Source organism: Neodiprion virginianus, chromosome 2 (genome assembly GCF_021901495.1).
Source record: "Neodiprion virginianus isolate iyNeoVirg1 chromosome 2, iyNeoVirg1.1, whole genome shotgun sequence".
Classification (NCBI taxonomy): Eukaryota; Metazoa; Arthropoda; class Insecta; order Hymenoptera; family Diprionidae; genus Neodiprion; species Neodiprion virginianus.
In genome coordinates, this window is record NC_060878.1 from 4,953,803 (window position 1) to 5,020,232 (window position 66,430).

A 66,430-nucleotide genomic window follows, 5' to 3' on the forward strand; every position below is an offset into this window, starting at 1 on the left:
TGCTGAAGCAGTCATTAGTAATTCCGAATACATCGCGTTCCTGGACTACCTTGATGCTGCTGGACTCGACATTTACACCTACGTTAACATCTGGCGTAATTGGCTAGGAATCAACACGTCCAGGGTATTGAGAACCCGTTTCGCATCCAGCCGCATCACTGGAGGAGTAGCTGGACTCATCAACGATATCATAGCTATCCTTCCCATCGACGAAATCAAAGCTCTGTATTACAACAAACTTGAAACTTCTGAAGATTTTGCGAAACTGATTGCTCATCTCGGCTCTGACGAGGCCCAGGAACTTTACGCTGCACTTAAGGCTAACGAAGAGTACCAACACATCCGCGAGGCTCTGGTAGCATATGGACTCGACATCGACAGTTTTGTCGACCTCCTGAAGTCTATTGTTGGTCTCGCCTAAGTACACTTTACGACTTGCTTTCTATTACTCACGTTGTTGTAATCCATTCTCAAGGACGTGTCGTCCTGGATGACCTGTTCGTACGACTTGACAACATGTATGTACTCGTGAGATCAAGATTGCAATAAACGTATTTTCGCCAATATATTCCAGCCGTCGATTATTCAAGTACCCTTCCCTTATCCACTGAACATTACGATCAGCAGAGAAAAAAAAAACGTTCGATCTACGTACGTGAGAGTAATTATACGGACAGCATCTTTTTTAATTAAAAATTACAAGGATGTCTGTAAGCATTACTCATTGGTATGTTTAAGTTACATGCGCGGATGTTTCTTCAAACTTTTCAAATACCGTAATCGAAATAATTTACGCTTCAAAAAACTGCTGTCCGTATAATCACCGTTGCGCATTTAAATCGAACAGATTTTTACCCGAGTGTTATCCCATTGAACAGCTTGGGGCTACCGCCTCCTCAAATTTCAGTAATAAATAATTGACGACGATATCTTATGCTTGGGACTTACTATCACCGCCGGGAATCTATTTCAAACACCCGAACTCAACCTCTACAGCTCTTTCGCGAACCTTGTCTGCAGATTTCTGTTGCTTCAATAGTAGCACCCTTGGAATCTGAAACAAGTTTTGCATTAGTCAATGTAAACACGGCGTAGCGAAGTTAAGTGAAATTATTAGAGAAAATGACGTAGCGTCTCTAACGTCGAAGCTCGAACACAAATTCAGCGCTCCGAAGCAAACGGTTCGGAGATATGACTTCAAAAACGTGTGATTGGAGATTCGCAGCCTTATATATGCGAGATCATTGATCGATAACAAAATCAGCAAATTAAATATATGTCAATCTACTTTGTCTAATCTTACTTTTAGCAGGTGCAGTCTAACCGACATTCTGGAAATTGCGTAATCTTTCGTCGGCAACAGCTTACTGAAAATTTTCTATGGATTAAAAAAAATGTTAACAGAAGGGACAAATATTGCTTAACTAAACTGGCAGTAGATATTTTTCTTCTCTGAGCTCTACGTAGAATTTGCATGGATTTTCAAATAATTTTCATTACATGTATAGGTCGATCCACTAACTTTTTTCAAATTTGTCGAGTAAAAGTTTTGATCTGACTGCAATTTTAATATGCCATGATAAAAAAAAAACGTTCATTAATTATATCATATTTCCCAGTCGAACCTCGTTGTCCTGATTTTTAGTACTTTTTGTTGTTGAAACAAATATGACCTTCTGTATTTTTTGTATGACAACGACTGATATTTCCGAATACAAATTCCATCACGAGGTGGATTTTCAAGAACTGCAAAAACTCACGTTCTTATGATATTTTCAATTCCATATATGCGATAGACCAAAAAATGAATTGCTTGTATTTTTGGAGGTGGAAAATTTTATATTTTGAAGTATATTTATATTTCGAAATTTTTAGTTTCGGATAAAAATGGGAACCTAATTGAATCAGTATAAATATTCCTGGAATCTCAAATCTTCTGAATATATGAAAGAGAAAGTGTTGACTTTTTAAAATTTTGTTGTGTCCAAACATCGACATTTTAGAGTATATTTTGAAATTTTTAGAGCTGGATGAACTGGATGCTAATTAATGATGAACCAGAAAACTAATTTTCCAGGGATACAGAAAATATTCAAAAAATTCCATATCAACTTTGATTGAATCATAATACCATTTTTGTCTCACTCTGAAAACTTCAGGATATATTACACAATATGAATTTTTTCAGACAAAGAAAGAATTTATTTTCTTGTTATACAAGACGAAAATGTGAATAAAACGTTTCTTGATAGTTTTTAAGGATCTACATGAGAAAGTGTTTTGCATCGGATGTATCAGCCTTTTGTACGTGAAAAACTAATTAATTGGTATTTTTTAGCAATGACAAGAAGTGCTAAAAATTTAGAGACACGGGCTTAATTCGAAACCGTGATAAAATTGATTACCGTGTTTCGCGTGCACAGTGAGGCCTAAATTCGAGGATTTTCGTATCGTAATTTACACATAGCCAATCAAATCATAGCTAGATCGAAACTTTCACCGTAAATACCTGGCCGAAGGTCGGTAAGTCGGCCCATATACCTTATTCGTAACAGCAATAAGATATTGTGGATGAATGCAGACAAGCGAATATGCACATACGAACATAAATAAAAAGCAATTCTAACGTTCAGTAAATTTTTCCCCAAAAGCAGTAGATTATAAACTCATTGAGTATAATTTATTTAGTTGCAACACATTTTTTTTTTTTTTTCATAAAAATTTATACATTCCATTTTTATCCACTCGATCAAACTTATGAATTTTTTATTTCAATCGAATTTGATAAACCCGCGGGGAATAGTTTCGCCGTGAAATTTGTGCCCGGTTCACGAATAGTTTCCCCTCATACAGTCACTAGGTCTGATTCTTCTGTCTTGACCAATTACTGCAATTTAAAGAAAAGTAGACAAATACCTACCATGGATAGGCATAAAAATTTCCATATTCGACACCTTTGTGACGGAATATCTTCACAATACAATCCAGATTCGATTCTTTTCAACAGACGTCTGATCTGCATAGGCTTCGAAATTTTTTAAATTGTCCGTTATTCGCCTCGATTTTATTACCGATTTTACGTAACGATTGTTAAGCTTTGAAAAATTTGAAATAATCGCAAGACCACCTGGTCAGAACACCTGCCGGTTATCTAGAATTACGTCTAAAAAATATAAGATACTATTTCCTTTACGAAACACCTGCAGCACCAATTTTAATCTAATCACTATTTTTTGGTGATCTGATTTTACATCAAGTGGGTTCCGTTATCTGTGGTATCGCATGAAACTGTGGTATATAAAGGCAAGACGAATCGATTAATTCATTCTGAACCGGTCTACCCACTCTCAGGACAAGGTGAGTACTCCATTAAATCTCGATCGCTTTAACGATCCCTCTAAGAATATTAACTGCCTGAAATTTTTTGCACCCCGTACTGACCATTGACGTCAATAATTCTGCGCAGATGAAGCTTTCAATTCTGTTCCTCGCTTTTGTCGGTGTGGCTACCGCCGCATCTCTGCCAGCACCCAAGGTACTGAACCGTTCCACTCGGGACCTCAGCGATGACTTCCAGGACTTTCTTGCCCTGATCCCCGTCGATGACGTAGTTGCAATCGTAATCGAGTACTTGGCCGAGGACGAGGAAGTTCAGAATGCAGTGGAATACATACAAAGCGATGATTTCGCGAACTTGATCCTTGCCGTCGATGCCATCCCCGAATACATCGCTTTCCTGGACTACCTTAATAGTGCCGGACTCGACGTTTACACCTACGTCAATCTCCTCCACAGTTGGTTGGGACTCGACGAGCTCGAGGTACCGAGCACCCGTCTGGTATCCAGCCGCATCACTGGAGGAATAGCTGGACTCTTCGCCGATATCATAGCTGTTCTTCCCGTCGACGAAATCAAAGCTCTGTATTACGAAAAACTTGAGTCTTCTACAGATTTTGCCTCACTGGTTACTCTTCTCGGCTCTGAGGAGGCCCAGACAGTTTACGCTGCACTTAAGGCTAACGAAGAGTACCAACACATCCGCGAGACTCTGGAAGAGTATGGACTTGACATCGACGCCATTGTCGAATTCTTGAAGACAATTGTTGGTCTCGCCTAAGTGCTCGTTACAACATGCTTTCTATTGCAAAACTCGAAGAAATGGTTGTCAATGTCGATGAAATCTCCACCTTCTTCAGATCTTCAGTTGATGCTGCATAAATCTTTGACTTGAAGGTCTTCCGTAATGCTTCGGTTATTATTATACCAACGATTATTCCGAAGCGATGTTTCATCACACTGTAAACCAGTTCCTTAAAACGCTCTTGTAACCTACAGTTTCGAATCTATAATAAAGCGTCTTGATTAACATATCCTCTGAATGAATTTTTCAATCTACCCAAATTCCAATTTGAGCCCAGCATCATCCTTCCGTCCATACATCGACACTAGAACAGAAAAAACAAAAATGTAATTCACCGAAGCTGAAGCCGATGAATTGCCTTGAACATTCTTTTCCTCCTTGTCTCGTATCTCTTTCAATCCATGCGCTATATTTTTACACCGTAAAACGCGTCCTTCGTGATAGTTAGCGAGAATCAGAAGAGCAAAATATCGCAGCGAAAATAAATGTCTGACTAGACGCTGCCCTTTACCACTCGCGAGATGAGTAAGGGCGAGTGGTTGTTGGTACTTCTGGCCTATCCTCGGAGCGCTGCAGGATGGGAATTAATTCTGCTCAAGGAGATATCCAAGGGTCTATGAGTGAAGACGGACTGGATGGAGGGAGGGAGGAGCGGGGGTCGAGAGCGAGAGCAAGCAGCTCGTGGTGTCTGCGGCAAACAATTCCAATTAACTTGCTGGAATTGAAATGGGATTCGGCCGACGTTGGCGGTGGTATTGTATACGCAGTTGCTCGGCGTTCCGTGAGCTTGCCGCTTCTCTCGGCGTTTTCTTTAATTCTCTCTTCTGCATTTTTCTGATATCTCGGCCCCTTCTTTCGCCCTGCGTATACCTATAATCAACCGAATTCGTGACTTTGGCTTGCCAATATCGCGAATTTCTGCCGCCCGAGCTCAGACTCGGTGCTCCGTTCGGTGCAAAGACGAAGACTTGGGCGAGTTACACCTGCGGCTAAATGATCGCTACTTCTCGGGCTTGGTTTGTCAAATTCAATTTCTTTGTGCGGGAATGAATGGCCCGCTGAACAACCATTATTCCAGACATAATACCCATCGCGTAGATAGGGGAGCACCGGCAATACCAACCATAAAGGACAGCCAGACGGGCAGACGAGCTTATACAATGCTGCTCGGTGGCTGAAGCTTCTCAGATATTGAAGACGCCCGAAAGCGACGTGTACCAATGTCAATGTGTACCCAACGTCTAGCCTTACTCTCTACATTATTAAATATTTCCTTCCTTCCTACCTTCCTTCCTTTCGTTGCTACCCTCCTTCTGGCCTCGGTTCCTTACATGCGCCGGAAGTTCCTCAGGGAATTTGATTATTCTCAAACTTGGAACATCTCCGGTTCGACTCACTTTTTCACCGTATAGGTATCTTCCCGACGAGATAAGTTTGACCAGCAGTCGACTGGTGTCTCCGTGAAATGGACTTGGACACCATGTGGTTGTGACTTCTTGAAAACCCGAGTCAGATTACTTTGTGCACCTGTCACATCTGCCCAACGAAATACTCGCAGATATGTATGCTTTCACTGCATCGGAAATAATTCAACGTTTCAACTTCGTCCGTGTAACTCTGCCGAAGTTTCAGCCTCTCAGTCAAGACGCGGGTCTAACGTACGTGCTGTGAGTAGTTCGATCCGCTTAAGACGGCTTAAAAGTCGAATTTCGAATTCCGGTCTGTAGTTTACGACGCCGATCGTGAAATGGTTCGATTGAGATTGGAACAATCTGTGCAAGGTCATCGTTTCGCTCTTTCTTTCATCACCAGATGGCAACCATCATCCGGCGCCGATGGAGGATCGTAATCGCTAGAAATCGACCGTTGTATAAGGATATGAGGCTTGGAGGCAAACCGAATGGTTCAAGCTTTTGGCAGAACTTGAAAAGTTTAAGCCCAGTTTCCGGTTGATTATAACATTCCGGTGTCTGCAACGTGGGGGATGGAATTAAGTGAAGTGGCACACGACATGCAGCTGGGACCATCATCAACGGTTGCGGAGAATGTGGTGCGGCAATCTGGGACACGTTTAGTGCATCGCGCGTCGCCAACCGCCCGGCAATTCCGCTCTTACGACAGGCTACCGCAAGCTCCTTCCAGACTTAACACGAGCCGAGTGTTAATGCGAGTTTAATTAGGCTTAATTGCAGTTAATTAAACACAAACGTAGCGTATTACAGGCCCGGTTGCGTTTGTCACTTGTTGTGTTCAACGGTTTATGCTAATTTTAATCACTCTCCATCCCTCATCTCTCTCCCTTCTCCAAAGTCTTATTCCAATTTACGATAATTGTCTTACACCGTTGGGAAACTTTGGCCGCGGAGGAAACTTTTAACAATTCTTATAGGCACTCGGGACTCCCAACTCGTCTCGCTCTTTCATTACGTCCACTTTGAACATCTTCAGTGCGCGAGATCTCAATCTCTCAGAATGGTTTTAACCCTCAAAACTTGGGCTGATAAGAATTTAATCTTACCTTCAGGATGCGTTCGGACGTAACTTGCTGCACGTAATATGCACAACATTGTAGCCACTTATTCACACGGGCATTTTACTCTTGCGTATGAAAAACGAATTGAGTGTGGCATTGGCAACGGTTGAAAAAATTATCGACGATGTTGTTTCACCGAGTATTTTTATACGGATTCCGTTTGCGGGTTATCCGATTGCCGAAATTCTGGCTCACCCACGTTACGCGTGTTTTTTCCAGTAATTGTATCCACCTGACTGACTGAGTCGATCCAATATTTCCCGGTACCAGCTGCTCGCGTGTCGGTATCGCGTTTCAAGCTTAGTTTTTCGCGCTCACTTTTGACATAAGTTTCTGCCTGCTGTGACACAACCTGTTGAAATTCCTAAAACCGCACATCCTCTCCGCGACTAAGCTATGACTGTGTAAAATTGGTGGACGGATCCTCTTATCGTAACACAAATAGCGAATGAATTTATGAATGAAGCGGCAGAACAACGATCGAGTGGCTAAAACGAAGAATCTACATCGAAACGAACGGCAATTAATCCAACACTTGTCGATGCTGGAAAGCGGCGAACATATTTTTACTCTCACAGGACTCGCACAAGTAATTCTGCACGCAGTTACGCGGGTAGAGTTATACCGCGAGTTGAGATGAGCGACGGAATTAACCCGAAGTTCTCGGATGTACTCGGCATTCGGTAAGTGTCATTAGAATGCGACGAGGAGGTTTGCAATCAGCCGACGGTCCGGGTGGCCCGTCGAGAATTAGAAGGACCCTTGGCAACTCGGTGTGACCCGAAGACCGGTTCAATTGGTACCCAAGACACGTCGGTGTTTAACGAGATTACGACGTTTACCGGCAGGATGCAAGCGAGCTGATCAGGCTGCAGCGTAAAATTAGGGCGTCCCGGTTCCAAATTACCGGCACTGCATATCCGGCTCCGAGTCGGCAGCGGTTTTTGTTTTCCGCAAAACGATCCCGCGTGCGCGATATTTTTTGCAATCAAGTTGTAAGTCGGGTCCGGATCCCCGCTGCAGAAGGGCGCGTCGAGCCGCTGCGCGGTGGTTGAACGTGTTTTACGGAGCTTTTCCTTCCTCCAATCGAGCCGCCGGAGCTTTGCTTGCAATTTATCAAGCACCACCACCCAGCTAGAGCATTTTCCCCTTTTTTCGCCCGCCCTCTTTCATCCCCCTCTTCACCCCCCGTCTTTTTTACCACCGTCCTGTTTTTCACGGTTCTCTCCTCCTCACCCCCCCATCCCCTAGTACGCAGGGTCCGGCCTGGTCCGCACGGCGTGACACTTCCGTCAGGGCTATAATCCCGCTGACAAATGATGCCGCCCTGCAACGCCGCCCCGCGACGATCTCCTCGGGAGGAATGACTACGCAGGGAAGCCGGGACAAGGTTCAAAATTGGCAAGGCTAGCGTAAAAACAGGATATTAGAGTGCCGCGAGGGCTGTACACCGTGCACGCGGTCTGCCTAAAAAAGATACAATTTAGCAGGGAGAAAATTTCCCGAGATAAAAGGACCTAGGCATAACAATAACAATAATAATAACAACAACAACAGCATAGAGACGAACGGAAATGTACAACCTCTCGAGGAGGGTGAAAAGTTCATCGCGCGCTCGTCCGCTCTTCGCGTAGGTGTAATTTATTCCATTGCGAAAATATGCTGAAGACTCATTCCCGCCGTGCCAGCATCACTATTATACTTGGGACGACGAGGATGTTCCGGTAATGTCAAACAGTAATAGCCGCTCTAATGAAGCCATCAATTACGTATCTCTCTCCCTTCGCCGCAAGGATTTCACCCCTCCTGAAAAGACGAATGAATTTTTCACGTGCCCTCGCGAATGAGTATTGGAATGCGGTAACGGAAACCGCCTTTGGAATATCAGACCTTGACGATCCGATCAGGGAACGCTTGCAGCCCGAAGCGATTATCATTTTCGCAAACGAGTCGGAAACAGCTGGACCGATTTTGCTAAACATTTTGCGAGTAGTTTGCCAAATGAGCCCCAATCGGTGGCCCAGATCCCGTCTGAAGCAATTCATCCGCTGTCGAATCAGTTCTTCAACGATTCTAAACTTGTTTTCCTTCCACCGCAGGCGCGAGGTTGGAAAATACCGAGGATCACCGAAATTGACGAAGTCGTGAGCGCGCCTTAACGCAAAGGTGGAGTCCTTGCCTTCTGACTACGTCAACGGTAGGGCCATTAGCATCCTCCCTGGACATGATCGATCACTGACATCGCCTGCCAAAACGCGAGAGTCGTTACGAAACCCCGAAGGTGCGTACTTTCGGTGAGATTTTCACCGAGTCTTCGAAAGACGGAAGCCGAGGGCTCTCTGATGAGGTTCCGGAGGATTTTCACGGATTTTCTGGATTTTTCTCCCACTTGCAAGACTGCGATACATGCCGATGTGCTCTGGTAGCGGTTCGGAAAGACTTTCCGCGGCTCTTCAGTCACCCCCTTAATGGAAGTTAGCCGGAGCTTTCATGTCGGGATGATAATTACAAGGGTAAAAGGGTGTAATGTAATAACAGCGTGACGCGAGCTGATGGAAGAAATTTTTACCCTGCAATTGCCTTTTCTAAAAATCACACCAACTTCCGCTGAGGGTCTGCAATTTCCCCGGCTCTTTACTATTATATTTTCCAACAAAGTCGTAAAAGATGATAATATGGTTAAACTTGCGAGGAAAGATTGCCTTCCGCTGCTGAGCCACGGGTGTGATGAAGAAGCCGAGGGGCTAGCAAGAAAGACCTGATTTTTTTCAACCACGTTATCTGCAAGCTTCTCGTACAATAGATGTTACAGGTACTCGGATGCTTCAGAGTCTGCGGCTACGAGCTATATAAACGGAAATTTCCAGCTTTTACCACAGCGTCACTCAGTTTGGAATATTTTAAGCCAAGGTCCGTTTTGACCCCGCCAAGGACGGAGGGAACCTGCGAACGGATGAAAAAATAGGGGATGTAAAACTATCCGCCAACATCGGTCGTCAACCATCGACACGGAGTTTACATCGCCCGTATAATTCCCGATAAACCCACTTTGCTCCTTCGGGCTAGTGCACCCGGTATCGATAGCAGCGTAAAATATACTACCCGTAAACTCCTGCGCGTCGATTTGACTGCCGGGCACCGATACCCGCTCATTCCGAATCGACTGACGGGACATTTATACGCATCTAAAAGTAAGCGGAACGTCTGAGAAGTAAAAAATCTTCCGAGTACCGAAACAACATCACAATAGAAATACGAGAACAACTTGGGTGTTGCCAGTCTCTGTAGTGAAATCAGGAAAGAACCCCAAGTACTTCGATCTATTAGCGAGTAGATTTTACGTCGATATCTCAGATTAGCTTTATAATTTTTGTACGAAAGTACGTGGCGAAAAACGTAGTCGCAATTTTTTCAGAATTTTTGAACTCAGTGTGTCTGAGGTGTGATTTAAACACTGGAAAAACAAACCCACTTTCTAAAATCTGCAACAATTCGGAAAAGCTCGTTGTAATATGAACCGACAAATATCTATTCAGAGAGATATTATAATAATCTTTTATGTTTATTCTTATGTCAAAAATACAACCCAATAATAATAATCGTACCGTTAAATAAATGAAATGTGTTTTTTTGCCGACACGATCAATTTTGCATCTCAACTACTGATTGATAAAAGCTCGTTCAATGTTATTAACTTATCGAATTGGTAACATTTTTTTCCTTCTGCCACTTGCAGCTCAGTTTCATGTTTTACAGAATTGAGGACTTAATGGGATCGAGTCAATTGATCGGTTAACTTCGAACATATCATCCTACTTGTATAAATGCATTACCCTGCAGGGTTCACACGTTGCGAATCTAATTTTTTGATTGTCTCATCATGTAGTCAATTTTGCATTGCATAGATGCGTTTCATTAATTTCTTTTTGATTCATGTCTCAATTGCCGTTGATTGCAGTCCGAATTGCAAACTATTGTTGATCTTGCCGTTATGTTTTGAAATGTAAGCTAGCCCCCACCATAAAAAAAATAGGACTTCGAGTAGGGTTTAAAATTCGTTGACTAAAAAAGTTTAGAAGCTTGTAATTAGCTCGTAATTTCTATTTGAAGTTTTTTTAATTTTTTTTTTTTTTTTAGAAAACATCAATTTTCGATTCTTGGTTATTCCCACTAACTGGTTCGGGTTCCGAATTATTTCCCGTTGTATCCTGTAGAGTGAAAAACTAGAAGAAGAAGAAGAGAAAGAGAAAAATGTGCTTACATTATCTCTGATGATAATAATGGTAAGCAAAAAATGGATAAAGCTAATTAATAACTTCACCAATTTCGATTAAACTTAAACATTGAGGTATGTGAGATTAAATCATTTCAACGACATTCTTAACCCAAACAGGCTTACGTTCAAGTGTATGTCAAGAGGATCTTATCAGACAACGAGTTATAGGCCCAAAATACTATTTACAAATATGAATCTTCCTTGTTGGTCAAGATTCCTTACAAATGGAAAGAACCAATGAGGACCAATAATTAAAATTTCAAAGAAAACAGATAAAATGCAGTTCAGCCTTTTAATCTTTGCATAGAAATTATCACTGTCAATAAACTCATTTTAAATCATTCAAAGTGGAATGTGCGTAATCAAAACGAACTCAAGTTATTGAATTCCAAGTTTTGTCTTTTGTCTAAACAACATCATTTCTTTCTTTTTGATAATAACGTTTGCTGCTGTTACTTCGATTCAATTAGTATTTGTCCGCAATATTTTTGTTCTTTCGTGCAATAACATTAATGACGTGAAAAACTTTATTCCGTAAAAAAGAGATCAATTTTGTTAACATTCAAGGGAGGAAAATTGGTTATTCATCCAAGGTAAATCGTGTTCAGGGATTTGTCTTGGAACTTGGCGTTAAATTATTTTGCGAATTGTTTTTTACTTCGAATAAGCAACGTTTTAATTCGATTCGTCGCACTTCTGTACGCAGTAAAACCATCCGCCAACATCGGCCGTCATCCATCGACACGGAGTTTACATCGCCCGTATAATTCCCGATAAACCCACTTTACTCCTTCGGGCTAGTGCACTCGGTATCGGTAGCAGCGTTGAATGCACTTTGTACCCGTAAACTCCTGCGCGTCGATATGACTGCCGGAGCATTTATACGTATAATAGCGGATAAGCCCTGGGAATGCTCGGCAGTTCGCTAGCTGTTCGAGTTTCGGAAAATCGTGTTCGAAACGCGACATCGAGTTGGGTAATCCGGTAAGAAGACGTCGCAACGACTATTTTTCATTTCCTCTTATCGAAGATGTACGTAATAACCGTCTACAGTATTTCCAGTTTACGTACCAAGATTTGTAGCCACGTACAACGGAGCAAATTTCAATTTTTTTGATCCCTGATTTGATTTCAGACTTTAATTTTTGAAGTAGTGACCCCCTGAAGGTGAAAATAAGGGTGAGTCGGGGTAAATTTTTAGTCTTATCGATAATTGATTTGCTATAATAATACAAAAACCCTCGAGTAACAAGTTTCAACGGACTTATTTTACTTCTCGACGTTTTTATACAAGGGTGCTGAAGCCCAGTCGTAATTACCGGTATTTGAAGCCGCCATTTTAAATCCCTAATACTAAATTTCTCAATTCTGCTTTTAAATTTGGATTCAGTGATCCCCGAAACGGAAGTAAAAAAATTTTCGACCAAATCTATGGAGAAATATCAGAATTATTAAAAAATGTACGTATACGATCCATTGCCAGTTTAGGCACTTTCTTTCTGTACATGTATGATCCATCGCCAGCTAACCGATTAATCAGGAAGTGGAGAATTAAAGCTTGGTCATTTCGCAAATCTACAAATGCAGCTGCTTTGCCACGGCCGGGAGGCAGTGACGAATTATGGTAAAACAGTGTAGGTACCCATTCCCTTCGGTAATTAGCATGAAGCATTAGAAATATAAGAGGCAATCTTGAGCGCCATTTTTCAACATAATCTGCTCCCCGTGCGCTTCGTACCGTTTACATTCAAAAAGGCTGCAGCGATGCTGTCGAAAATTTATTTCCCCTTTCATTCTTCCCATTTTAACCGTGAACGATCGCATCTACTCGACGAGAATTCCCCTCAGCTTTCGCAGTCTCTAATTATACAAGACAAATGTCGTGAAAATTACCCATTCGAAAGTTGCAAAATACCGAATAAGCAATTCGGTAAGTCAGGAGGCACGTGGGAAATCAGTCTTAGAATTTGAGCGACGCAATTCGCACACCTGGTCGACGATTAAATCGGTATATTCGAGATTCTATTCAAAGTTTGATGTTATCTAATCGCAAAAACTTGTCGACACTGCCGTCCGCGTCGTGTAGTCAAGAGAAACATGATTATGAAAATATCTTTACGATTATTTTTAACAATTGATTGTTGCGATTCTCGGAAATTTTCTCTCAATTTATACACGACTCTCGGCGTACGGCGAGAAAAGTTTCCTCGTCAATTTGACAGGAGTCTCAAACTTTCCACTGCACACTTTATTATTCCTGTTTTGTGAAACGACACAATACGCGCAACGAGTATGTGTCCCTGGAAGAATGGCATGTTAACGAAGACCCGCATGTTCGACTCGTCAAATGCGACTATTCAATTCCGTTGTTGTGCAAATGAATAGCATCCGACTAATATTCACCTCACTAGTTTAATTATGTTTCTATCCAAAATAAAAAAAATAAAATAAAAAAAATCAGCACATCGAACACAAGGAGGAAGGAAGCGGTAACAGACAACGAATTAAAGGAGATCGCTGAAAACGCCTGATTGAACGTCTGGAGAAAGTTCACCATCCACGTGTTTCCAGATTCGAAAACCGGTAGGCGACTAAGAAGAAAGTACAACAGTGTCTTGGTGTTGGAAACAAAGCGGACTTATCAAATAGTTCAATTCTACTGTTCTTGGGGTAATCGAGTTCTGCATTTCCACCGAACAAAGAAGCTGGATGCGTCGAGGCTTGGACAACTGGCTGCAGAGTGGAACAAGCACAACCCACCATAGTCATCGATGTAAATCCATGCAGTCGGTATCTGCAGGTCTCACTCTTAGATCGACGAGGACTAACACTCTAAATTGGCGAACAATGCACCATCTGTGATTTACTTCGTGTGAATCTGTTTTTCAGACTCGCAGTTTCCGACGACTGCAGGGATCCTTTAATTTCATTACGGTGTGTCGGCTAAAGAACCGGAGGGAGACATTGTCTCCTGTAAATCGCATTGTTCGGTGGATGTACGAAATTACTCGAGTCGATAATCAGCTTAGGAACGCGACGCCTACGGATTCTCCACATTCCTCATCGTGAATACGTAACTCCGTTTGCTTGCGAATTTTTGCTACAAGATTTAGAATGTGCTCGTGACAGGGGTAAAAATATAAGTAAAGCCGTTGTTTCTCTTTCGTCATCTCAGACCTCGATGCTTTTGAAAACTGCCCTGACGAGCAGGAGTTCGAAGTAACGCGTAGAAGATGACTAAGAAGTTTTTAAAACAATCCTGAGCAATTGGGGTAGGGTACAAAAATGCGGAATAGCAAAAAGACTACGGGACGAAATTCCGAAAGTCAAACTACAGAACGGTTAAAAACGTAGAAGGATCATAAATGCGATAAGATGACTTGTAGATAAACAAAAATTGAGAACGCAAAAATGTATGAATAAAACTATACCGAAATTTTTTTTTTTTTTTTTTTTAATAATGGACATGATTGCGAAGGGCAAAATATTGAATTGCGAAAATACCGAAGAATCAAAAAGCTCACTTTTCAAATGTCAGACTCGTGCCTTCGTCGATAATCTAAGAATCCGAATTTATCAATAACGGTTGACCAATGACTCGAAAGGTCGAAATCCCGAAACCCGCTAAAGACAGAATTGCCAAAATGTCGAAAGGTTGAATGACTTCGGATTTTCAAATATTCTCTGCAACGCCACACGCATCCGATAGCCGGTGTCTAGTGCCATCTAGCCTAAGTCGGCACAACTCTGAGAATTGTACCGCGACCTTTCGGCTTTCTGGCCCTTCTGCATTTTGCCGGTCGTAATTTTGCTCCTTCCGAACTTTGATTGTCGACAGCTAATTTTTTCGGTTTTGCGCTTTCAATTTTTAAATTCGGAGCTTTCATTTTTCGGTATTTTCTACATTTTGTGCTTCGGTTATTTTGAACCCCGACTGTACTGAAAATACTTTTTCGAATAAGAAAGAGTGTTCGGTTAAACGAACTTTCAGGAAAGCAGTTGGTCCACTGGGTGATTTATCAAAAATCCCAGCTTCGGTACGCTGATCATTCCTCGTTTTAAAATTCGTATCTCGAAAATTTCGGGTTTTCAACCAGTCAACTTTTGTTTAATACAAGGGTTTGGCTCGGATGAATCGTTCAAAAGGACCAAATTGAGTCTGCGGGATGAAAATATATATTTGAAAGTTAATTATAATAAACGAGGTAAGATAGGAAAAGTAATTGAAATCGGACGAATAATCGTGGTGTTGTAACGTGAGTAGATCTGTATAGGAAGAATCTGAAAAGTAAAGAAACAGTGTTAATTCGTTGGTGATTGAGGAGGTTTGTCCAGAGATGTAGGCACAAGTTAATTATTTTCGAAGATGAATATACAACATATCCAGACTCAAAGGAAGCAGTACATGTAATGCGATCCATGATTGTAAACGAACGAGTCGTTTAAATAAAATAGCGCAAACTAGGCGCTGTGGACAAGATTGCACGAACTGGGTGCCTTAAAATAGAGTCCACGAAATAGCGTAAATTTATTCATACAGAAATTTATTAGTTTAATCATAATAAAAGAAAACATATAACTGTAAGGTTACTAAACAACTTTTTGTTCTTTATAGATCTTGACCCCCACCCGCAATTATTGAAACCAATAGATCAGCGATACTCAAAAACATGGTAGCGCTTCAGGTTGCAAAATACCATAGCTCATCCTCTGAAGAGAACCAACTCCACGTGCAGAGGCATGTATTTAATCTATACGCGTTCTTCCGTCAGCTCAAAGGTTGTTTAAGGGATCGCCGGTGAGTCGAGCTTAATTGGGTAAATGGCCGGAGGGATGACCGTCGTGTAAATACAAAGACTGCGGGGGACTTGACATCCGGTAAAACCCTCCAGATAGCCATCGCATTTTCTGCAACCAAAAAGTCTAACTCGCTATATCCTTTCCTTCCGAAATTGCAGGAGAAATTTTGATCCAAAACTGAGAAAAATTTCGTTTGTTGTAGTAACTAGAAAAATTGGATAAAACAGGTATCGTTAAAAAAACTGTTCGAATATTGTTCCAATTACGAAAAACGAGGTACGCCCAACCATTTTGCGCTATTGTCGATCCTTTTTTGGTTATTGCAACGAAAAATCAGTTTCTGAGGTTTACTCTACTTTTTTAGTTGAACAAGGCTTTAACGTCAATTTATTCTTGCACAAGCGTTAAATTTTCGCAACATTTGCACGAAAATCTAGCAACAGTGATCGTAATGATAAAGAATAGGCACGGATACCAGACTTTGCGGTAACGGCTATAAAACTAATTTTCATATTCTACCTAGAACCATATTTTTCGATTGTGGTAAAATATGAAAATAGCTAAGGACTGAGCGGTAACCGGAACTAAAAAATTCTCTCACCGAGGGTGAAATTCGCCCACGATTCGAGTTCGTTTTCAATAGTGAAAATCGGGATTTGCGATTAGCACGAATATTACTGAGCAGCTTTCAAGCGGCGTAACTGTGATACACAAACTGCGAATTTATCCACAGATGCCCTCGACTTCGTTGGTTACAGGCTTACAACTCCATAATTACCCCATCGTACCTGCGTTTACAGTGGTTCTCAGGACTGGCTCGTAGGCTCAACCGACCGAAACACTATGTCAACAGGTTTGCATTAATTAAATTTACCTATGACTAATTATATAAGTGGTCCTAGTGTGTCAACGTAAATTATTCACCCTTATTTTCAAAGATTTACGGTTCTGGATAATGTAAGAATTTAAAGTATCAGCGGAATTCCGTCCCTCTTTTTTAACATGCAGCTTCCTCTTTTTTTGTACTTGTTTCTTTTTTTTTCTCCTTTCTTTTTTTTTTTTTAACGGAACATTTCTCGCCCAACGAACCGCGGCGAAACTTCCTGAAACGTTCCTGAAATATTTTCCAGTCCACTCTCGGATGTCTGAATACAAGAAAAAGGGGGAAAAAAAAAATAATCCACGGTTGTTATTCTTGCTTCACGCGTCATCAAATCGGACGCGAAAAGTTTTGGCAACTTTTCTCGCTCAAAGGACGTGACTCGGCGTACAATCGACCACAAAAGAATTGATACAACGTTCAGCGGTATAAAGGATAGAAATGAATTGTTTCAGAATTCGCATAACGGCAGGAGGCTTATAAATATTTTTGCAATCTGAAACAAAAAATTACTGTGATTAATTGTTGAACATATAAATCGAGTCAATTGGCCCGTTTGAAAGAAATCGTTTCCGAAGTGTTGAATATTTGAAAATATCGCGGCGAAAACAGGAGAGAAAAACACTTGATAAAAAATTACCATTATTAATCAACCCGCGGTAGAGAAATCGCATGCAACGAACGATCACGTTGCGTGTTCAGAACAATTTCTCCGCATTCCCTTCTCCTACTACAAATTTCGTTCAATTAATAATTATTCCAGTGCGCAAATATAACGCGTGGGCGCCCATTAACACGAGAATTCGGTAATAATTGAACGAAATTTGCATAACCCGTACCTATATTGATTGATAAATTCCGGACGATAATTTATATTCGGAGCTGGATATGCCGTAGCTTTGATATTGCTCGCGAGTTGGAAATTCGTACCCATATTACACAAGGGCAAATAGTTACAGGTTGTAATAAGGGTGGGAAAATATTTGAGCGATATTCGTAGTCGAAGCTTGATTATTTCTAAAAAAAAAAAAAAAAAAAAAAACAAACACTGCACGCCGTAATGGTAAAAAAAAATTTCGCTTAATATTCTGGCTATCGCAAAGAATAACAGAAAAAAAAAAACTTAAAATTAAAATTAACAAATAAAAACATTCGGTTGGAATCGCGTTAGCGATACCTAATCATTTATCCGATCAAATAACTCGGTCGTTAAAAATGCAGGCGTTAACTATTTTACGAAACACTTGACTCTCTCACTCGTGATTTAATTATATCCTACAGACTCCGTATAAGCGAGAAAAATTTTCAGCATTGCAGAAGAGAAAAAATTAACGAAAGGGGCGAGAGGGGGGGAGAATAAAAAAGAACGACTCTACGGTCGAATATACATATTACGTGTATACGTATGTGCCTACGTGGTTGGGCCGCGTCGGATGGTGCTGTACATTAAAATTCACATTTTCTACCGGGAAAAGCCCGCAGTGGCTCATCAACATTCCCTCCGCGTAGTTTCGGCCCAGCGAAACACTTGCAACCCCGGCTACACGAGGGCTCGCGGTTCTCATGCACCACTGACGCTAGTTGGCTCGACGTTTGAATAGGATGTAGAACTGAAACTACCTAACCCCGTAACTAAACCAACTGCAATGCAACTCCAACTTCTCTAACGTTTGAAAAACAAGACAATTACCCGCCCGTCAACCCCGTTTCTACCCCGGAAACAACCGCACGCAACGCCAAGCACAGAACGCTCAAGAAATAAAACGAAAAACATCGCACTTTGATTTTTGTTTCCGATTTTATTTTATTTTCTTTTTTTTTTTTCCTTTTATCTTATTATTCGTTCGGATTTTGTTTTGGAAAGACAATTTTTCGCACGTTACGAATTCTCGTAACAATTTTGAAAGACGGTAGGGGAAAGTTTGTCAAGTTTTACAACCGGATGTAAACACGTGTGTATATGTATATTATACACTGGGACAATCCCTTGAAACTCGAAAATCAACCGCGCATGCGTCAAATAATTCAATCTCGTTGGTCGGTAAAATCTTCCCGCAGCGATATTCTTGTCCGCCATGCAGGCGGGCCAACATACGCAAAATGTGTACGTTTGAATTTTCAACAAGCATAAGCGTTAAACTCCGACCGTTCTTTGAAGAATCAACTTTCCGACCCGATAACAAATGCTTCCCAAACCTTTCCGAGTCACTGCCTCAATTATTTGAGATTCTAACCTCGAAAATTCGTATCAACCACATCGCCGGCAGAAGCAGTTTGACAGATGAAACTCGGGATGGCCAGCCTGCCCGAACAGCCGATAAAACTCGCGCATGCGCAGTTCATTTCCAAGTTTCAAGAGATCGTCCCGGTATTCGGGTTCGTTTATATTCGTGACTTCCGTTCCATTCGGCGTGTACACCGAGTTTGGATATTTTTAGAAATATAAAAAGAGATTGCATAGCTGATTTATGTAAATACGAAAGTATTCGAGTAAACGAGTCGGGCGCGTTTTATAAGCTCCCTCGGATGTATCTGCAGGGGTGCTTCGCAGTCGAGGGTAGCCGGTAGATTCGGCCTCGAGATCCCGGTTCGTACCTTCGGGTAAATATTTTCCCACGTTGTCACTCACCTTAGAATTCCACGGTAGTTCATCGTGTTTTGCCGCGGGTTGTTGCAAGTTTAACTTGGAAAATTTTCGCCGGAAAAGGAGTAGGCGCAAGGAATGGAACGACTGCTGAACCTCTTAACTTCCATTCGCGAGTTATGACGGGTGAACAAACCACCCCTTTTCCTCCCATCGCTTTCCTCGATTCCTTCGTCAAGGCCGTTCACTACCGCCTGTATAAATACAAAATAACCTACGGACAAGCAGTTGCTGCTAATTTTACGAATTTACATACACAGGTACACGAATTACGGAGGTGGCTAAGAATTTTTGATGCTGCTGTGTTCCAATTGGTAAAAGTCTTGACCTGGTTTCAATTTGAATGCAGTGCAGTGTGCACTAACAATAAGATGCAAAATTCGATATTTCGAGGTTCATCCTGCAATTTTTTGATTATTAGATGAAAGTCGGATGATAATTAAAACGGTATAAATATTTTAGGAATGTAGAATGTGTTTAGAATATCCAAGATCTTTGAAACATTTATAAATACCGATCTAATTATGATCCTATTTTCATCCCAATACGTAAATTTTGGGACACAGAATGTCTGCTTGATCGCATAATCTTTGGTTCATAGCGTATACCGGACTGCTAATATCGAAATAAAGGAGGGTAATTTTTTTTGTCAGTTCCTAATGTGAAGTGACGAATAAAAATTCGAAGACAAAGGCTTAATTCGAAAATCTGATAAAATTGATCAACATGTTTCTAGTAAACGGTAAAGCCTAAATACCTAAGAATTTAAGATTCTTAACCTTTACAGTGAACCATGGTTTTCGGTATACGCAAAGTGAAACATGGGGTCTTTCTTACATTTATTTTGGCAATTTAAAACGCTCTGAAAATTCTGCAAAAATTCAGGCAAGTTTTTCGAGGCTCTCAGTTGAAGATCCGATAATCCCTAAGTTTTTTTTCGCAGAGGGAAGAAATCCGCGCCGATTTTTGTTTACAAAATATACACATAACAGTAAATCACGCGAGCACGAAAGAACCCACGTTTCACTTTAAAGGTTAAATACAGAAGGCAGATCAGTTTTTGTAACGATATCTGTTCTGTTGAATTTTTCTAGTTACTGTAACAAATGAAATTTTTCTCAGTGTTAAACTTCCCCGGATTTCCATTCTCCGCGATGAATGATATCGAGTGGGGATTGTCGGAGTCGTCCGGGGCCTGTATTGATATTTTGGAAGCAGGTACGCGGGGCTGTAAGAAGGGTCGATGCACTTGACTCAAGAGCTAGTTTGGCGAGGGTGGTTTGAGGGCTGGGGTCGTCGTCGGTGGTATTGCCAACGGTGCTCCGTGAGTTCCTGGTGTGAGTAACCAGAGCGTTACCGTGCCTTACAATTTCTCGAAAAGCGGTTCTCACCACGAGAGGTGCTCCCGCATCTCGAAGAACAATATTGATCATTCGCCGATTCACCGAAGGATCAACGTCGTCCCGATGAGAGTTTCGCCTCGCGTTGAAGCGTCCTCAAATTGTATTTATAAATCTCCTTGGGCGCACGCGTGCGGGGGGAGAAAATATCACAGACGTTTTACAGATAAGCGTCGTCTGTTCACGTCAGATCGTTTCAGAAGCTCGATAATCGCACGGCGACGCGTATGTCGGATCGAAAGAGCCGTTTCTGGACATCCCGTCCACGGATATATTTAAGAAATCTGTTTTCTCTGCCCTCGACGCAGTCAAGTGCAGTCCGAATTTCATCTCGGAGTTTTCCGAACACCTGCAAGCAGCGTATGGTCTGCAGTACCGTCGACGGAAGCACTTCGGTCCCTGTTTTATGCCGAGGAAAACAAGACGCGGAAAACCGTTTGGCTCGCGTGGGGTCGATGTGCACCTTCAAAGCTGCAAGGTATTAGGTACGTGACGAGAGTCACGCCGATGCGATGCGCCGATAGCTGGCTAGATAGGGGAGATTCAGAAACCGAAAAGAACTCCATCCCGACGAGAAGGGTGCAGCCAACCGAGAGCGACGATTCTATCCGCGCTGACAAGATACTGCCAAGTTTCATCCGGTGAAAAGTTTTGAATATTCAATACGACTGCGAGGTAGTGGAGTGCTGCAGTTATACGCGCTATATACCCACTCGCTTATTTTCTTTCCCCGGTAGGTACTCGCTCTTCTTCCTCTTCTTAATCTTTTCTTTTTTTGATTTTTTTTTTTTTTTTTTTTTTTTGTTTTTGTTTTTCTCCTATTTGCGACACGGGTGCATTTCAAGCACTGCCTAGTCTGCGAAGTCTCGGTACACCTTATACTGCAGGGACTCCCCCGGCTCATCTCAAGCGAGACTGGAATGGGCGAATGAAGAAAACTCCGACGCCTCCGTTTCGCGCAGCTCGAAGAGCGCTCGGTTCGGGATATTTCCGATAACGCCTGACTACCGTGGTATAATGTTTGTACTGGAAATTGCCGGATGTTTGACGATATTCCGATTCAAACACCCCCGACTTCCGAGTGGAAAATTTTCCACACGTTCTTCCAGCACCGTCGGCGAAAGCGCGAAGAGCTTGCGATGTCGTTCACCGCGTAGTTTGAGTTCCAGGAGTATCGAATACGGCAGATATAATTGCCTCTGTGAAATCGTCGTCTCAAGTGTCGATGAATTCAGAGACGGACGGATAATTCGGCTCCCTTGTTATTTGATTTTCCGAAGGTCGCAGGCGCCGAAAGGTCGAAGGTAACGAGAGGAATTCACTCGCAGTTTCTCATCTACATCGCAGACATCGAGTACGGAATTATCATCCAATTGGCGGGGCAATATTGACCCCATTGAGATATCAACACTTTCGGATGTGGGATCATCAAACTATCCCGCACTGTCCGCTTCCTCACACTAAAATAGTTCCCAGCCACTGGCAGTTCTGCAGTAACCCGAAACCTTCGCCTTTTTCCGAAATTAATTCCCCTCCACGCCGTATAAGATACAACCTTTTAACGTCGATGGGTATACGACACTTCGGGTGTCTGTCGCTCCCAGGCCAACCATTCACGGCTTCGCTTTCTACCCGAAAACACCATTACCACGATTCGCGGAATAAGTCGCAGCGACAAACTTGAAAGCACGCTCCGGTGAATAAATCAATTCAAGCTTGGTGCTTACGGTAACGTTCATTAATGAGTTCCCGGTACCTCGTCAGTTATTTTTTTTTTTTTTTTATTATCGGAATCAAAATTGGCACGAGTTTCCTTTCAAGCAAATTTTATGCGCCAATGATCAACGACGCGACTGATCGGAAAAGCAAACGATACGTTGGTCATAAACACGTAAAATTTCTATGGAACGAAATCTCGTATTCAGTTTTGATTCCGAGATAATAGTGAGCCATTGGGAAACCGATAATGAACATCGTTATACGTACATATCTATAGTAGTATTCATTAATGCCTTGACCTTACGGCTAACTTGCTTATCGCCAGTCATTGTCACCTAATTCGTATAGGATTAAACTCTCGTCTTGTTTCGAACCCATAACAAGTTAGCTGGAAGCTTGAGGCAATAATGAATATTAATATAACCTATAATATTAATTATATACCGTACCTACCTTCAAACAATTCCATTATCGAGTCTGCATCGTCAAAGGGATCCGTGAAACTTCACAATAATGATCACCACTGGTAGTAGATACAGATGTTAGCCACTGCTAATGCTATTTTCTCTCACTGTCGACGATTTGTGCAAATCACTTTCTACCTACAACGGAGGATAAAATATATGGCTTCCTTTCTCTGGCTGAACGGTTGGGATGTGCGTTGTTAATAGCAATCGGCGTATCGCCATGGAGTTTGAGCGTGTTGATCGGAAGAGAAGGACATGCACGCGGAGTGGATCCTCGGCAATTCCCGTAAAATGTAATGGACTATCTGGAAGTGGCGGTTCCTTAAGCAAATCGAATCGCTTCGAATCGAATTCAGGGAATGCATCGCCACGGCGTGACCTGGAAGGTCGAACGGACCGGATTGGGGGATGGATAGATTCTCGTTTTTGCGCTTCTCACCTCCCTCATTTCTCTCCGTTCATCTCCTCGCCCCTCAATAACGCTACACACACCAGAGATAGCGGCCATTCTCAGCCCGGCTTCGATCCTTTGAAAGGATTGCCCGGTTATCTGCTCTACAATGGTTCGGGTTCATGCATAAATACGGCATAACAATAAACGGAGGTGAGGATAGCTCGAGGGACACTGACTGTATCATACGGGAGGCCTTCCTTGTACAGCCTCTCTTTTCGACAGGAGAATCAGAAACCAATGCGAGATTCGTTTCTATGAATGATGTATTGTACCGACTCCTTTCCACCTTCGCCGAATTTGATCTATGGTTCGCGGTTGAAGGGTGCTCGACGCGCCTTCGATTTTGAATAACCATTTTTCTTCGGGGATGTCGGTGAGGGTTTGCATTCTTCGCCTCATTTTCGCCCAGATATTGCGATTTTCTTTCTCTGCTTCAATCTCGTCCTTCTCGCCTTGTTGAAACGATTCAAATCGCTGGTCCGTCCGATGATGCATGGGTTCGTACTTCGATGTAAATCGTTCCTCGGGCACGTGGTGAAAATATAGGCTGACTAAAAAATCTTTTCATGGTTTGTAATCACGCGGCGTAAAATCGTGACCGCGAATTTGTATCAGAGAGGAGAAACGCGGCGTGAAAAAACATTTCGTCGGCTTAATTTTCACCGTTTCGCGGTGGGTATAATAAACGGGGAACGAGGATGATAGCTTGTGGTTGCTACTCGGTGTGTATAAGGAAAGCGTTAATTAAGTATAAACTTGGCGACAACTCGGGAAGGTGGGGGACGTGGGAAGAAAGAGAGGGGAGTTAGAGAATTATGGTTGATGTACTCGGAATTTATACCGCAAACGAGACAAACTCGGCGACGACTCGACGTGGATTCCTTGGTAAAACGTTGAACCCATTATCCGGCTCCGTTCTGGGTTTAGTGATTCAAATGGCTTCTGCACGAATGTAGGAATTAGAGCTGAAGGAACCCGTAGCTTATTGTTAGTTTGACACCGCGAGTCGTGTTCCTGCCGTTGATACACTACAACCGAAGAGAATTCTCCTGGAATTTGGATCAAGAATATATCGGCATCGCACGATTTTCAGCGGCTTTATCAACGTCTCGGTTCTGCGAAATGGGCCATTAATTAAACCGCGAGATCCGGGCGGCTCATTCTCTTGACATGAGCGCGAAAATAGACAATTTCGGGACGCGAATGAGAAAGGCTTTTGCCTCTCTTTGCCCGTGCAAAAACCGTATGATCCAATATATGAGGGGTTGAGAATGCAAGAGGTGTAAATCGGTTTGACCTAATTTTTCAGGACAAAGAAATTTGCATTTGAGATTACTAGCAATTCTGGTGTTGCATTCCGGGAAAATTAGATTATTTTCCGTTGTAGTAATAGTTCGGAATTACTGTTGCTTAAATAATAAAATTGTATTGAAACCGAAATGAATCATCACGGTCCTAAATGATTTATATTACTTCCATTTTTAACCCCTGATATCACGTCGCTCGTCGATGACACTTCGCTTTCCGAGATTATAAAAATAAAGGGGCGGAGTTGAAGTTTCGATCAAAGAAAAATCGAAGTGGTGAAATTCAACCAAGTCAAATATTCAAGGAACTGAAAATCTTCGATCAATCGTAATTTCGATGTTTCGTCAACGTTTGATTACTTTACTTCAATTTTTTCCAAGAATCAAATTCGGAATTTGGTCCTTTCGCAACTTTCCAAATTCGGAATTTCAACCCCGCCCCAAAATAAGAAAATGAGAATGACGAAGCAAAGGAAAAATGGGTGAAAATTTATACCGCTGAAAAAGTGCGATCCACGAGTAGTTCGTAGCTTCCATATTCTTCCTGGAAGTCAGAGAGCCTCGGGTTGCCGGGACGGCTGGAAGAACCCCCTTGGTCGAGAATGCATTGCAGGGTATCTGTGCACTCAAAATTATTTATTTACGAAAAACAGGGTGCACGGTGGAAGGGCGGATAGTGAGTCTGGGCATTAGCGTGATTGCGCACCGTGCAGAGCGCTCTCCGGCTCTTTTCTGCAACGTACCTGCCCCATAAACTATGCATCGTCCACCACGTGCTGCACTTTTCGTTCACCTTGCCGCTTTTGCCTTTTAAGACGCGAAATACACGCGCGACGTTTCCGGGACAGCGTGTGGGGTAAATTTCCGAGCGTGTGCTCGCGCCCTCAAAACTGAAGGGGGAAAATTCTTGGCTACCCGGAATGTAGATTGAAGCTTTCCGGCTCTTACAGGTGGTGCGGTCCTCGCACCATCGCTCCCCGGGCTTCGTATTAACGATGTCTGAAGTAGCGAAAGGGCTCCAGGAGCGCCTCTCATGTAAAGTAATTAACTGCCGCCATCCGTCGACAAATACCCACCCCCCTCCACACCCCATAACCCCAGCCACTCGCCTTGGCCGAACCCGATCTCGCACCCCCGGCCCTCTTCGCTCGACTGACCGCGTCCTCTTTCTCTTCGTGTGGGAAATACAATATGTATGAATCTATTTTACAGGGCTCTACTTCTCGTCTTGATAAGGTACGCAATATTGTCGAATAAATTTCGAGCTATGGGAATAGGGAAATATTTTGGCGGTGGTTTCTTTCCTTCGACGTTGAAAACACTGGGAATCAGAACAAAACATGATAAATACTAGACCGTTAATTATTGTGATTGAGACGGTATAAACGGAATGCCTAAATCGTCGTTTGCAACATCGGTGAAAAATTTAAGCTCCCCGAGATACATTTGTACACAACGTGACTCGAATCGGGATATTCACCCCCTGATTTTGAAAAATCGAACGAACGAAGGCTTCAGCTTTTCTCGATGAAACGCAATTTCCTTAAAACATTTGTAGAGGCGGTTTGTGCATCATGAAGGTAATAAACAACGATTATTTCTCAGGTTTTCGGAAGGAGACACCGAATTAAAAGTGATGCGAGTAATAAATCGACGAACGTCATAGCCTTCGAACAGCTGCAGCCATTTCGGAAAGGAATGAGGGAGGGAGATGGGCTTAATTGAAGATGAATTGCCACAGCTTGACTTTTCGATGCGAAAGTCGAGCTTGTCCCCTCTTTGGTTTTACGCACACGGAAGGCTGGTGAGTAGATAGGTTGGTTAGGTACGTGTTGTCTCAGCCAGTAATTTCCCCCGTGGCAGGAACGGGACACAGCCACCCTCGGCTTTTCCGCTTCGCGGAAAATGGCGTTGGCACAGCCACCTACCACCCCTTAACGTTCGCAGGCTGGCTGGCGAAAGTGGAAGAAAAATTGATCGAGAATATCGAAAAAGCCGAGGGAACAAATCGCGAGGATATGACGGTAATTGGATTCTGAAGCTAGGAAATTTTTTAATTTCAAGCTAGACAGCAATTTATCTTAAGCATCTTAATTATTTTTGTTGAGAATTAGATGGCCATTTTATGGTCAGATTTTTAGCGAGACTCGGTGCCTTTGCGGCTATAAGCCCTTCGTATTTGGCGCAAAGAAGAAGGAAACGAACCGTCGGAAAGTGAAAGAAAATTTATCCAAGAGGAACAAGCGAGCAAACCTGAAAACCGATTCAGTTTTTCTGTACCGTGGTTTCTACCTGTTGGATATTTGTCGAATGAAATGATGGATTGGAAAAGAATTGAACAAAGAGATTAAATGTCCACGTGAAAATTTATATAATTCGCATGAATGTAATACGTACGTGAAATGCGAGCAGCCGTATCATGTGATCACGATACTATTACAACGAAAAATGCAAAATATACGGCATGTATGCAAATTTATCATGATTTGATTTTTCGTTGAAGTTACTCTCCGTTACCAACAATTTATCCCCTGTAACATAATATATAATCTATGAGGTAGAACGAATGAGTAAATAAAATATTTATACCTATACGGGTAAATGTTTGTGCATGCGACTGAGTTTGAGCTATTATCACAATTGAGCTATCGATTTTATATCTTCATCGGGCATTATACGTAAATTCCTTAACGAACACTCACGATAAAACATTCATAGTATTATTAGTACCAATATATGCATCGAGTATAAAATATGATAGATTATACATATATAGAATATGTAAAAGTATGCAACATAATATTCGCCTCTCGCATGTAAGTTGATTTGACACATCATAGTGACGACGTCTTTTTCCACAGCTATCTAGCCATAAGCTTTATTCAAAAAACGATATCAACTCGCCCGCATGACCTTTCTAGGTTTGAACGCTGTACAAGTGTATCTATACGGCGAATTCTATTCAGCCTCCAATTAATTTTAATCCTTCCCATGGATTTATCGTATCGTAGGTGTAGAAAATCATATATTCTCCTACGTTTGCCGACGAACGATGAATTTGAGCAGCTTTTCTGAGAAATACTGTCAAAGGCACACGATCCCGTCACGCATAATGACAACATTATGTTTCAGCAGAATTGGCACTGAATTCACAGTTTTGCCATATACATAGGTACACAAAATTTAACGGCCCAACACTTCCGTTAATCAGCATTTACCGAGTTATCTGTTATCTGTGAAGTCGAATCTCCTAATTGGAATGGAAATATAAATCATCCAGTTACGGAATGGCACTAAAAATGATTTGAAAAAAAAGGATTCTAGAAGATCCGAAAGTTATTTCTGATTATAAAATCCTAACACAGACTTTTGTTCGCTTCATATTTTACGATGGATGTTCATACGTAAAAGTGCTGTACATTTGACTCTGATTAAGCCTCACAATTGAAGTGTCCGGTGGTTGATCAAAACTTGTTGAAAAGTCTTTACAAACCTAATAATACTGGTTTTTCATTTATAAAAAATAGCTAGTGCGCTAGCAGCGTGGGCTATAATATGCAAATAAAAATATAAAGACAAAAATTTACCATGATGTTTTGTATGAAGATCCTCCAGAGACGTAGATGTTGTACCTGCATTTGAAATATATTATAAAGCCAAGGTGGCTTATCACAAGAAACATCGCGTGCAGGAAAATTGCGAAGCATATTAACGTGATCGTGACAGGTTTGCACCGCACGCCAAGCTTTTTCCATATCTCCACTGCTGCAATAAATTAGAAACGAACGTTAATTCACCCGCGCTTTTGACCGTACTGTCGTACTATGTAGGTAACCGTCAAGCCTACATGATCGAACGCATCTACAGTCTCAGGTATTTGTTAACGAAAAACTTAGTATCGAAGCGGAACTGAATTTTGATTTTCATCCTCGCAATCATACCAGAAGAGGTTTGCAATAAATGAATATTGCAAAAATGGTTATAGAGTCAATTGCTTGAAATTGAGTCGCTGGCAGTAAAACCTGTCGGCGTTAGTTTACACGATAGAAAGAAATCGGTCGTTCCGTTCGTCCACTAGAATACTGATGAGTTGACGAAAAAGCAAGGTAAATTATGATTATCGAAGAGTGACTAAACGATCATCGCTTGCAAGGAGAGAATGTAAAATCCACAGTACACCCGTAAGTGATTTGCCTATACGTATACCTAATCACGTTCAAAGATGCTTTAGCGAAACGACATTACGAGTCGTTATCGATATCGCCGAAGCAGATTTTGAGGCAGTCTAAGAAGGCGTCGCAACAGATACAACAGTCCAACGCAATGCAGCAGACGTCAGTTGTACTTGTGTCAGCATTATTCTGTACTACGTAAACCGTCTGCGGCGGAGGAACCTGGTTCTGCTGGTACTGATTCTGCACTGGATAGTACTGGTCGCCGGAACCTGACAGCGTCGGATAGATCGTACCCTGGTTCGTTGGGGGCGAATAGCGGGGGCTGACCACGGATTCGGGGGCAACTCCCGCGGGGGCCTTTGGGTACGGGGCCTCTGAGAGGGCCTCGAAAGTGGGAGCTCCGTTGGTAAGGTAGGGTGCCGGACCGGTAGGATACGGAGCCTGACCATTGACGTTGGAAGAGGTGCCGGGGTGATTTCGCCAGGCTTGGGAATCCTGCGTCACGACTGAGCTGTAAGGCGGCGGTTCCATGCTGGGTACTCCCGGATTGTACTGACCAAATTGGAGCAGGGGAGCCGAAGGGTTCGCCTGACTATCGTGATCCGACGTCGCGCCTACGTGTCCCTGCTGGAAGCGGCGGAGGATAATTCGTGCTTGTAACGTCAGGTGAAAGAGTCTTTCAAGATTCTGCCGGAGCTGTAATAATTTCGCTCACCTCTGTGGTCCTCAAGGCCTCTGTCTCTTTGCTGGACGCCATAGTGGTGCCCTTGAATCTTGACGGATCCATGATTGAATGCTGGGTATGTGCAGGCGAATTATCTGCCACTGACGAGGGTTCAACAGGTGGTCAGGAAAATTGACAACCAATCAAGTTGCTTGGCTACGAGTTGTTAACTGAAAATATACGTTCATCAAAAACCGCAACGTTGAGTCGAATGGATTGTTATGATGAATGGATTGAATTGAGTAACACGAAAGACGGAAGCCTACGTGAAATCTAAGTACGACCGACCGGCGCAAACGTACGAATGATATCGCATCTCGTATATGCTCCCGGAATACGAGATAAGTACGCGCGAAGCTCGAGCTGCTGTGGATAAAAGTCAAAGGGCTATGCGTCGGTGTCAACGTACTTATGTATGCATCGCTTATCTACACAAACAATGTTGTTTTCCATCAAGAAGTCGAATAGGAAGGCAGAAAGAAGAGGACGGCGGGAGACGGAGTGAGGTAAGGAGACTGTAAAAGCGTAAAGGAAATTATCTAAATTCCCCATAAAATTTCTGTAGAGTGAGGTACAAATTCAGTTGATGATGCCAAGGTGTTGCAGTGCAAGATTTAATTGGTAAACCAAAAACAGAAGAAATTTACCAATGGCAAATTTCACATTCACTTTACCCTCACGACACGTTTTATCAATCGGCTACAGTTACACCCCGATTAGAATGTATTTCGGATCAGCATTTCACAAATTGCAACGCACCAGTGTTATCACGTCAATCTTCATCTCCGCGTTAAAGGGCTAATACGGAATCAAAATAAGAAAAAATCAATCCATAATTTTCAGCGAGAATTAACGGACACTGTGCAACACTAAATAAACGAACGATTATCTCCGTGAGACTAATCAGACCATGCCTCACTAGGTCCGCTGTCGGAAAATTGCGTAGCAACGCATAAGGACCATGTGCTCTGGCCGTCCGAACGAAACGTACAAGCAGTCTTGGATCAACCGGATCAATCGGCTCAATTGGCACACGCATGCGCCGATTAGTTTTACTGTTATAACTCCAGACTTCTGGCGCCTAAAACTGACGCCATTGCCAGCCGACTTCCTTGCCTGGATCTCTGCTCTCTTCGGGCCGCCAAAAGCATCTGTCTGGTAGGTTGTGGTCAGATTTATAGGAAGACTTGATATCGTTGCGCTCTTTTGCGGCTATCAGATCTTCGTATTCGGAACAATGGGTGAAAACGAATCGTCAAAAGGTGATAGAAAATTAATACAAGATGGCGCAAACATACCTGAAGATCGAATTAGTTTTTTTTTTACAGTAGTTTGCACCTGTTGGATGGTCGCCAAACGAAAAGATGGATTCCTGTCAACAAGAAAATGAAGAAAGAATTAAACAATAAAATTATTCAAAAGGCATATATGCAAATTCATCACGATATGATTATTCATTGAAGTAACTTTCCATTATCTACAATCTATCTCCTGTAACGTGATATGTATTCTGTGATGTAGAATTTATGAGTAACTACAATATTTATTATTCATACCTATATAGGTAAACACTTCTGGATTGTGACGGAGTTTCGACCCATCATCACAATTAACCTATCAGCTCAACAATATCGACATATATACGTAGCTAGACGCTGATACGTTAACGGAATAGCGAGGTAGCTTATAATTATCCAGGATGATCGAATAATTGGCATTTACAAGGAGAGTGAAAGGCCCCCGGTATATACATGAGTAATTTAGCTGTATACCTAATCACAATTAAGGAGAGACTCCGGTCAAATTTTGATTATAGGTTTAAAATTGTCGTATAAGAAAATCCTTACACCAATTTTCATATTATGGTAGTATAAGCTTTGAAAGAAAAATTTCGACCTCCAACGATGAAAGTGAATGCGCAAGGAATCCTTGGTAGCGGCAGGCTCAATATCCTTCGGGAGGTTCTTTGCGCATAAATTGTCATCGCTGGAGGTTGACATTTTTTTTCAAAGTCTATACCGCCATAATTTAAAAACTGGTGGAAGGATTTCCCTTCACGAAGTTTTTTAATCAGTTCAGAATTCAAATATCTTTTATTGGCCAAACCAAAAACAAATGTACAAGGTTCGGGTGATCATGCCATGGTATCGAAATGGAAAATAATTTAAGTCCATTGAATTCAAACGTGCGGTATCCTCTACAGTGACCGTCACAAAGTGTGTGCATCTTGATGCACAGCTATCATTGTGCCCGAACCTTGTTCGTGAAATGTTAGGTAGTTGGTCGCGTGAGTTTATCATCACTCCTTTATGGAGACGAGGATCGAAGAATACGTTGATTGGCAAACCGATCTCCTCTGGCGCGTTTCTCGTGCACTCGAAAACTTGCGAAAGCTCGGTGAAGCGAAAACTACCCTTGGGCAATTGCAATCACGGCTCGACGCGTTAACTTTAAATTGACTGAAGTTCCAAGGCACGCGCCAGAGAATCAATCAAATCAGAATCAAAGCAAACTTGGTGATCAACTCGATGCTATACAAAAAACTCTTGTATTTCGCGAAAATCTATTATGAACCGTGCGAAGAACAATACATGAATGGGAAGTAGGCGCGATGCTCTAACGACTCGAATCGCTCGAGCCTGCGTTGGAACCAATTGCTCCAATCGCTGCAGCATTCCAATTATCCGCGACTATTACAGGAGAATCAAAACGGCTACCGCGCATCGAATTGCCACTTTCTCGGGACATTATTCAGATTCGTAGTCTCTCCACGACCTCTTTACGTCAATAATTGGCGAAAATCCGCACCTTTTCGAAGTGGAAAAATACAAACAGACTTCTGGGCGATTCTCATCTCGCGACACTTTTACGCGATTGCTCGCTCGCGTTCCGAATAAATGTTCCTCGACACTTAAGAGCAGTACTTTATGGGAATACAGCAATAATTTTGTAGCTCTCGGTGCGTTTTAAGTTCTCGACAGTTCCGTGGATCATCGGAATCGCGTCAACGTGCACGTGGCACAGGTAAGCAACCACGTAGATCAGTCTGAACCTATCAAACGATCCGTAGTTTTTCTCACCGTAGTTCAAGTGATCGCCTGTAATCCGGAAACTGGAGAAACAATCATCGACCGTGAAATATTCGATCAAATATCCAAAACTCCTTCATCGCGGAATCGCTCGTGCAGCAATTGCGTTTACAGCGACACCAGGCGACGATACCAATTATCAGCGCCAGAGCTCAACAATCGGCAGTGATTCGCGACATCGAGATATTACAATTGCAATATAAAATATGATGGAATAATAAAATTGGATAGAAGCGCTCGTCATCCACAACTCACATCGTTCCTACCATCATTTCAACTGCTCGTCGACGACTGACATCGTCTTCGAAAACTCAGTTTCGATGAACCTGAAGCTAGCAGCCAAAGTTAGCAGCCTAACGGGACAAACTTTCTGGAAAACACAAAATACAATTCAGTTTTATCCTCATAATTGTATAATACGGTAATGTATGGTCTCGTTAGGGTTCCATACCTCGATTTTGGCGTGAGTCGTCAACTCGTTTATGATGAAGGTAAGCAATAGCCACTTGCAAGTAACGTCATTGTCGTCTAAACGTATGTGGACAACATCCTGTTAAGAGCGAAGGACTCTCATTAAATTCGCGAAAAATGAGTGACCTCAATTAATTGCTCAAAGTGGGCAGCTTCCAACACTCAAAGTTGATTTCATTCCACCCGGAAGCTCTTGTTGATATTTCTCAAAACAAACAAGAAACCTCGATGTATCTAAATACTGATAACAGTCCATTTTACGGACTCTCGGTACCGCGTGGAGACCATCCATCGATGGTTTTCCCTCAAGTTTATCAAACTTGAAGCAATTTCACGACAGTCATTGGACAAGCTACTGTAACGTTCGAACAATTCACGACTGTCCTAATGCAAGTAGAAGCAACGCGGAACTCTCGACTTGTTTGCCTAATCTCGGAGAATCCAAGAGATCCGAGTGCTTTGACTCCAGATTTCCTTGTCGGCTCGGCTCTAAACACAATCCTCGAGCCGTCTCTCGCAGACTTAGCGTTTCAACGTCTGTCGCATTAGCAACACTTGCGCTAAATGCTGAGACATTTTTGGAAACGCTGGGGCACGAAGTATCTCCAGTTCTACCAGAACCTCTGGAAATGGCAGTTGCAGCATTTATTGTGGTACAATGGCAGATGCGGATCCATTGTCCTCGTGAAGAACGAAAATCCACCTCCATTTATGTCGCCTCTCGTAAAATTTATAGAAGTGTATCCAGGAACCAACGGTCTTATTTGGGTTGTGACCATTAAAACAAACTCCTCAGTGCTCACAAAACCGATTGTTAAATTGTTTGTACTCCCACTGGTCTCTCAAAAACAGTAACTCTAAGAATTCAATCGCAAATGGCGGGAGGCAAATTTCAATTTGGCGTGGTGAAGTCGTGACTGTTTGAGTTAAACTATCGTCTCGAACTCGTTATATTTTCATTTCATTCGCTAAAATCATATCTGTGTATAATCTATGTATTCACTCGATTTATCAAGCCAGTTATTGTACTGATCTCTCGCGTTACAGTTCCTATTGCTTTCTTAAACGAAGTTTGTCGAATTATTGTGTCAATAATTATCAGCTATCATTGATTACCGTCCCGCCAGTCATTTATCGCTGATTCGTAGTTCCCACGTCGATCCGCTATTATTAACTATCTCTCTAAACACACTTATATGTAACACATACACAAAATCTGAGCAATCATGTCGTCTATCAGGATAATATTTAGTTACTATAAAGAATGCAAAACACATTAATGCAAATTTATCATGTTTTGATTATTCAGTGAAGAAACTCTCCATTACCTACAATCTATCCGCTATAACTTAATATGTATTCCATGAAGTAGAATGTATGAGTTAAATGTATGGGTACAATATTTATACCTGTATAGGTAGGGAAATTTCTGTAATGTGACTGAGTTTCGGCCCATGATCGCAAGATATAAATTTAAAATCTTCATCCCATATTATACGTAGATTCCTTAACATAGGTACGCTCACGGTAAAACAATAATAATATTAGTAGTGTCAATATATGCATCGGGTAAAGTATATGATAGATTATACATGTATAGAATATTTAAAAGTATGTAATAATGTAATATAGTTTTCCCCTCTCGCATGTACGTTAATTTGACATATCATATTGACGACGTCTTTTTCCACAGTCATGTAGCCATAAGCTTTAATGGTAAACGATTGTAGCTAATTGTGGTTCTTAAAAAAAAAAAAAATAATTCCGGTCATGTCATATCAGATACTGCAGAATAATGAACTGCCCGAATAAAGCTTCTAAGTTTAAACGCGGTACAAGAGTATTTATACGGTTAATTCTATTCAGCCTCAAATCAATTTTAAATCTTTTCATGGATTTGTCGTGTTGTAGGTACAGACAATCACATATTCACCTACGTTAGCGGTCAAGGGATAAATTTGAGCAGCTTTGCTGCGAAATACTTTCAAAGGCACACAATTCCGTCGCGCATATTGGCAACGTTATGTTTCCGCAGCATTGGCACTGAATTCACAGTTTTGCCATATATATAAATGCACACAAAATTTAACGGCCCAACATTTCCGTTAATCAGAGTTTACCAAGTTCATCAAGTCTTCTTCGAAGCGTTGACCGGAGTTAAAGTATCTTCTTGATATCTTCTAGTCATCTGTGAAATCAAATCTCCTAATATAATGGAAATATGAATGATCCAGTTACGGAATGGCACTGTAAATTATTTCAAAAAGAAGAAAAGGATTCTAGAAGATCCGAAAGTTATTTCTTATTATAAAATCCTAACACAGACTTTTCTTCGCTTTATATTCTAAGATGGATGTTCATATGTAAAAGTGCTGTACATTTGGCTTCGATTAGGCCTCGCAATTGAAGTGTTCGGTGGTTGATCAAGGCTTTTTGCACAATTTTTACAAACCGAAAAATATTCCACTTTCAGTCATAAATGATGGCAAGTGTGCTAGCAGCGTGGGCTGAAATGTGCAAATGATGAAACGAAGAGAAAAATTTGCCATTACATATTGTATGAAGATCTTACAAAGACGTAGATGTTGTACCTGCATACAAAATATATTACAACGCGCAGTGTTCATAATAGGAGGTTTCTCGCAATAAAAGACAGACATACGAAGACTGCGAAACATATTAACTTGATCGTGACGGATTCGCACCACACGCCAAGCTGTTTCCGTATCACTACCGCTACAATAAATTACAAACGAACATTAATTCACCCGCGCTTTAGACCATACTATTGTACCATATAAGAATCCGTAAAGCTTACACGCTTGAACCAATCTACAGTCTAACGTATTTAATAACGAAAGAGTTAGAATCGAAGCGGAACTGAATTTTGATTTTCATCGTTGCAATTTAGAAACGATTCGCAATAAATGGTTATTGCAAAAATGGTTACTAATTGAATTGCTTGAAACTGATTAGCCGGCTGTAAAACCTGTCGGCATTCGGTTACATGATCGAAAAAAATCGGTCATTTCTTTCGTCCACTAAAATGCTAATACGTTGACGGAAAAATGAGGTAGATTATAATTATCGACGAGTGACTATACATTCGTCGTTTGTGAGGAGAGTGGAAAATCCCCAGTAGACGCATTAGTGGTTTCGCTGCTACACCTAACGACATTTAAGGAAGCTAAGCCGAATATATTAAATATAATATGTATTACTAGTCGGTCGAAATGCAGATTTTGAGGCACTCGCATAAGCAGTAGCAACTGGCCAAACAACAGGCCAGCATAGCGCAGTCGTCATCAGTTGTACTTGTGTCAGCGTTCTTCTGTACTACGTAAACCGTCTGCGGCGGAGGCACCTGGTTCTGCTGGTAAGGATTCTGTACCGGATAGTACTGGCCGCCGGCACCTGACTGCGTCGGATAGATCATCCCCTGGTTATTCAGGGGTTCGTACCCCGCGGGCTGGTATCCCGAAATCGCTGACTTCGGTTCCGTCGTCAGGGGGTTCGTAAAGCCGATTTGTCCCCCAGTCGTCGTGATGGGCGTCGGCATCGGCATCGCGGCTACGGGATACGGCGCTTGGCTGGCGGGTCCAGGCGTGAACGTTGGCTGACTGGTGATCCCGGATACCGCTGGATAGGGTGAGCTGACCACGGGGGCTGTTGGGTACGGGGCCTTCGAGGGGACCTCGAAAGCGGGAGCTCCGTCGGTAGGGTAGGGTGCCGGACCGGTGGGATACGGAGCCTGACCATTGACGCTGGAAAAGGTGCCAGGGGGGTTATGCCAGGCTTGGGAATCCTGAGTCACGACTGAGCTGTAAGGCGGCGGTTCCATGCTGGGTACTCCCGGATTGTGCTGACCAAATTGGAGCAGGGAAGCCGAAGGATTCGTCTGGCTATCGTGGCCCGACGTGGCGCCTACGTGTCTCTGCTGGAAGCGGCGAAGGATAATTCGTGTTTGTAACGTCAGGTGAAAGAGTCTTTCAAGATTCTGCCGGAGCTGTAATAATTTCGCTCACCTCTGTGGTCCTCAAGGCCTCTGTCTCTTTGCTGGACGCCATAGTGGTGCCGTTGAACCTTGACGGATCCATGATTGAATGCTGGGTGTGTGCAGGCGAATTATCTGCAACTGACGAGGGTGCAACAGGTGGTCAGGAAAATTGACAACCGATCAAGTTGCTTGGCTACGAGTTGTTAACTGAAAATATACGTTCATCAAAAACCGCAACGTTGAGTCGAATGGATTGTTATGATGAATGGATTGAATTGAGTAACACGAAAGACGGAAGCCTACGTGAAATCTAAGTAAGACCGACCGGCGCAAACGTACGAATGATATCGCATCTCGTATATGCTCCCGGAATACGAGATAAGTACGCGCGAAGCTCGAGCTGCTGTGGATAAAAGTCAAAGGGCTATGCGTCGGTGCCAACGTACTTATGTATGCATCGCTTATCTACACAAACAGTGTTGTTTTCCATCAAGAAGTCGAATAGGAAGGCAGAGAGAAGAGGACGGCGGGAGACGTAGTGAGGTAAAGAAACTGTAAAAGCATAAAGGAAATTATCTAAATTCCCCACAAAATTTCTGTAGAGTGAGGTACAAATTTAGTTGATGATGCCAAGGTGTTGCAGTGCAAGATTTAATTGGTAAACCAAAAACAGAAGAAATTTACCAATGGCAAATTTCACATTCACTTTACCCTCACGACACGTTTTATCAATCGGCTACAGTTACACCTCGATTGGAATGTATTTCGGATCAACTTTTCACTAACTGCAAAGCGCCAGTGTTATCACGTCAACCTCTATCTCCGCGTTGGAAGGCTAACACGGAAAAAAATAAGAAAATATCAAACCACTATTATCGATGAAAGATAACGGACACTGTGCAGCACTAAAAAGAAACCACGGATTGTTCCTGTGAGAGTAATTAGGCCAGGCCTCACTAGCTCCGCGGTCGAGAAATTGCGTATCAACGCATATACACCACGTAATCGGGCACGCGCATGCGCCGAATAGTTATACTGTTATAACCACAGACTTCTGGCGCCCGAAAAGAGACGCCATTCCAAGCCGACTCCCTTGCCTATCTCTCCGCTTTCTTCCGCCCGCCTCACCGTTTGTCGAGTAAGTCGCGGTAGGTCGAGCTACGAGCGATCTTACAACTCGAGAATCGGGTTGTTTTCCCAAATTCCGCGTACATCCCACGCGCGGGATGTTCGGAATATCCACCACGTACCTTTCGGCCGGTTCGCTTTCTCCCCAAGGCATTCGGCGCGGATGTCCCGAGCCCGAAATGCACCGAACGACCACCTTCGCCACCGACAAAAATAACACTACGCCTCTTCCTAGGCCGAACGCGCGCTGCAGACTTACGATAAATGCCTTCCTAGACCGGCTGCACGGCCCGCATAAAGAGTAGGGGAAATGGGACGCTCGTTTCGTCGATCGCAGTGCCGAAGCCGCCGAGGGCACCGAAGGCATTTACGTTTTTCCTGCTGCTTTTCGGGGGTAAGGGGCTTGTTTTCATCCACCGAGGAGTGAGTCACCCACTGTATTACGGCCCTGCGCTTATGCCTACCGTCGGGCATCCCGGAATCCGAGAAAAGTATACTTTTCCCAAGTTTGTTCGTCCAGCGTGTTATTCCGAAAAAGTCTTCACGATCGTCGTTAATCAAAATGCTGCAGCCTTCAATGATGTCACGTTTTCGATGCCCAGTGCCACGAGATATTAATGACATTAATATTGTAATCAAATTGATGCTACTGAAGAGTATTTGATACATTTTAAACATTCACATCTTAAATTAATACAATAAATATCTTTACCTACCGTTAGAAATAGTCAACGTAGTATTTATAGCTGTGGTGTACTTTGTCTGTGCAATAATATTTCATACCACTTTGTCGAATATTCGTTACTCAGCTTTTCGATAACGAGCCAAAAAATATTTGTAGTCCGGTAAACGACTCTCAGGTAACTGCAAGGACGGTTATACATTGCAGTGGAATAAAACTCGTCAATTATAACGATGAGTTTACTTTGGGATAGAGCGTTCTCGAATTTTCGAACACATGTGAGATAAGCTTTCCCTCTATTTTTAAATGTCGTTCGATAATTAGAAATAGAAAAATCTGCAGCTATTCTCCAACGCCCGGTAGACGTAGATATGTCGGAAGATGGCTGGCTTTCAAATTCATATTATGCAAAGCCAATTTTTTTCATACTCTGTAAAATACGTAAATTTAAATTCGTAAAGTTTTTCTTTAGGTCAGGGCTTTTGAGAAGGGCCCCGAAGAAGGGTGCTCCGTCGGTAGGGTAGGGCGCCGGGATGGTGAAATACAGGGGCTGACTATTGCTGCCAAAAAACGAGCTGGGGTGATTTTTCCAAGCTTGAGTATCCTCGACTACGACCGACAAGCTGTAAGTCCATGTTCGGATTATACGAAATAGTAGAGAGAAGGTGAACCAAAGAGTTCAACTTGTATGAAGAAATCCAGAAATATAAAATGGGGCTCAATTCATGACGAGGACAGATGAATTTCGTTGAATGGAATTTAAAAAAAAATAAGAATCTATACTTGTACTGTCTGACTCGAACCTAAAACTAATACTACCAGAGATTTGGCCAGAATACAAGAGGATTACGTTGGAGTGAATTACACGAGGTAATGTCAAGTTTCAAAAAATCGTCAACTTTCAACAAATCCGAGCATTTAAGTTCCTAAGCTTATTATCTTGAAGTGCTTGTCGTTAAATACCACAGCAAACAGTCCCTGCATGAAAATAAGTGTTTCCGAGTTTTACGATCAACGGCCTATATGTAATGTAAAGAACGGAATTCCAGTACTGGATTTAAGGTTTGGAAACAGCAAGGTGTGAGTTTCGAATCATGATACTCTATACCTTTAAATTCAGAATTTACTGAAATGCCGTTATCTGAGTGCATAAGTTCAGTTACTACAACGAAAATACAGACTAGGTTGGGTAATGATAATAAACTAAATAGCATGAAAACATTGTGGATTATCTACTATTATTGAAATAAACAAACGTTAATTGAAGGGGGCGGTCACTCTGTTGGGACTGGATAAGTCTGATTACTGATGCTTCGTCGATGACTAATACATCGTGCAGCTCGACAGGTCATCGCCCTTGATTACCGTCATTATAAGCACTCAGCTCGAGTGACAGTTGTCTCACACAATTCGTGTATTCTGTTGGGTGTCAAGTGTAGAAACGGAAATCCTTGGAACAATGAGTTACTCAATTCATTTTTGTGATCCGACTTTTATACATCGTTTTACTAGGACAGCTTATGTAATCAATCTTGACATCAAATGTCGCTAATCAATTTATTACTTTAATAACTCAAATAAAATACACTTCAATAGCTGACCAATAATCCTGTATACTATTTATGAAATTATTTTTACTTTCATATCAATTCATATGTTCTAAGAAATTCGTTACTGAAATATTTTTCTTTACAGTATTTTTAAATCCCTTCGTTAATGCTAATCTGTCTTTGTAACAAAAATCCCGGAAAATAGTGTCAGCGCAAATTTTAGCTCCTTATTTTGTTGTACCAACCTAATGAAATATTATGGTAACTTTTAGTATTTCCTCTGGTTACATAGCAACCGATGCAGTGAATTTTACTGTTCACTACTTGTATCAGATGAAACAATGCGACAATGTGAAACAGTGAGTTGGATGAAAATATGCGATTCCGGTGGATAATCTTCACCTCATTGTATTCGGAAGAAGAAAAGTCATATTTGAGAGAGAAAAAAAGTGTAACAAGTTGTTGATTGGTAAGTGAAAATCAATAAAAGTACACACATGTCTAATTGGGATATAATTTCACGCTGATAAAAATTAACACGAAAGACCCCTTTTGACGTGCCCATGTACCTATCAACCATAGGTTTTGTTCAATTTAACTTTTGACCGCAAAATAGTAATAATATTAAATATTCGCCGATTGTTATTGCGACCGCAGCAGCTTTCCTCCGTGAACGTAGTTGGCCTGCAAAGTGAGAAGCATGGAAAGCGCGCTGAGTGCTTTCAAGGTGATTTTCAGACAATTTTGGGATACGCGATATATAGGCCAAGGGCCATGGGAACGCCGATGCGCGCGCCTGTCGCTTTTCCCCCCTAGAACTTACCCTCTGCACGTTTTCTCCTGCGAAAGCCATGATATTGCCAACATGACGTAAGCATGTTAAAGCCTCCCGTATACGCGCTATCGCAGCTTAATCAATGAAAAAGCTTTTGCGCAGCTAATACCTTTTTCTCTCAGTGGTCCCTTACCGTGAAAACATTCAACCCCGAGGATGCAGCGAAGAACTCGCGAATATTTTCCCGCACAATTACCAATTTATCTCAAGGTATGACAGTCACCACATTCCGCGCGATTTACTCATCCGGAATACTTTGAATACCGGTAACCACCTGCAGGGTTGTTGAGTTTTCACAAGATACTTCAATTTAATATCCAACATTCATCAGAGAAGTCAATCCGTCTTGTTGTAATATTACGATAAAAAGCACTGCCAGTTTTGTGAAAACTGAATTTTTGAACCCTTTATTTTTCACTGATGATTCATACTTATTATTGGGATACAAAGTGGGCAGTGTTATCTTTGTAGTATGGAATATTGAGTACTAGATCATATAAATTACAACCATGTCCAAGTCGAACATAAATAACAATATATTTATGATAGTTGAAGCTACCTTCTTATTTTCACGATCGAACTGCGTATCTGGGCAGGAAGCAGCTTGCCTCGATGATTTCGCGATTATTGGTTCAACATCATTATTAATTTCCACCATTTCTCAGTCACAGTGAAGCGAAATATTGTTTGTCAACAGTTTTACTCATGGTGATCACTTCACATCTTCTGTCGCGGATGTCAAATCACCAAAACCCAAGTACGCCGTACATCATTAACGATGAAAAGAAAAACCCCCCAAAATACGACCATGAATTTGGTTAGAGAGTAAATTACTTTGTTGGCACAATATTCATTTCACGTGGCAAGTCAATATCTCCAAGCACGTCCCGAATTCAAGGAGCATTCTTCTATCAGAGTTCAGTATTTATCGTTTTACAAAATGGTGCAATCGCCACAATCAGCATCATTTCCGCAACAATCGTCACCGCAACAACCGTCACCGCAACAATCATCTCCGCAACAATCATCCCCGCAACAATCGTCACCGCAACAACCGTCACCGCAACAATCATCTCCGCAACAATCATCCCCGCAACAATCGTCACCGCAACAATGATCTTTACAGCAACCATCCTCGTAAGAGTTTTCACCGCCATGATATACGACGTGATGACAAGAGGGATCAGGAACCATGATTGGTAAATACTCGAATGCTTTCGGTTTATTGGGTTGGTTCTTCTTGGCTGCTTCGTCGTCAGTAGACTCGATTATGACCACATGCGGATTGGCCGATTGCGGTTCTCCCAACGCGAGGAGTGCCTCCTTGAATCCTGTCGTTGAGGTTTGCGGTTGCACGGTTATGGGAGCTGTGGGATCGACTTGGGGCTGCAATGTCTCAACCGACGGGATTCCCGGGACAGGTTGATTTTCAAGCAGGGTAGATGGTCCGATCTGATTTCCCCCCGCGATTTCATCTTGAGTCATGACCGCGCTGTAAGAAGGTGGATCCATGTCGTGGTGATCCACTGGGTTCAACTACTGCCGCGAAGGAGCAGAAGGACCAGACGACACGTTGCTGAGCTCTGAAGGATTGCCGCGTTCTTCGCTGGAGGGTGAGGATAACTGGAATCAACCCATCAACGATTACGCATTACATTCGGAATCCAGATGTTCGGATAATTTTTTACTCACCATCTCTTTCCACGACACTGCCATGCTCGCGGTCGGCTTTGAAGGATTCATAGCCAGCGATGTGGTTGGTGGTGCAACAGGTGAAAATCACGATCGACGAATGCAGGCAAGCTTATTCATCTTTACCCATCAGCTGAAATGGAAAATAACACACATGCTTTCTCATTGTATGTGTAAAATTGGGGTTGTTATACAAAACTCCCCAATTTTCACAAGTTTCGTGTCGATTCTTGGAGTTTCTGACGACGGTATAAACTGGGAAAATTAATTAAAACCATGTATAATACCGTGATTCTATAGGCAAAATGAAAAAAGAACAGTCATCAATTTTAAAGTCAATCATCCGTGTTTGAATACAAAAAATTACAGCATCGCTCATATTTCTCTTCAGCTTTTGAATTAACAGAAAATCGCTTCGCTGATTCAAAGAGGACAAAAATCGAGACGCTACGTTAACAAAAACATCAGATCAAAGTTTCTAAAATTCTATGAACTTCTCGATATTAGAGTTTTTGAGTTTTTTTTTGTTTTTGAGTTTTAATTGTTCGTATAACATTAAACAAAGTAAAGAGACGAAACGAACAAATAAAGTGCGTCGGAGATTCGTCCGAAAAAGACTGAATACCTACGCTCAGGCCGCGAAGAACTGGGTAGCTGATTTTTGGAAGGGAATGCGCTTGGTGTTTTGCTCGACATGCTATGTATTCCCAAACTGCACACTACCGACCTCTCACCATTACGGTGGTTTTAGTCGAACAGTAACCAGTAAGACAAGGAGAGCGAATGAGCAAAGCCATTGGGACGATAGATGAAACGAAGTTCGTCAGGTTGCCAGATTGCCTTGCAGCGTTGCCAAGTATCTCACTATAGTCTGTGACTGACAACTCCTGCGACAATGATGATCGCACTTTACAAGAGTGTGATCGAGTATAGGTACCAAAAAAAGTATTTAATCAATCAGGCGATATTACTGAACATTGACTAATTTTAAGACGGGATGTCGTCAGATTTGACGGATCATTCGATTGTCACATTACAATCCGGGATCTTTAAGTGTACTTGACGATTGCGTGGCTCATTACTGATCACGTCTTAGTATAATCTTTCAATTATTCAACGTGGGACTTGAAAAATAACGATTGGCCGTATGTTGATAACGGCGATATTCACCCAGGTGAATACTTCGTTCATTTACACAGGCTATTAACAGGCTATTAGTAGTAGTATATATATACGAGCATTGTTGCCGTTAGTTTCCGTTCACGCGAAGGATCGAAAGTATCAGGTAGAACCGTAACCACTGTAACGGTAAGACATGCTTCGGTATAAGTATATAAGAACCCTCATATAAACCAGGTACGAATGGTCAACGCGTTTGTGGGATTGGGAAAATTTGGCAATACATGGATCTGACAACGCAGCTACCACAATCGCTGTAATAAAGTTCTGTTACTTAGAGATTTAAGAGCTGGCTAAATTATATGGCCTGATACCGCTTATAGTTAGTCGGCATTTTGAACACAAAGTGACGTTGGTAACAGCACTGTACCCGTTATCTCAATTTGTTATCTGGGGAACAAAGTGTAGCTCGGCTTCGAGAGTTCTTACATTACATACAAACACACTAAGAACCTATCAGCTTCGTAGGTACATGCATCAATTCCATATCCTTTCCAAGCATGTGATGTTTTTTTTTCTAGTATAAATTTGTCTGCATTAACTTTGACTGAGGAACACGTATCTGCGACTACAGGTGATGACTGAAGTCGATAAAAAATGCGGATAGGGGGTGAGGGTTGAAGACATGGGGTACGGATAGCCCGTGGTGGAGAGCGTGTTGTCAACTTTTCCATGTCTCTCATAAATTGTCTGGATGAGACCCCATGCGTTCCCATGAAGTGCATGCAGCCACCTACCGTAATGAACATCAGATGTGGTAACGAATACACACTAGCGATTCCGTGGAAAGTACGTGTCGTGGACGAAATGCGTGGTATTGAGCAACTATCACTTTCTATCACTACACTACACACTACACTACACTACACACTACACACTATCACTACACAAGGGCTCCATTCGCTTATGATGGCGTCGTGTGTCCGCCTCAGTGGATCCAGTGCTGATTTTAGGTTCCTGCGTTGTCGACGCTGCTATGGGCTTCCAATGAAAATGAATCGGTCATCAGGGAAGAATACCGTTTTCTCCGTGTTCTTCGTTTAGGAACAACTGGTTATGGGGGTCCCACGTAAGCCGGCGTTCGGCTTTACGTATCTTCTGTCAACATTCAAAGTAGTCCCACGAGATTAAAGAACACACCTTATCAAAGTCACAGGCATCGATAGCGCGATGAAACACAATGAAAGTAATTTGAACCCAATAAAAAACTTCTTTTAATATCGACTTTTTACTTATAATATATATCAGAGAATAGGACCCAACTTCATTAAATGGTGACTCTTTGTCAGAGTCTAGAAGTCTTCATAGCTAAAAAATAGTGCAATCCCCTGCCCAACAATTGCATCCTCTTCTCACTTCTGAGAATTACACCACTGCGATAAAATCTCGAGCATTTTTTCCTCTGTTCAATTATCTCTAGTACTTTATCAACGATATTAAAATAACATCGTGACAAGTATTTTTCGATTTAACGTCAACAGAGTGGAAATTAATAACAGCAAAGAATACAAGATTCTTTTCATGGTCACGAGCAAGTGTGTCCTGCAATTATGAATTGACACCATTTAAAAATTAGCCCGATCTAGTCTGTAGGAAGATGTCCGTTTAACCGTAGCCGCAAATTTTGGCAATTCTGCATTACCTTATTTCAGTTGCCTTTGATTATTCTAACGTAAGCATTGGTCTTTCTCTTAATATTTCTCTTTGCCTTACGATATCTCTTGTATCTGTATTGTTTCTTATCTTGTGTGGTCACTTCACCGTCGGAAAGGAGTATGGGTGACTTGTTGACGAATCAACAGTTTCAAACGTTACCATAAAAAGCTCAACTGAATTACATACTCGTAATAACTACTTGGTACAGTATAATTTACGCTAAAACAAATTACGAAACAATATCCAATCTTGAGAAGTCGGTCTTGATCAAGGTAACGGGTCTTCCCGAAGTTAGCCGTCGCAGCAATCTCCCGAGGGGCAGTCTATCTCTGAACAGCACTTGTGGAAAAGAAAATAGTAGAGGATTTCACATAAGCACTGGTAACAACAACCTCGACAAGTTTCATCGTCGTCTCTTCGACTGGAACTCTCAGGCGCAAAGGTAGCTCCTCGGATCTGTCTGTTCGGATTTGAAACTAACTGACCGATCTCGTTACGTCGACGACTGTTGGCTGATTTATTTTCGATGAGCTCGATCAGATCTTGACGTAAATCTCGAATATTCGTGCTTTGTATTCAGAACAGTTTGCACAACAACTGCTTCGGTAAAAATCAACCCGAGCTGCGAGAGGGTGGATTCAAAACTCTGTCCACTGGTTCCGAAGCATTGGTCTGCAAATGTGGAGCAATAGAAACTGACAATCGTTAAGTAAGGTCTGCAGGATCATATAGTGAAGATTTTTTGATTACAAGGTAAAAACCCCTAAATTCAGCATTTCACTCGATACCTGCGTAAGCTCGGAGGGCTCAGAGACTTTGGAAAGCGGTTCTGTTCTGGCGGTTGGCTTTGAAGGATTCATAGCTTGCAGCGTGGCTGTCGATGCAACAGGTGGAAAGGACAATCAAAGGCTGAAAAACTTGTTCGGCCACACGTTGACTACAAAAATTCAAACACTTGTACCTTCACTGCGTCTCTGGGTTTCGTGAGAACAAACCCGATATCGGGTCATTGAGACCGTATAAGATATCGATGATACATTGAAATGGAATGGCGTTAAGGAAACATTATTAATCAAATAAAAACGATCAAGAATTGAGCAAATCTGGTGATACTGGATCTGACAAAGTCAGTATGAAAATCTCAACGATTCGTTCCCATTGCTATTCGAACTGTCGAAATGGGTAGACGGATCACTTATATTCACAAATTGATCTCCAGCATAGAAAGCTTGTTCGTGATCTATCCGTTATCTGTCGTTTAGCCGTCACTGTACGGTTAGATAATGCGTAGCGCAGTCTTGGGCAGTTTCCAACTACCACAACTCTATACACGGCAGTGATTATTGCGTAACAGTACTTTGCAGCCGCGCCGACGTTGAACATCGTGAAACGTGACGCAGAGTTGAATATTTTTGTCGACTTACAATTAACAGAAACCCAGACCTTCCTCAACTCAACGACCTCAACGCTATGACGTGTCATTCTTACGAGATACTAGACGCTGTCCTTGACTATATTAATACAACAGCAGCCACTCCTATCTGACGAACCGACATTCATGAATGGTTAATGAAATGCGATCACCGATCAGAGCCGTTATTGGAAACTGGATAAACTGCACATTGCCGAGGATCCGCAACCGCAAGGAAACATTTATTTATTGCAAGGCTGAAACCTGGCCCATAAGGCCCATTAAATAATGTTCGAAAACCTTGATTCGATTCGATTGTAGATATGAAAGTCGGTTCTGTATTCCTACGTATATACATATAAAGGAGGAAACTAAAGTGGCAGAGTAGATTTTATCAACGGTAATTCGAGCATGTATAAAAAATGTCAGTTTTTCTGAAAGGATATCGCCATCGATTTTCTGAGCTTTTTCAAAACTCTTGAATTATGAAATTCAAGGTCCTACAGTCCTTTCCTCCGAACGGCAAATGGCGATTAGAACAATAACGCGGAGATTCTTTGGCGACCATTATAACTTTCCTGCGATGTGATGATTCAGCGACGCCGCTCAGCGAGCTTCTCATTGTGCTTCTCAGCCTCCCATTATTACCTCCGGGGGAAGTCTTGATATTGCCAAAATGACGCGGCATGTTAAAGGTTCCCGAGTATTAAATGCGATATCGCGGGTTAATCAATGAAAAAGATTTTGCGCAGAAAATGTGCGTCTTGCAGTTATTCCGTCTTAAATGTTATCTCCGTCAAACGTTGATCCGCCAACTCGCGTCTTATTCCGTATTGTCTCAAGCGGCTAATTGGCTGATTGGAATAAATGGAGATCTCGCAGAGTATTTTGCGACTAGCTTACCTTGAAATCGAACGATTTTTTTAAGGGGTTTGTCAATTTCGGTGTACGAAAAAATGGCTATATAGTCTAACAAACGAGTATGAAGGGTAGTATCATTTTTAGTATAAATCCGGAAACTCGATCTAAGGGTAATTCATTATTAAAAAAAAAACGGTTCAACCATTCAATTCGTAATCTAATAACTTTATGAAAAAATTTCTCAAACACAAGTTGTTGGGGACAAAAAAAAAAACACTCATTTTCGTATTTTCCAAAATAAGGGAAAAAGAACTAAAATCCATGAAAGTAGCGGGGCGAAAACCTCAAAGGTTTAAGTAATAAAAAGAGAGTATTAAAATCGTATACACGAGACAGACATATCTTGACTGAAGAAAAATTTAGTTTAACAATCAGTTTTCACTGCCTTTTTCTCTATTATTTTTGAAGATACGAAGATGAAAATGGAATGCTTTGCGTTTTTTTTTTTTTTTTCAACAACAACTTTTGTTTGACATATTTTTTGACAAAGTCATTAAATTCCGAGTTAAACGGTTTAACCCTTTTTTTTTTTGTACAACGATCGCGGGGGCTTATTGGAAAATTATTATCACCATTTGATTCAGCGTCATCGAATCACCCTTAGATTGAGTTTGCGGATTCGTACCAAAAAAGTACCACCTTTCGATTTTACACGACCGACCCGAACGTCAATCGTTGCACCTTGCATCTCGAAGCATTTCCTCCGTAGTTACCCGGCATCACACTCTTTCTTCTTCCGCGTTCTCCTTATTTCGGGGGCTGTCTCACTCCCTGCTCGTTTCGAGGCTCCTATCTCTTAAACTCGGTCTCAGAGCAAGAGCAGCCATACTTTACGCGAAGTGCGGCAGTAAAAATGTGTTACTACCGACCGCAGCGGAATTGCCTGGAACGAGAGGTGGCGGTGCATCGAATGAAATCCCGCGAATAGAGCCGTTTCAAATCCTCAACTATCCTTCGCTCCTTCGTCCTCTCTTTCCCCGACTTCCGCGTATTCCCTAGGCTGCCTTTTTCGTTTTTATTTCTCTCTCTCTCTCTCTCTCTCCCTCCGTCTCTCTTTTTCTTTGCTTTTCAACCCGGATAGTGCCCGGTTTCCACCGCTCGTTACACCGAACAGTAACTACCCAGCAACCCTCCGTAAATTGTTGAAAATGTGGCGATTGTTTCGTTCCTCGAAACTGGATTCCGGACCAAATATCCCCGATTGCTTTTCCCGCACATGGAAGCAGCTTGCGCGACAAAAATTGTCTTCCACAAGCTTTTAAAACCTAAATAAATGCACGCCCTTCATCGCCTGTATCGATTAAAAATTTCCTCCAAATCCAATCTCTTTCCTCCTATTTTTTATCCGACGGTTTGCTTCGAACAACAAAAGCCACCGACTTTATTTCACCCTGCTGCTCGGCTCGGGATTCGACGGACTACCCGGCCAACGGAGAACAAAGAAAAGGAAACAACCCTAGCTGTCACTACTCCTTTACGGGCGAGGGTTAATTTCTGTGTGGTGCAGGGAACGCCGCGATCCATGGTGAAAGAGAGACGAAAGACTTTGTGCCGCGTTAAAAAATTTCAACGGGTAAAATTCAGCACGAAACAATCAATTTTTGGTTTATTTTCACCATTTTTGATCCGTCGCTCTTTTTCCTCCCCCTGTCTTGAAGGTATAAAGCCTTGTCACGGAGGATTAGCTCGAGCTTCCCGAGTCCCACCTTTTCCATATTTTTTCTTACCTTTAACGTCTTCTTACCCCCTTTTATTCAATCTAGGTCCTAATCTATTATTATATACCGACGTGTATATAGCGTTCCTTAAGTAAAATGATATCTAGGTTCGGAGAAACATCTTATCTTGTACAAACATTGTTTTCCGCATCGACCGGAAGTTCGTCTTCTCGTGTTTTCAGATCCGCTTCATCTTCCGCAACTCGATTCCCGTTATTTTTACCCTCGACCCGATTTAATCTGCTTACGTTTCGTTCAATTCGACCACCGAAGTAACGATACTATTTTATTTCTATGCTAGGAAATTCTTATCTTTTTCCTAGTAGACGAGGGAGAATAAATTCAATCGAACAGCTGTCTATATGTACCAAAAAATTGTAATTACTAACGCTACAGATCAATATATTACATCTCTTTCTAGCACCTACGTCAGAAGGGAAATTTGATTGACAATATTTACGTCGCGATATCTTACGTTCAACGCCTTGAAGGGATTCGAGTGATATTAGATTTTGAGTCGTTCGCCAAGGACTCGTCAAAGCGAGTGTCTTACTAATTTGAATTAATTTCCTGCTACTTTGAAGAGAGGATCGCGTCCTTAATGGAAAGTAGCTCTCAATTTTAGAACGATATTAATTGGCTGGAATTCAAAGAGGTGTAAATTTTCGTGTATATTGTGTAATTTATTATACGTATGAATAAGCATTTGCTAATTCATTTCAGAATAATAAAATGTAAATTTTTAAATATATATACATATGTAATATTTATAAATAATATAATATATATATGTATCAAAATCAACACGGAATAAAATTTCATTTCATTTGTTCAAATTGGATACTACGTGCACGTAAAATATTCAGTCTACTCGACGGAATCACGTGCGACCCTTACGCTCAAAGTTCACGTAAATAGCTTTCGTCGATTTTCGTCATCGTATTTGTTTGTCCTTCGCGGTCACATGGTTCACAATTTTTTGCGGACTGTCATCGTTGAAAATAGAGCAATATGTGAATATCAGAGGCATTCAGGAATAGAGCGTATTAGTTAGTCGCGGAAGCAACGAGCTAAATTTAAAATCGTTCGTATAAATTTTCTCGTTATTACCATAAGACTTCCCCCGCAACAGATACGGGAAAATTAAATAAGAACAAGGAAAGGAATCAGCGAAAAAGTATTTTTCTTGCGATGGTTGAAGAAGATACGGAGGGGAAATTCAAGAAGTATATATGTAGCAGAGACACAATTTAACTTGTGGCCGATCAAGATCGAGCCAGAGATAATCTAATCTACAATCGACCCCTCCGTCTTGGCGAGTTACATTGATTTTTTACGACGTCGTAAAAACAGGGAAATGAGCACCGTCGGCTGAAACGAACTCTTTAGTAAATCGACTAAATTGAACTCCGCCTATTTTTCTGTTTTGTTTTTCTTTCATTATACATCGCATAACTACACAGTTTCAGCTGTTGATTTTCTCTCTTGTTCCGGAAAATTCAGAAACCTTTGGAAAATAACATCGGCGTTTCACTTCTTCGAACAAATTATACGAGTTTTGTTAGAAATTAAGTTAGGTAAAGAATTGAATATGGGGGCGTCCATTGATTGCGCGATCTTAGGATGGGGGGAAGAAGGGTTCGGAAAAATCTCACCAAATCTCATTTAACCGGAGGGGGGATGGTCGTTACTGCAACAGATAGAAAATATTAAATATAAACAATATCGAATAAATTTAATCATTTAAAAATTACAGGGTCAAACTCACCGCGGAGAGAAAGGGGGGGGTTCAAATTTTAAAAAAACACACACCTCGCGTAATTAATGGACGCCCCTTATCTGTAAAATTTTGCATTTACCAAGATTTTTGGGAAGTCAGAAAAAAAGCCTTCATTTTCCGTTCTCGAGATGAAGTCGAAGGGGAAATAGAAAAGTTTAGGGAGCGATCGAGGATTAAACGAGAGGCGGCAACCACCCGGTAAATGGATCAGAAAAATGCGGTGAAGGAAGAGAACGAACATGAAAGCTGAATTGGAATTAGTACTTTAGTGCGAGGTCATAAGATGAGGTACCGACGAAACGGTTGGTGAAGGAGGAAACATTTGTTCGTATTTATTCAATGTTTCAGATTCAAGCACGTTTATCTCGTTGAATTTTGCTCCGCTTTGTATATATATATATATATATATATATATATATATATATATATATATATATATATATGTGTGTGTGTGTGTATATATATATATATATATATACACATCGTATCTCTCTGTCAATCGCGTCATGCACCGTAAATACGTTACAATTTTGCCGCGTTTTATACGCGCGAATAAATCTGTTCGCATAAATTCGAATCCGAATGAACTGGTATTTACAATTTAACGCCCCCGCCCTCGGAATTTAATTACAGGATGATTATATACCTGTCGTTACTACTGTCATCAGTGACCGCAGGGAAAATCACTAAAGAGAAATCGATACTTGTAATTTTTTTTTTAAATTTCCAGAAAATCAGTTACCAGATTTTGATTTTGTTAGTGAATTGATCTGTCGAAATATTGTTCCAAAATTTATTTTATGGTTTTACTTGTACTTTGACTGCTTTGTTTGTACTTCTTATCGTCACCGTCATTAATCTACAACACAAGTGTCTACTGTGTAAGAATATATATAGGCCTGGAAAATATATATACATCTGTTTATCACACGCAGGTATCTAAGTACGCACGTGTATAATTACACCCCTATCTTGTGTACTCGAAACATAGATATATGTAGGTATATTTATAACGATATGTATAAGATACAGAAGGCATTGGCGGCATTTATGTCTTTCAATACACATGTCGAATCTATTTGTAATATAAAGATTATCGATGAAGAAAACCTCGTGTAATCGTGTGTATAGTAAAATTCTGAACGATGTTTAAATAACTCGCTGTCTAAAAATATAAAATACATACAGCAAAAAAAAAATCTTCAATCCGTCACGCTGCACTTCATTTCGTATTCAATGAAAGAATATTTATAATTTTTTTTTGTTTTTTTGGAAGATTTGAATAACTATTTGTGAAACAAAACTGTTAACATACGGAAATTTAAGAAACATTCGTCAAAACTCATATTCAATAGATTTGATGTAAGTTCAAGACTGATTTTAGCCTGACTCTATTTCGCGCGACCGATATGCCAAAGTTTGAATTACCGGTCTACGTTGCGTCTGAACATTCCCAGATATCGAAACCACGTACTTGATAACGAATACGCCGTTTATACATATAGTCCAAACTTAGGCAGCAGGCTACTTGGCTCAAGTAGTTGTAAGCGATACTTGAACTAACCGAGCTAATCATCACGGTATGCAGGACTTCGCGAATCACCGAGGCAACGGCGTAACCACGAAACCGTCGAGAGCTTACGATACATTTCCTGTGATCAATTAGTACCCCAGACTATCGCAAGCTCAGTTGTGAATCGGCGAATTATAAACTGCCTGCGATTTTATATTTCGTTAAACTGTTATACAGATTCTCGCGAAGAACCATCTGCACTGCACAAGTACCGCAACACGCGTTAAGTATAAATTGTTAATCGGTGTACATCGTGACGTGTAACGAACAGACGGTGTGACGATGTATATATTTAGATCGACGAAAGTAAGAACCGAAGGTCGGATGGATCAGCGGATCAGCGGATCAGCCGATCGGCAAATTAGTAGGCCTACGACTTTAGAAGGAAAGAGTTGCGTATTGAGGTGTCAGGAAATTATAAAGTGTGAAATTAGCTCAAATCCTGATCAGGTAACGAATTCCATAAATAACGACGAACTGAAACAAGAAAGAAAGTCACACCATCCTAAAATTATAAATACGACACATCAAACACTCGCCCTTCACATACTTCGAATAATTGTTCCGCTCGATTTTATCTACACACACTTTTACCGTCCGTTTTCCATGTTATTGTTACTATTTTGTTTAATTCTTACTCGACTATTGTCTCATATATCTTTTAACTTATACACCTGTGCTGTCCACTTATAGTTATTTTAAACGATCAAACCACGTTTGTTGGGTTGCGACGTGCAGGGACTAGAAATTAGGGAGTTTGTACTATCAAATTACCGTTTATTTTTAAACCAAACTGACCCCAAATACATGCATAATTTCCTCTCTGATCGTCAACACCCATTTCCCGTAATTGTTTATTTATTTCCCTTTCTTTATATTTTTGACTTATGATCCATAAAAAGAAAATTCATTACAACGGAGACACTTGACCGGCACGTTATTTTCTCAACACAAAGTAAGCATCACTCCTTAAAGTCACAAATCTGACAGCCAATGACTAAGTTGTATACCTCTTCACATGCCCCTGCAGACGTTTGTTCATGGTGTTCCGTTTGAAGAGAGAGTGACCGAATCTGTGGTCCGCGTCGTAAACGGTTGGTCGACTGTCCAAGTTTTTCAACTGAGGCAATTGCTTAACGAAACTGATTGCGGCCCTGTTCAAAGCCTCAAAATCGTAGTCACGATTTGGCAGCACCGAAGTTATCGCACGCTTGTACCGGTTCCCACCAGAATTCCACATTATGGGATCCTCGAACTCTCGCCGAAAATGATCGTAGTCGTCGAAATCGCCACGATCGCCAAGTTCCTCTTGTATTTGCCTGCGCAGTACTTTGTGCGCCCTCTTCTGCTGCAGTTGTCTCTCCTGAGTCCTTTGATGCATCCTCGAGCCGACACCGATCATGATGAATATCGCTCCTATCGCTGCCAAGACCGTCAAGTACCGAGATCCTGGTCAATTTGAAAAATTGTCATCAGAATCAGGTCGAACAGTACCTATCATCTCAATAAGCCACTGATACCATCAACCCTAATTGTATGATTGTAATCCAGTCTAAGGGAACAAGCGAGTTCATCCCAGTGCTAAAGTCTAAAAAAGAACAGTACAAACTCCAGATGCAAAACAACAACAATTACGTTTGCTCCTTGAATTGGTGGCTTGGGAAGAAGCCACGATCGTCCGATTTGGAGTAATCACATGAACTACCGGAGGTTCGTTCACGATGGGAGCGTAAGTCGTTGAGGCGTAAGGGGTAATGTTGAATCCAGGTTGTGACATCGGTTTTACAGTCTCCATCGGCACCTGGTTAACGGGGTTGCAGTACGGTGTGGTGTCCTGCTGAACCGGCACCGTCGTGGGATAGGGTGCAGGTTGACTGGATTCCATCGGTACCGGGACGTAAGTCCCCTGGGACTGCGAGGCCATGAGACTGGAGTACGAAGGTGGCGGTGAATCAGATTCCGTCGCGCTTGGTTCCGGTTTGTCCGGCATGACTGCTGCAAAAATTCAGATAAGCGTGACGTCGTGCAACAGCTTGGTGTGAAAGTGAACACTGGTACATGGACAGCTGTCTTTCCTACGGTGTCGCGATTCCGATCCGCGAAACGGTGCTTCTTCTCTCCTCCGGTGGCCGGGATCAACTGCGCGCTATTTCTCGTCGACTAGGCGAGACTCGTGCGAGTAAAATAAAATCCTTTCAGCACCGCGTGATTCAACTTGAAGCGTGTTATTCTGGCGCGACTCTTTGGTATCCAATAGCGTGAAGAGACCGCGATTGTACGCGGCGAGGGAAACAGATTCGGAGCCAGTTTATCGCCGGTTTTTTTGCTGTAACCAGCGTCTTGTGCATGACCTTGTGAATTATTGAACAAGTCATGGATATACATGGGAATATGAATAAATGACGCAAGCTGAGAGACCCGCTTGGCTCTTCACGCACTGATCTGATCGATCCCTTTTATCAGCTGTGACAGTGGTATCACTGTCAGCAACGTATTTGCCCGTCGAAGAACCCCCGGTACTGAGAGATATTCATTACGTGGACACCAACGTGTCGCACACTTTTCGTCTCGATTGACCGGAACTTGGTCCCAGAATACACTGACTTTCACAGGCTTTATGCGCAGCTCTCGATCCCGATTGCTATTTTAACGTTTTGCTACAAGGCCACACACATGACTGGTCCATACTCAGTTCACGATAAGTCACCGCGCGTCGATTGGCTCTAGAACAAGCTGATACCTTGTGTGTTTGTAAAACGTGTGACGGAATTAACAAATAAGAAATGATTCGGGCTCCTCACTGTTCTCACAATTCCAGGTTCTTCCAAGACGCAATTCGGCATTGGAACTCCAATGTTTTTCAGACCATACACGGAATTCTGATAGCCTTCAAGTTTTTTTTTTACTTTATTTTTGTTGTGTTCGTGGGCCTGTTTATCCTCAGCTAGAAATCGCCAGGTACAATTTATTCCAGTACGTGTTCGATTGACGTCAACGGAATACCGCAATCCAGTGACTATATCAGATCAAAATAAAAACCACAAGCTTTTGGAGCTTCGCTGTTGGTCGTATGTCTAGCTATTTGAATGAGTCCGTAAAATTTGCGTAATTCCCGCGAGTTCTGTGGACCAAGACGACTGATTTATTCAACGAATCGATAGCACTCCACCACACCTCAGAGTCGTGAACAAAATAACCGGACATCAAACGGAGTGAATCGATATGCGAGATAATTTGGTTGGCTAGAATGCCCTTGAACATGTCGTTCATACAAAGCATTCATTATGGAAGATGTTCACACCTTACATGCGTAAAACAAACCCCGAAACGACTGGTACCCAAAATATAACTTTCAATTTCCCCTTAAAATAATAATTCTGTTTTTTAGGTATTTAGGTATGTTGAATTAAAATATAGCGCTATGTTTTCTCAGCACATCGACATTTTTTTCTTCTACGATAGTATTCAAGACCAAGAATTCTCCGACTTTTGCTATAACGTACTCACCACTTCCGTTGACGGTTAACATTTCAGGAATTCAATGGTCAACCCGCACAACACACACCACCACAATCTTATCACTAACGAACAGGAAGTTCACTCCGTTCACGCCGAGCACTCTTCTAACTACCTATACAGATGGTAAATTTGATGTGCCTAAAACCAACTACAACCAATCCTCAGAGTGGGAGTTGCAGACTTGCCAATGATTTCCATTGGCTGTGTGACGCGCTTCGGAGCGTATCGCGACTACGCGCGAAATCCGGATTCGGTGATTAGGGAACGTTTATAAACCACGTGGATCGTTTAGGATGGATGGGGGAGGGGGGCAAAAAGTTACTTAAGGACCACCTGAGGGGGTGGGAGGGGTAATAAGAGGAGGCTACGTAGCTCTTAAATTCCTTAAGGGATCACATACCACTGAAATTTTCGAAAAGTCGTTTTTTTTTACAGATTTTTATTCCTGTTACTTTTGCGAAATTTTCAGAAAAAAAAGCAAAATACTAACTGCCGCGTCCCTCTCGACGGCTGTGTTTCGTATTTCTTTCGTTCGCAACACTTGGGTTTCTTAGAAGACGGTTTTTCTCAAACTGGCGGCACTTCCGCACTTAAAATTTGTAAGGATTTGGTGAATTTACATTCAGTACGTCATACTGAACCCATACATAAAAAAAAAAATATAACTGCTAACATTAGGGAAAAGACGATTGTCGTGACTATTGTCGTGATCACAATAATAACAACGACAAACCTATCTAAAATTATACAATCACTGGATTATTAGGCAATTATTTATAACTTTGAAGAATTTTAGTAATGCAACTATACAATAAGAGTCCCAAACTAATTGAAAACATGCATAAACAACGATGTTATATTTACTTGCTATAATCGATCGACTAGTGTTTTGCCCAATTTGATCACGAGTCACTTCACAGGGTAACACCGTCTGACCAATCGTCACGCCGGTGTCTAAATTCCCGTAGTTACGTCCGGTGTTTGCGGGATTATTGGCAACATATCGGTTTGCTTCTTCCGGCGGATTAACTGAACCTAACATCTTGGGGTAGGGGCAAGGATCGTTGGGCTGTGAGATGGGCGGTTGCATCGACATCTGTGTTGGCATTGGTATTGGCACTGGCGTTGACATTGGCATTGGCATTGACATTGACATTGACATTGGCCTTGGCATTGGCATTGGCATTGGTACAATCATATTTGACGACACGTTTGGGTACTCTGAGTTTACAGGGTTCAATGCAGTGGCAGGTCTCACTTCCGTTGCAAAAGCGTATTGACGGTGAGGCAAGCCGTTAATTGCATCCTCGTACGAAGGTGGTGGAGTATTTGGCTTCGTGCCAACCGTTGTTTTGGGAAAATCCATGTGAGGACACTCTCTAAAATGTAATAGACGAGGTTTTCAGACCAGCACTAATACTATGATTGACTCGCAACTATGATAAGGATAATTCTGCGAACAGCCATTAATTTTCCATTCTCGTGTGGAAAGCATTTGTTGAAATATGTTGTTTTTTTTCGTATCACACTTTTAAACCACTTTTTAACTTAGATGATGCAGAGTGCCAGACTTTCAACGACTTCCGAGTCTACCGATAATGCCAGATCGTATGATAAAAATTATTAAATAAGGTCTGGTTGACGACACATCTGTAATCACTTATACCGAAATAAAATGCGAGTATCAAATGCTAATCAATTCCCTGTCAAACGAGTGACTATTTTCGGCACTGGTAATGAGTGAAAATTCATGTAAAACGAGGAAATACAACTTAAACTATGGGTACATACATGCCGTCCTATCTGACCAACGATCTAACTTCCGAGAATGAAACGTAAGTAATGGTTACTGCGTTTACAACCATTAATTGCACAAGACAATTGTGACTCAACAATAAGCAGCTTGATGCTAAACGACTTTTGATCTTAAATTGCAAAATGTGTCTGTGACTCGGGAATTACAAGTTCGACGAAAAGAATAGTGTGAAAACGAAAACATGCTTACTTACAATTAGATTTCACAAGCGTAAACGCAACTGCGTAAGCGTCCTGCGTCGACAAAATGCTGGGACGAACTGCGAAGTTTACAATCAAGGGATAGTTTCTAGGATAGAGGCGGTCGCCATACTAATTGGCCAAACAAAACCTTAAGAAACACCGTCAGAGGGCAGCCGCCACGCGTACGTTACATTGGATCCCTACCTAAGCAAGATTCCAGCGACAATGGGGTTCCCTTTGCCTATGAGGTAACGGGATTGTTTATCAGTGCTGCAGGAAAAGGGCGTGTCAACACACGCTGATAGTATTGATTCATAGACAACGGGGATGTCAGTGCATCACACTCTAAAAGTCATGTCGAAATATCGTTCGTCATTTAAGGAGGCAGCACACATCCTGGTGTCACGTCGCCATTCCTTTCGCTATGTGCGAATGGCTATCCGATCTGCTTTGGTTTCTCCGTCTAATCCAGCAGCCAGCTGAGATACTCAAAATGTATGCGGTTTCACATTCGTTGAATTGATAAGCAGCATATATGAATCGTCACTCCAACTTTTTACTAGATCGAGCCTCTTGGCTTCGACCTCAGGTTGCGAATATTTCTTGGATTCACTCTTTGCGCGTTCGACAACTTCAATTTAAAATTATACACGATATTGATGGATCCGGAGATTGGTTAATGATTCTACGAAAGTGAGATTCAATTTCTACGAAACTGTGTCACATTGTTTTATCTGGAAGCTTGAAAGACACTGTTCGGTTCTTATCTAATCTGCCTGGTGTATAAGGGAAATTTACAGCGTTTGTAAATTACCTTCACACTGAATTGACTCTGATTATTTCCATCGTTCTTGCTAGACGTCGTGTGCATCTACCTCTAATGGGGTTAAGATGAAGAGAATTTTTCTAATGTACATTGTCAATTTCTTTACACAATAATACAGTTTTAAACAAGCAATGCTTATTGATATTCATCATCATCTGATATTAAAAAACAAACAGCTGTGTACTCTGTGAAATCACAAAAGCTCTGCCTGTGTGAAAAACTGCGGCCGCAAACTGTAATCTTACTATTTCTTCCTACTTAGCACGAGTAACAATAATTCACTTCATATACAGTACAATAATATTCTGTATAGTACAGGTTTACAAAACACCTTCATATCTCCTAACAAGATATTATTTCAATGAAACGTACATAAAATAAGTTGTAGAGTGCGAAAAAATAATTGATTCGAGGAATATCACCGTGTATCAAGTATTTTGATTACTTCTCCACGTTCTTCGAAATCATTTACATCACGTCAAGTGCTGTCGAGGCTCAGACAATTTTATTATGTTATGTTGGGCGCCAGTTAATTATCAAAATTAACGAAAACGAAATAACGGCTAAGCTCAGTAGGCTAACAAATAACAATAAATAGTTACAATTATAGACTCTATTCGTAAGGGAGTTCATTTGGGGACCCAAGGAAGGGACAATCTAAATTTCCAAGAGTATAGAAAGAAAGAATTGGATAGAATATACAATTTTATTTGTACTCACAAATTGTTGTCGAAATCCGACTCTCAGAACTGTTCGAAGAATACGACGCTGGTCGTCAATAACTTTAAGAGAGACACTGTTATTTATAATTTCGGTTACAAATGAACAATATAATCAGTACACGAACAACGCCAAGCGACAAAGATTGACGAAATGGATTGACGCAACAGTCAAATTACAAAACTGTGTACTATGTACGAGGGTCGACACAAGAGTGGTTGTGCCGGCTCCTACCGCACGTGGCTTGGGTCGATAATTCGCTCGACAATTTGACGCCTGCGCGCTAGCCTAAATTTGAATGTCTGTACCCTATTCGTCTCGAGTTAATACGGCGTAGCGGCGCGTAATTTTTGAATGATTTTAAGTGACTCGGAAGCTATTTATTAATTATGGCTAACCTTATAATTAGGGATTTCGACTCTGTCGTTGAGTTGGATACGATTATTCTATGTTCCTGTTACAACACTATCAATAAAATAAGTTCATACAACAAAAAACTTTGGATCTATGACAGTAAGGAATGTAGTCGAAAAAATGGAAAACTACAGACGATCAACTGTCTCGATATCAATGATAGTAAAATTACTCATAAGCGTGACGTAGCCAATGACCTCGACCAATTAACCATATCGACTCTTGAGGTCCTTCAAGAGTTAGACTGAGGATGCAGGACTCATTGGAACGTGATGGTCATGATAAAATGATTCTTAGTCACCGTCTGGAAAAAGGGATTAACCAATTTCTGCCAATCCCATAAAACAGTGTCGAAAAGGTTGTCAAGGTGACATCACTTACTCAATCTAACAAAAATCCATGTCCGTCACGGCGGTAATACAAAATGTAAAATAACTTCACTTTTATAAACTCATAAAAATACATCCGATTATCCACGCAACATCGTATTTTACATTCATTGAACTACCTGTCTAAAAACGGTGTTGGCGGACAGGAAAAGGGAATTTTTAATCCAAACTAGAAACCCCGAACACCTTCAAGGTATCATTTTGGGGCCTCGAATGTTTATACAATGATCTCTCTATCATTCGGCACTGCGCCGATCCAGTTTCTCCAATAGTCCAGCGTTTTTGGAAGAACGAATGGGAAATTTTTGTTACAACGTAAACCTAACGCAAGCCTTGTTAAGATTTTTTATACTACAGAAAAATTCAATACCTTGTTTCGTATTTTTTTCACGACTCTAATTTCCATTTCAGTATATTTCTTTATATTTTGAGCTATGAACATACGATTTGCGATTGAATTGCGTTTTTGTTTCTCTCGCCACTATTATTTTCTACACATATGTAAATGATTATTTATGAATGGAAATAAACCTGCGTACAGGTAACCTATTTTTTAATAAAAACATTTTGTTATGGTCTTCTGAATCCATAGAAGACATACGCTACATTCACGTTCTGAAATGAAAACATCTTAAGCAGAGCCTCGGAGAGCAAATTTTTACGTACGGGTAATAGTCCGGTCATTATATACATTTGGAAATGCAAATGAACCGGAAAGGCTGATTTTTATGTATTGTATAATGCGGGTTTAAAAAAATTTACCCTCAAATTATCAATCAATATATTCATCTTGGAAAACACGTTTTGTTAAATATCTCGCAAACCGTGCATCGTGCGACAAAAACAGTAGAAACCTTACTTGTAGGCAATAAAATTCTCGACAACTTTGATGGCGGAACTTTTTTTTTACTTATGATTTTTGTTTAATTTTTATTTGAACAATTATAAAATGAATAAAATACTTGCAGATATCTGTGTTTAAGTAAAAAAATTGTTCCTGGATTTTTAGGGGCATATTTAAGCTATGAAAAATTGTTCAAAGTTTGAACTGCTGATTGCAGATGGAATTAGAAAAATGGTCAAGCACCTCCCAAATCCGAACGCCTACAGGCTATAGCCCTACAAGCCCAAGCCTAAGGACGGTGTTAACGAATTCCCCTCATCATGACTGATATGGCAATTAGGACTCCACACATGACTAAGCCAATCGCAAAGGCACAGCACACTGAAAAACAAATTTTCAACGATTAAGTTCGGATTTCATGTATACCTTTTTCAGATATGCAAAACGAATTAACATTTCACGAGGATCATTAATTTACGTGTTGGTTTGTAGTCAGAGGTTTCCTGTTCCTGTGTAAAAACATGGACAGTTTGATCTCTGATGGACGACTCAAGGCTGACGTCTGTCACACGAGTAGCCACTGCTGGATTGTAATCAGTGCCTGAGCGATTATGACCGTGGTCAGTGGTCCTGAACGTCTCGGCAATCCCGTAACTGGTGGTTGTGCTTTCCCTGGGTTCATGGTCGTCGAAGTGTGACTCGTAGGTGATTCGGGACTCTGGCATCGGCATCGACATCGGCATCGGCATCGGCATCGGCATGGAAGTAGGCATGGACATTGGCATTGGTACCGGCATCGGCATCGGCATCCGTTGAAACGTCTCTGTGTGATCCATCGTCACGGGATATGGTGCAGAGGCTGAAGGGTGCTGGATTCCGAAACCATATCGGTGTGACCGTTCATCAACAACGGTGGAGTACGAGGGTGGCGGAGTGATTGGCTCCTCGCCGGTGTTTTTTTTTGGTTGGTTCATCTGACGAGCTCTGAAAATCGAATGGAATTGGTTATGGTCATCATGCTCCGTACGCAGCGTTCGACAAACGGATCGTGAGAGTATCAAAACAGGATGAAGGATCAAGAAAGCACAACGCGGTAAAACCACCGGATTATCGAGAATACGAATGACTTGGAGTGCAAAGCTTGACACCGGTTGCCCAGACGCAGGCGCTTCGTACTAAAGCATAACGGTGAAAAAGTATCAGCCAAATCCGTTCGGTACGCGATAGCGCTGAATACCGTGCACGGTTTAGGTACAATGTGACCCGTTCGCAAAGATCCGATGCGCAGAAAAATTAGAATAGTTGATTTATTGCCAAATGGATGAACAACGACAACGCACAAACTTCGCTTGTCACCCGACGAAGATTCGATAGTCCCTTCGCTAGTTTTTCCTGTTTTTTTTTTTTTTTTTTCTCACTGGATTGGAAAGGACGGTGTAAATGTGAACACACCTCGACCTCTAGAGCAGTCGCGTCCAACGACAACGAAGCGTTGGGAAGGACTGCGTCACTTCTGAATGCGGCGCCTAAGCGCACCAGACATGGAATCGCATTCTAGACAAGCTCAAGGTCGGTCGACACGCGATCCAGACGACGTCTAAGGCTTTACGTCGAAACGGTTCAACCTACGAGAATCATCGCTGCGATCCGAGTTAGTTTAAACGCGTGACATCATCGCCGTCATGCGCGGTTTGGGATACAAGAATCTCATCATGCGTTACGTCACGGCATCACATGATTCGTTGCGAAATAATTAAACTCCGTTCGTCATTGTTACACTCTACGTCAATGGACACTCACAATGTACTGTCACACTCACTGCATTAACTGCGCCCCGCAGCTATTACACGATGGCGTTTGCGGTGAGATTCTTTCAACACATCATCGATCTTGCCGTGTTTTTAACTACCAATTTCAGCAATATAGATCAACGGTTGATCGGAAAGCATTGTATTTGACATGGTAGTCTACCAGTTATATCGAAGCACAAGCAGTCCTTCATTTCTCGAAGTAAATATCATACGTTCAACGATGACAACTTGACTCCAATTCAGCGTGTCAAGTAATGACAATACACAAATAGAACGACCAGTACAATTAACAAATTCGTCGACGTGGATAGCACTGATATCGCGACAGTGTTTCCATAACTGAGCCTGCGCACTGTGTTTCTCACAGAATGGTGGGGTCGAAAGCGTGAGAAGAGCAAAGGAGTGTAAAACACACTAAGCAGACGCTGACCGCAGAAACCGGCAAGACCCATGGTATGCGATAAGACCGTGCCTCGGCAGTAACAATGCGATTATGAGAGCGACAGCATATAATATGCAACAAGACCTGCATCATACCGGAAGTGGGCGGGGGGCGAATTGCGAAAGATCCACAGATCACAAGATCGTCTGCAAAAAAAAAAAAAAAATATGCGAAATGTTTTTTTCCCACGAATTAAAAAGGCAATAGATCCCGTCTTTTCGGTTCTTAGCTCTTGATTCATAAAATTTATCGCGTTTGTTTTATGTCTTTTGGAATTTCCAGACAGGTGATCGATCAGAAATGAATGGACAAAAATGAATTAGTCTGGTAAAAGTTAGAACAATGTTCAAACGATTGATTGAAAGCGAACAATAAGGTATTGTTAAAAAGATTACCAATAACGATCAAATGCTCAGAAAAGTTAAAATAAATTAACGGTGTAAAATTTCAAGAGCAATTATGTTATAATGGAAAATTCCCAATGTCCCTGATGACAGCATTAAAAATTTTCCCAAACATTCTTCGACGTGGAGAGAAATCCCTTTCAAAACGCAATTAATGTCGTATGAAGAAAAAAAAAAAAAAAAAAAGTAAAGAAAACGAAAGAGATTTGCGAAACAATGCTTGCTTAATAAGTTATCACTGATTCTGGAATGAAACCGAATGAAATTAACAGAATGAAATGGAATTTTGAAAAATGTGAGTCGGTACGTAACACGGTGGTGGTGAGCTTGTTGGTGGAGAAACTCTTCAATACATATTCATGGGGCAATAAGCCGACTGCTGATCATCCGGGGAAGGTGGAACAACAAGGGAAGAATGAAAAGCAGGGTGAAATAAGGGGCGCGTAGATCCCGTTAGCCAGAAGAATCCCCGAACCCTTTAGCGTCGTTTTCTCGCCACACTCGAAGTTCTTCTCCCGTTTATCTGCGCGGCCACGTTTCCTTCGTTGTAACATTAATCAACCCCTGTGCAGCAGTGGCGATATTATACGGATTTCCCACCCTTGAACCGACCGTGATTCCGGCGCCCCTGAGCACTCGGCGATAGGTGGAAAAATTCCGATTTCCGAGTGTTCAAAAACGCGTCACCGTAACTCACCTAGCGCCTTTTGATTGGCCTCGTAAAACTCGCGCCACCCTAACTTCCCGGATTTTCCACCCTGCACTGCAATCAGCCGAAAGTTTTGCACCTCGTAAATCGCAGCGTGAATTTCTCGGTGTTGAATTATGACGCGTTGACGGGCGAGTGTCAAATGTGGATGGTGGTTATTCCGTCTCTTTATTTACGGGCATCCAGTTTTCCCAATGTCAAATGGTCCGCGGCGCCGTTTTCCCATAGAGATTACACCCCTCGCCAACACTTGCTGTGCTTTTATCTCAGCGAGAATGTGAATCGGGCGCATTTCCGCTGCGCTAAGAATCTAAGATCCATCTCCACAAAATACGCGGGCATAAATTAACGCGCAGAGTGAAAAAAAAAAAAAGGGCGGGGGGGGGACGAAGACGGTTGTTTGAGGGATGGCGGCGAAAAAATTAGGTGAACAAGATCTACGATTTCGCCCATCGAACGGTTATAAACGGATAACGCAGCGCGTCGTTCGGATTCTTTGAGCCGGATTATCTCATCTCGTCATCTGACCGATTGGCTCTGGAAAATATCTGTTTGGTAAGCTCTCGCAAGGAGGGGGGGGAGGGGAAAGCGCGAGCTAGAGGTAGAAAATTTACGGGGAAAAAAATGTGTGTGTGTGTGTGAAGGCGACGACGAAACTTCGGATAAACCCGTCGTCGTCAGGACTCGCGGAAGGGTTTCTTTCTTGATAAAATCCTCGGTTCCCTTCGTTCCGCCCCCTCCGTTTCATCCCCCCGCCACGCATCATCTTTTCACCACAGAAATCAGCAATTTCTGCCGGCGACGTGGTTCAGCAGATAATTTCCGCCGGTCTGATATACCGCAAAACGAATATACACGCACGTTATTTACTCTCCGGAGGAAATATGACACGGAAAAAAGAAAGTTTGAATGAATTTTTTCCCCCCACAGTTGTTGCAGGGAAGATACTTTCGAGCCGTTCGGATCATCTCGAGCAGAAATTTTCTGATTAGAGATAATATTCGAGAGTCAATTTTTCAGAATGCAATCTAACAAAGGCAATTCAGACATTGTCCATGATTTTTTCTCCAAGCGATTAGTGAAGGATTAATCCTATGCCGCTCGAAACAGTCCTGAATCCGAGAGGCAAAAAGAAACTCAGCCACTTGTCGA

General features: G+C 41.8%; 3 protein-coding genes across 17 annotated transcripts in view; 1 reads left to right on the top strand and 2 right to left on the bottom strand.

The window, feature by feature from the left end:
* Positions 1-4,370, top strand: part of LOC124299206 (uncharacterized) — a 4,834-nt gene extending 464 nt beyond the window's left edge. Inside the window, exons 2-4 of the mRNA XM_046752219.1 lie at positions 1-418; positions 3,352-3,357; positions 3,467-4,370. The exon at positions 1-418 is cut by the window's left edge and continues 230 nt beyond it. Coding sequence (XP_046608175.1) covers positions 1-418; positions 3,352-3,357; positions 3,467-4,117 — 1,075 coding nt within the window. The 3' untranslated portion in view covers positions 4,118-4,370. The remainder of the gene's footprint in view (positions 419-3,351; positions 3,358-3,466) is intronic.
* Positions 4,371-29,242: 24,872 nt separating this feature from the next.
* On the bottom strand, positions 29,243-42,206 carry LOC124299386 (MAPK-interacting and spindle-stabilizing protein-like). Of its 8 annotated transcripts, none has more exons than XR_006906987.1 (3): positions 38,328-38,469; positions 37,106-37,284; positions 29,243-29,420 (listed from the first exon to the last, which is right to left on the bottom strand). XR_006906987.1 is itself a non-coding variant. In XM_046752600.1 (3 exons), the coding sequence occupies exons 2-3, from the start codon at positions 37,175-37,177 to the stop codon at positions 36,301-36,303; spliced, it is 789 nt and encodes a 262-aa protein (XP_046608556.1). In that variant the 5' UTR covers positions 37,178-37,284; positions 41,832-42,206; the 3' UTR covers positions 34,364-36,300. The 8 variants fall into 8 exon arrangements, 6 of the variants coding, with proteins under 6 accessions (XP_046608556.1, XP_046608557.1, XP_046608552.1 ...); XR_006906986.1 differs by having other exon boundaries at positions 29,243-29,423; XM_046752600.1 differs by lacking the exons at positions 29,243-29,420; positions 38,328-38,469 and adding exons at positions 34,364-37,017; positions 41,832-42,206.
* Positions 42,207-42,882: 676 nt separating this feature from the next.
* Positions 42,883-56,853, bottom strand: LOC124299385 (uncharacterized). 8 transcript variants are annotated; one of them, XM_046752590.1, is made up of 6 exons: positions 55,645-55,981; positions 54,838-55,197; positions 54,213-54,651; positions 44,881-45,241; positions 42,965-43,097; positions 42,883-42,895 (listed from the first exon to the last, which is right to left on the bottom strand). In XM_046752590.1, the coding sequence occupies exons 2-4, from the start codon at positions 55,190-55,192 to the stop codon at positions 45,184-45,186; spliced, it is 852 nt and encodes a 283-aa protein (XP_046608546.1). In that variant the 5' UTR covers positions 55,193-55,197; positions 55,645-55,981; the 3' UTR covers positions 42,883-42,895; positions 42,965-43,097; positions 44,881-45,183. The 8 variants fall into 8 exon arrangements, with proteins under 8 accessions (XP_046608546.1, XP_046608544.1, XP_046608547.1 ...); XM_046752588.1 differs by having other exon boundaries at positions 54,838-55,194; positions 55,645-55,980; XM_046752591.1 differs by lacking the exon at positions 55,645-55,981 and adding an exon at positions 55,282-55,617 and having other exon boundaries at positions 54,838-55,194.
* Between the last annotated feature and the right edge of the window lie 9,577 nt (positions 56,854-66,430).

Bases quoted from the DNA above. Each gene is read 5' to 3' on its own strand.
- LOC124299386 (XM_046752600.1), bottom strand. From the start codon at position 37,177: ATGGATCCGTCAAGGTTCAACGGCACCACTATGGCGTCCAGCAAAGAG. The intron at 37,018-37,105 runs GTGAGCGAAATT...CGCCGCTTCCAG, and splicing joins AGGCCTTGAGGACCACAGAG to CAGAGACACGTAGGCGCCAC.
- LOC124299385 (XM_046752590.1), bottom strand. From the start codon at position 55,192: ATGCCGGACAAACCGGAACCAAGCGCGACGGAATCTGATTCACCGCCA. The intron at 54,652-54,837 runs GTAATTGTTGTT...CAAATTGACCAG, and splicing joins CACCAATTCAAGGAGCAAAC to GATCTCGGTACTTGACGGTC. The intron at 45,242-54,212 runs GTATACAACTTA...GAATGTTGACAG, and splicing joins CTGCAGGGGCATGTGAAGAG to AAGATACGTAAAGCCGAACG.